At 40.2% G+C, this 69898-nt stretch overlaps 6 protein-coding genes across 8 annotated transcripts; 4 read left to right on the top strand and 2 right to left on the bottom strand.

Annotated features, from left to right (window-relative positions):
* Window positions 1-899: 899 nt before the first annotated feature.
* Window positions 900-3094, bottom strand: LOC113154740 (cytokine-like protein 1). Its single transcript, XM_026349097.1, has 4 exons — window positions 2379-3094; window positions 2234-2278; window positions 1784-1930; window positions 900-1697 (listed from the first exon to the last, which is right to left on the bottom strand). Exons 1-4 carry the CDS (start codon window positions 2523-2525, stop codon window positions 1596-1598), a joined length of 441 nt encoding a protein of 146 aa, XP_026204882.1. The 5' UTR covers window positions 2526-3094; the 3' UTR covers window positions 900-1595.
* A 91-nt stretch (window positions 3095-3185) lies between these two features.
* On the bottom strand, window positions 3186-17716 carry LOC113154739 (limbin). Of its 2 annotated transcripts, none has more exons than XM_026349096.1 (23): window positions 17194-17716; window positions 16159-16222; window positions 14906-15027; window positions 14733-14789; window positions 14391-14577; window positions 14153-14253; window positions 13986-14051; window positions 13685-13819; window positions 13273-13412; window positions 11740-12064; window positions 11233-11472; window positions 10597-10772; window positions 10186-10345; window positions 9898-10074; window positions 9458-9759; window positions 9123-9297; window positions 8485-8628; window positions 8158-8385; window positions 7752-7966; window positions 7563-7650; window positions 7245-7420; window positions 3968-4069; window positions 3186-3733 (listed from the first exon to the last, which is right to left on the bottom strand). In XM_026349096.1, the coding sequence occupies exons 1-23, from the start codon at window positions 17419-17421 to the stop codon at window positions 3310-3312; spliced, it is 4032 nt and encodes a 1343-aa protein (XP_026204881.1). In that variant the 5' UTR covers window positions 17422-17716; the 3' UTR covers window positions 3186-3309. The 2 variants fall into 2 exon arrangements, with proteins under 2 accessions (XP_026204881.1, XP_026204880.1); XM_026349095.1 differs by having other exon boundaries at window positions 14906-15048.
* A 249-nt stretch (window positions 17717-17965) lies between these two features.
* On the top strand, window positions 17966-25506 carry LOC113153178 (ellis-van Creveld syndrome protein). Of its 2 annotated transcripts, none has more exons than XM_026346661.1 (20): window positions 17966-18443; window positions 18552-18695; window positions 18837-18923; window positions 19193-19416; window positions 19530-19614; window positions 19719-19817; window positions 19969-20091; window positions 20184-20345; window positions 20482-20698; window positions 21255-21403; window positions 21621-21719; window positions 21878-22090; window positions 22292-22401; window positions 22615-22816; window positions 22934-23158; window positions 23247-23382; window positions 24469-24571; window positions 24689-24815; window positions 24928-25024; window positions 25104-25506. In XM_026346661.1, exons 1-20 carry the CDS (start codon window positions 18264-18266, stop codon window positions 25256-25258), a joined length of 2937 nt encoding a protein of 978 aa, XP_026202446.1. In that variant the 5' UTR covers window positions 17966-18263; the 3' UTR covers window positions 25259-25506. The 2 variants fall into 2 exon arrangements, with proteins under 2 accessions (XP_026202446.1, XP_026202447.1); XM_026346662.1 differs by having other exon boundaries at window positions 18552-18665.
* Window positions 25507-27250: 1744 nt separating this feature from the next.
* LOC113155397 (major intrinsically disordered Notch2-binding receptor 1-like) lies at window positions 27251-30371 on the top strand. Its single transcript, XM_026350095.1, has 3 exons — window positions 27251-29239; window positions 29670-29888; window positions 30177-30371. The coding sequence occupies exons 1-3, from the start codon at window positions 27251-27253 to the stop codon at window positions 30369-30371; spliced, it is 2403 nt and encodes an 800-aa protein (XP_026205880.1).
* A 3216-nt stretch (window positions 30372-33587) lies between these two features.
* LOC113155495 (rac GTPase-activating protein 1-like) lies at window positions 33588-41298 on the top strand. Its single transcript, XM_026350263.1, has 17 exons — window positions 33588-33711; window positions 34117-34225; window positions 34789-34991; window positions 35358-35512; window positions 35834-35903; window positions 36020-36073; window positions 36250-36327; window positions 36559-36676; window positions 36763-36908; window positions 37010-37174; window positions 37264-37359; window positions 37532-37730; window positions 37881-37986; window positions 38096-38228; window positions 38379-38487; window positions 38690-38798; window positions 39832-41298. Exons 2-17 carry the CDS (start codon window positions 34141-34143, stop codon window positions 39905-39907), a joined length of 1902 nt encoding a protein of 633 aa, XP_026206048.1. The 5' UTR covers window positions 33588-33711; window positions 34117-34140; the 3' UTR covers window positions 39908-41298.
* Window positions 41299-46720: 5422 nt separating this feature from the next.
* LOC113153392 (chondroitin proteoglycan 2-like) lies at window positions 46721-49211 on the top strand. The gene is made up of 3 exons (XM_026346998.1): window positions 46721-46822; window positions 47067-47159; window positions 47286-49211. The coding sequence occupies exons 1-3, from the start codon at window positions 46735-46737 to the stop codon at window positions 47588-47590; spliced, it is 486 nt and encodes a 161-aa protein (XP_026202783.1). The 5' UTR covers window positions 46721-46734; the 3' UTR covers window positions 47591-49211.
* Window positions 49212-69898: the final 20687 nt, after the last annotated feature.

The raw sequence follows: 69898 nt of genomic DNA on the forward strand, positions 1-69898 counted from the left end.
CAATCTGTAAGCCGGGTCCTCAAAAAACCTGTGCTCAACTGTAGTGAGGGGATCAGGGATCAGGTGCTGGCAACAACAAATGCTGATTTTATTTATATTTTTAATTCGTATCACTGCACTATGTATAAAGTTGATATATGACATTAGTTCTTACTTTACTAAAATGTTGGATCTGCAATTAGAGGAAAGCAACAAAGCTTGAGTCAGTGGCAAGCCTAAATCTAGTTTCATTTCACACTAAAGTTAGCTTTTTATTTACACACCTTACACTTCACCAGTTAAATGGAACAATGAAGAAAAGTAGGTATGTAAAACAACAATAACAGTTACACCTGGAGTGTCTAAGAAGCGTCCTGTTTAAAAACATATTTGTTTCAGATTTGTTAAACCACAAAAGACTAATACCCAATGTTACATGTTTCAGTTTAGTGAAAAATACTAAATATAACTTTTATGTTGCCGTTTCAAGTAACTGTATTAAACTACAGCATATATATCAGATAAAAGTCTTACCCTGAGATGATGGAATACTGTCACCGTAGGCAAAAAGCAAGAAATAAAAAGAGATAATAAGAGATACCAAGCCTACTTTTGCGACATATTTAAAGGTAAACATCACTCCAAAATGAAATACACATTTCACAATATGATAATTTTACAATACTTCATTTAGTGAGGATGTAGTTTGTGTAAAGTCACCTGGTACACTAACAGTTCATCAGCCCCATTTTCAAGACAGTAGCAAACAATTGATTTGTATTTGTCCACTGTGAGAGCCAGCTGAATCAAAGCGTGGACACGGTCCAGAGTGCTCTGTCTCGATTTAATCCGTTTTCCAGGATCATCTGGCAGAAATCCTGGATATCACTTCAGAGAATAAAAGGAGCAAGTACATGAAAAATGGATACATAAGGAGAAATTTTATTACCGAACTTTGAGACTGAGACAGAATAAAAAACAGGAATGTAACAAACTACTGTGATTCTTTAAACTGTTTCTTATCTGTCTAACAGTGAGATCTCTGTTATTTTAAGTCCATAAAAACATGAAAACTCTCCTGCTTGTAAAAACACACGTTCTATGCAGTGACTTCTGAGGGAACATACTGTACAGCTGAGTGCAACCAAGCAATGCACACACATCTATTTCTTTTTCGCCCACTGTGTACAAGTCTTCAGATGTTTGTAAAATGTTGTATAGTGCGCCTTTAAGACATGTTACTCAGACCAGGGGTTATGGCAACACAGCATATTTCTCTTAATGATGCACAGACCTTTGATCAACCCTGGTAAGTAAGCAGCAGTTAAAGCCTGGCTCACAAGCATCATTTATTCATTTATTATTTCAGGGGTTTCATTGGCATGGTTGGCATTCAGCAAATTTCCTGTGGAAGGTTCTGGCCGGACCGTAGCCACACATGTACACTGACGTGAGCAGCAAACACAGAACTAACTTGGTACAACATGAAACAGCACAGTGTGTCCTGCCATAACAGTGGGATTATGGACAGTTGGCTATGGTGTGTATGGTACATATGTGCTTCTACATACTGCTGATTATGTGTTTTATAAACGTAACCAGTGCACAACTGTTGCTCATCTGTCCTCTTGCAGAAGCTGAAGTCTGTCCTCCCCATAGTAAGGGCGATGGTGTCCAGTATCAATAGCATCACAGTCATCTGTCAAAAACACCAGATCCTGCCAATACAAATAAAGTGGTCAGGCCAGCATGAAAACAACAAGGCTTCAGTCAAAAACCCTGCAGACTTTAGGGATGTTCTCACCCGATAACAAATCCTGGTGATTATTCTGTACAAGTTCTGGATTTTCCGTTTGAGGATCACCATCCTGGGACGCTCTCTGCACTGTTGGCTGGGGTGGTTTAGCACCACATAGAGGAAGTCACGGAGTTTGGCGGTGACGCACGAGTTCTAAAGAGACGACACAGATCTTTTCAAACGAAGATCCGACACAGCTGTGTCACCACCTAAAACTGATCACACATCTGTTACTGAACTGCTCTCAGAGTGATCACCCTGTTTTGTTTTGTTTTTTTTTTTGAATGTCCTGTAATTCTCATTTTACGCACCGCTGAAGTTCTCACAGAAACAAAAATGGCTGGAATTCAATTTCAAAGTCAAATGTGGTTGTTGGTGACAACATGTGATCAAGGGTCCCTCTATGTTTTCCACATATTATATGCATCACTTCATTGTTTTTTTTTTTTTACTTACATGCACATTAAGGAAGATCGGAGGTAGGATTTCAGCACACGACTTCTGCAACCCAACAAACGGTATCGTTAGAATATGAAATACGCAGTGGCCACATTGCTTTACCTAAAATTGCCCGTGACAATAAAGGTCATAAAATGCTTACCGTGAGGTGGTACGTGTGTATTTTATCCAGCAGCACCATGATTTCTTGGCTCAGGCCTAACGCTCTGGAATAGCAGGTCGGAGGCGCGCAGTCTGACAGCAACACCGAGCTGAAGAAACACAGGAGCGCGGCGAGTCCCAGCCTCATGTCGGACAGTAACACGGTGCAGTAGCCTGTACAGTCGACGCTGTTTTGGGGGAGTAAGGACCAGGACTTGCTGCAGTTATAAATATGGAGTGGGAGAAAAAAAAAAAAAAAACGAAGAGCGATGACGTGGAAGCGCAAAAATATTTGGAGTCTGATGGGTTTCAGAGATCAAATCAGTGCTGTGTTCAGGGGGGCTCCGCATACGAGAAGTGACTGATCTCCCAGCAAGAACACAGCCAGACAGTTTTGACACATCCCCAAGTCAGATTTGTGGCCTGTCCATTCCTAAAAGCCGCATATGAATATTATCCATCACCGTCAAGCGCACATGTCAACAAGAAAAAGGAAAAGGTCAGAGGAAGGTCTGACTTGTAAGCATGAGGTACATTAAGGGGAGTCGAAGGGCAGCTGGAAACTTTAAAATTGCTCATCCATTTTACCTGCTGCATGGGAAGGAACGTTTTTAGGATGTTCCCTCAGTGTGGAGAGGTTCACACTCCTAACATCCACACAACAAAACACTGAAGCAGCATCTGTAGTCTGGATCAGTTTGGGATGTTTACTCTGGTCTGCCCCCGGCTCCCCCACATTGTTGATGTGCAGTTATTTGAGAAGATGTGAGCTCTTCCCAACATTAAACAATGAGAAGAAGTAACTGGAAACAGTCAGCTGCCTTTACTTCAAAACAAAGTCTGATGCCACGTACATTTATACAGGAACAAAGCTACATGTTAGTGTTTGTATATACACACGTATAAAACCTTGCACAACAGTGTGTGCTAACTCAAGGTAGGTTTGTTGGAGCCACTGAGCCTTTCTTCAGATTGAGGAAATTCCTCTTTCTTTTCCTCTTGAACACATCCACAGAGTCTGGTGATTCGTGTGCATCCCGAAACACAAACAACCTTTCCCCGTCAGCAGGGCCGCCCAGTGCCGTGCTGACAGACGCTGGAGTCGTGTGTTCCTCTGCTGAGCTGTGTAATGCTTCATCCACTGTGTCCACAACTCTTTCTTTGGCTGTGTCACACTTCAGACAATCGAAAGCTCCGTTTTCAGCCATGGTTGATTTGTAAACAGGCCCCTGTGCATTGGTAAAACTTTTCTCTTTTCCTTTCTCTTCAACCAGCAGTGCTGCATCAACTCCTGGACTCAGGAGGCAGGACCTGGGGAGCAGTTTTTCCATCAGATTTTGCCTCTTTTCCTGGAAGCTGTGTGATTGGGAGGACAAAGGAGCTGTTGTTAGTGGGACTGGAGTGTTAAAGTGCTTACCTCATGCATGTGGTCAGTGCAACCCAGTCATGTAACTCCTCTGATGAAAGGTGCGTTTCACTTCAATAAAGGATCTGTCTGTGATGGTGATGAACACTGAACTACAAATTAGTCTTCACATCAAGTCTTTATATGGCAGTGACAGCAAAAAGGCAGACAAGTGTTAAACTCACCTCTCGCTTTCCACAGTGCAGCTCAGCATAGTTTGCATATTTGTATGCACCACGTCTTCCCGAAGTTTGGCTGGAAGAAGTCGAGCAGATCCCACAGCACACCTGGTCAAGAAAGTAATCAGCTTATTTTGAAACTGAAGCATCTGGTCTCTGATCGCATTAGATATAGATTTAAATATGTTTGTTTTTATTCATTATATAATAATAAAAAACACTTCCTGAAGCCCCTCCCACAAGCTGATGAGCACTGCATAGCTTGATAATTTTATGCATCTGTCCAGTTTTATTTTCAATTTCAATTCAATTTGTATAGCGCCACATCACAACAAAAGTCAACACAAGGCACTTTACAGTGTTTAAGGTTTAAGACCTTACAAAATATAAATGTATACAGAAAACCCAACAGCCCCACTTTAGCAGCACTAGGCAACAGTGGAGAGGAAAAACTCCTTTTAATGGAAGAAACCTCCAGCAGAACCAGGCTCAGGGTGGGCGGCCATCTGCCTCGACCAGTTGGGGTGAGTGGAAAGAGGAGAGAGAAAAGAACAGCAGGAAACAAAAAACAACAACAAGAACAAGCAGCAAAAACATTGGGTAGCTCGGTCGGACCAGTAACTGCACTCTGGAAATCTACAGCTGAATCCAAGGTCGAGTAAATCTGCACTTTATCAGAAAAGTACAGATAAAGGACGAGACAGAGAAGAGGAAGCACAACTATGGGATAGAGAAATGACAAAGTTGATGACATGCAAAGGTAGCATTTGAATGGATAGATGAGAAGAGAGGATGAGAGAGGAGCTTAGTGTATCAGTAGAGGTCCCCCAGCAGACTAACCTATAGAAGCATAACTAAGAGATGGTTCAGAGTCACCTGATCCATCTCTAACTATAAGCTTTATAAAAAAGGAAAGTTTTAAGTGTAGTCTTAAATGTAGAGAGGGTGTCTGCCTCCAGAACCTGAACTAGGAGCTAGTTCCACAGGAGAGGAGCTGATAGCTAAAAGCTCTGCCTCCCATTCTACATCTGGAAACTCTAGGAACCTCAAGTAAACCTGCAGTCTGAGAATAAAGAGTTCTGCTGGGAAAATATGGAACTATGAGATTTTTGACATAGGGTGGAGCTTTGATTATTAAGTGCTTTATATGTGAGGAAAAGTCGGTGAAGATTCTCAGTCGTCCAGGTGAAGTTATCTGGAAGCTGAGTCATGGCAACTGGACTTCTTTCTTGTTAGGTTGAAACGTTTCACTACTCATCCAAGTAGCTTCTTCCATCCTCCAGATGTGAGAAAAGGGTTTGAAACTCTATTCTGGATTTTACAGGGAGCTAACAAAGAGAGAAACGAAAGTAGGGAAAATATGATCTCTTTTGCTATTTTATTTTATAAGTGCCTCTTTAAGCAGCACGACAGTTTTCAACTTCGTTTGGAAAATGGTCAATCGGCCTTTAAATTGATAAGCATAAATTAGAAAACACCACAACGTCCCATTGGAACGCAGGCCTCATGTTTGCTCATAGCAGGTCTCTGAACACTTGCAATATTCTGTATTTCCAGCCGTAGCAAGAGAAGTTGGTCCTTCCAAATCCGTGATTTCCAGGATATTGCATCTTTATGTCACAAACCTTATACAAGTCTCTCAAGAAAGCTGGTCGTCCACGAAAGACAAATACAAGAGAGGACAGGATGATACAGAGAATGTCAATGGCCAATGGGTTCAACACTGCAGGTGGAATAGCTCGCCAGTTCAGGGGCAGGGTAAGGATCTGTCTCATCATACAGTGTGTCGATGTTTAAGGGCATGTGGACTGAAAGCCCACTCTGCAGAGACCAAACCTCTCGTTAGCAGAAAGAATGAAATACCAGGACTAATCTTTGCTGAGGAACATGTTGTGTGAACAGAGGAGAATTGGTCCAATGTTCACTTTAGTGATGAAAGCAAGTTGAATTCATTTGGGTCTAATGGTAAACATTATGTCCGTAGACCTGGGGAAAGACTGAACCCAAAGTGTGTAAAGAAGTCAATGAGGAAGACGTGTCATGGTTTGGGGAAAGTTTTCTGCAGCAGGAGTTGCGCCTCTTACACAGCTACATGGCAGAGTGAATACAAATATTTATCAGAACCTTCAACAACACGCAGTTCCTTCCCTGCATTCGACACCCATTCAGCTAACAATTTTCATACATGACAATGCCCCCCGTCACACAGCCAGACGAGTAAAGCCGTTCCTTGAGCTGAAAACAGTAAAATAATAAAACGTCCAGCCCAGAGTCCTGATCTAAACCCAACAGAAATCTTTCTGGAAAATCCTTGGCAACAATGTTGTGGCCAAGAAACCCACTGTAGTCCCAGAAGTATGGAAACCACAGGAAGGAGAGTGGAGCAAAATTATTCCAGAGCAGCGTGAGAGACTAGTGTCCTGTGGCTGCAGGTGTGCTGAAGTCAAAGCAAGGGCCTGTATGCTACCTAGTAATTGTTGGCTGTCGTAACCTTCAGAAAATGTTGTAGTAATCTTTCTCAGTGCTACAGTCAATGCTGTTCTCTAATTTTGATCATTGTGTTTTCTGCAAAAAAAAAAAAGTTTTTTTGTTGAAGTGCTTTGGTTATTTTGTAAAACACTGTTCTAGTAGCATGGTACAGCCAACAAAACAATCCTTCAAATGTTGAGCAATGAAAATGACATTATTTATGAAAAGTGTTCATAAATTGTTATCCAATTTCAATCTCCAATGTACACTTAAAAGAGGAGAAATAGAAAAGAAAGATTTATTCATTCCAATCTGAAAACAGCTCAGATCCAAAGAGACTTCATGCATGAAAAATCATTCACCAGTAGAGCAATTCAAACTCGTGTGCATGTTCCAGTGTATCAAAGAAGACAGGGAAACTAAATGATGAGCACAATCGTTTATCTCACAATCTTGGCTCAGGGCAAATCACCCTCGTGGAAATGTGTTTTAGCCAGCTGCTCTGGAAATGCTGCTTTTATTAAATCAGTGACTTTACTAAGAAAAATACCTCCTTTAAATTCCAGAGACTCTGCCTGCATACTTCATGTTTTCTGATGGATTTTATGGATTTTATGACATTTTTAGTGCTATTTAATTAGTAAGTGGAAGCCCCGGTGAGTGATTAATGTGGGGATATGTGTGTATTTGTGCAGAAAGAAATTCAACAAAAATGTCCATTTGTGGCTCTTTTTGTTTAAAACTTCTAAATAAAGATCTTATTAAGTAAAGGTAAAATTGTGCCCAACAGACAGACCATTACCCTCATTCTTACCCTGCGTGTTCATGCTCTGCAGATGATGAAATAGGGTGCTGTTTGGGGCAGAGGGCATCAGTGACGGAAAGTAGTTCGCTTTCAGGTAGGGTGGGGAGGAGGAGACGAAGAGTCTCCAGGAGAACATCAGCAGGCACTTGGCTCTGCTTCACCAGCCGAGATGCAAACTCCAGATCCTGAAACAAAGAGCAGGGCACAAAGCCACCTCTACTTTCACTGGCATATACAAAGAAATGTGGATGCCCTGGTATTTTCCTATGCCAGTAATATGTTTGTATTAAAGATATTTCTGGTAAAACACTTTGAAAGAGGTATGACCTGGTCACAGTTTGCATAAAGTCTCTTGAGCTCCATTTGTTCTTTTAAATCTTGTGTGGCTTGATAGTTGGCAGTCATTTCTAGCAACCTGAAAACACCCGAGAGTTTCAACACTGTAGAACTTAATGGCCTGTTTCAACCCACAAAATTCCTCATAACTGCTGAGATAATGCTGACATGACAGCTCACCTCCTGGCCAACAATATGATGAACTCATCACACTTGTAGAGTGCCTCCTGGAGAATGGACACCATCCTGCAATCCTGCTGCAGCTGAAACACTTCATCATCCTCCCCCTCATCACAGTCATCTTGGAGTGTTTTATTTGAAGCAACTTTAGACACCTCCGCGTCGTCCAACTTTGTCCTCTCCTTCTGCAGCTGTTGCGCTGCTTCCTCTAGGCCCTGCAGTGAGATTTAAATGAACTCTTAAATAAAGATATAGTACAGTATACTTTCAATGTATATAAGTGAAAGTGAAAAATAAATATTGTATAATAAATATACAACTATATATTAATCTGAAGCGTAATATGTGTGTCAAAGCACACAAGCAGTCTGTTGTATTGGTACAACTCATGCACTCATGTGCCTACCAAGCAGTAGCTCTGTATACTCTGGGCCATTTCTTGTCTCTCTAGGCCTTTTCTCTCTCTCAGAAGTTGAATTAGCATGCTGTGCAGGGTGACCATCGCTCTGGAGGTCTCCAAGACTTTGCTCCTTCTCTCAGCCTTCTGGTAGTGGATGGCAGCCATCTGTATTGCCAAGTTGTTGGCCTGAGAGCACAGATCATTCTCTCTCTCTTCACGCATCTCCTCTAATACCTGGCAATATATGAGAAATATGAAATTAAAGCACTTGCTGCACTTTAAAATGGAATAGATTAAAGGTACTCAGAGTGACATCTTTCTTTCATCTTTCACCTTGCTCATGACACCACTCTCCATCTCCTTTTCCTTCTCAAACAGCTGGATCCTGTCTTTGAGCCTCTTTTGGAAAAGCAACAAGCCAGATGTGTCTGTTTTCTGCCTGATCTCACTAGGTTTCTTCTTGAAAAGTGCATTCATCTGCAAAAAAAAAAAAACAACAACAAAAAAGGTTTGGGAAACGACTGCAAGCACATTGTTATGATGTGATTAGAAATGAAACCACTCTGTGGAGCCCTTTATATTTTCTGAATATCAATGTGCACTTATCTAGCTCCCACACAACTGAAGCAGATTACAGTGTGGTTTGCACTGGTGATCACCATTCTCCATTTCTTATTCATATGAGGAAACAGTAAATGCAACGTTATTTAGTGCTGTAGTTTCATTCAACGGTTCCTCTCTTTGGACTTGCTTTTGTATTGTATGGAAATTTAAAACAAATATATATTCATATCATCAGAGGTAACAGAGTGAAAGAAGTGGACATAAAGGTGACCACAGCAGAGCTGACCACAGTATTGTTTTCATACCAATGGTGTAGCTTTTACCAGAATGAGAAAGTATCAAATTCTCCATATTGGGGCTGCAAGAGCATAATACTAGAGTTCAGTATCATGTGATAATGTGTTCACCATCTGTTTTTCATTGTCTTTTCTCCAAGCTGCCAGGGCATTGTGGAGTTTAGTTCTGGAAACAGCATAGGGTAGCACCAGGCAGCGGTCCATCACAGAGAGACACTTCTGAAACTCTAGTTTCATCTTCAGCCTGTCATCTTCAGACAGTGTGAGCTGGGACGAGCACAAGCACCTTAGACATAAAAAGAAAAAAACAACACACCATACCAGGGTTACAGTGTGAGACTTTACATGGCAATGTTAGAGTACCTTTATGACACAGTAAGATAAAATAACCCGTGTATAGTTCTCCTGAAATCAGATGACATTTGTCATTATGCAACATCACTCACCTGAAGAAAGCTCTGCAGCGTTCCCTGAGCTCCCTCTGCTCCTGCAGCTCTCTCTCCATGGCGTCCTGCAGAGCTTCTCTGGTGCAGCTGAGCGTGTGTAAGGCTGCCTTGCCTTCCTGATGCAGTCTCTCCTGGCCCTGCAGGAGAGAGCTTGATGATCCTGATCCTTGCCCTGATTCTGGTTCTACTTGCAGAAGGGAGCGTTGGTCCCCAGGAGGCACAAGCGACAGCACAGCTTGAGTTGCAGAAGGCTGGATGGCTTTGACTTCTGCTATGGCACCTTGGATCACACGCATGGTCACCTGAAGAACAAGCAGACAATCAGTACAGGGAGAAAATCCCACTAGATGAAGATCAATGCTGTATTTGTATGTGGGTTGTTATGTCTTTCCAAGTGAGTTTGCCATGAATGTGCCTGATGTCTGCTGTCGCAGTGGCACCTTGCGAATGTCGGCAGTAGCCTCCTCATCCAGATTGTTGATGAGCTCAGCTAATTCCAAGCTGTGAGCTGTCAGCAAGTCCTGCCAGCAGCTCAGGTTCTGGACCACCTCTATCCTTCCCTCCAGACCTTTGGACATGCCTGACAGATCCTTCTGACTCTGTTTTTGGCGACTCAGCTGTAGAAGGTTGGAAGCAGGACGGAATAATTGTGGCATATTAGGAAATGCAATTCACAGCATAAACTACAGATATTTGGAGTAAAACAATAAATTTGTGTAATATTTCACCATTTCAGAGATGAGTTCTCTTCTCTTCTTAATTAGGCCACAGCGCATTGCTCTTCTTTCTTGGCTGAGTGTCTCATCAAGTCTCTGCCTCACCATCATCAGCTCTTTCTGAGCCTTCTCCTGTAGGTGGTCTATCTGTTCTGTAGGGACGGTGCTCCCTCTGGTGGAGAAACACAACAGCATCCATATATCTTTACATCTTCAGACTGCTTACACAAAAACTGATATGATATACATGTTTTCATGTGCTAAAAACACGTTTTCCAACACAAATCTTTTCATGTATCAAAAAAGTCAGCACTTAAAATATGTTGTGATGGAAATATGTTCACTTTCATTTTCATCAGTCTTGTTATTTTGTAGTGTAACAATAAAAGTTTATATGAAATAATAACTACACTTAGCACTAACCTCCTGATGTGGGTGAAACAGCTGTCCAAATTGCTGGAGGTGCTGGAGAAGATGTCAGAAATCAGGCTGTTGAGGCTGTGAAGACTGTGCACTAGGAACTTCCTCTGTGCATGGCGTTCAGATAACACATATCGCTGATTGGCAAGGACCACATCCAGGACCTCTTCTAGCTTATCCTGGACAGATAAGGGACATTGTATAAAGGACATTTTGTGAGTTTTAAAGTTTGTTCAATTTATTTGCTTTGTGAAAAAACACACAAATACATAAAAACTGTTCAGCTCAGTGATCCCACGATGGTAGAATGAGCTGCCTATCTCTGCACGCTCAGCCACCTCACTAGCAATCTTTAAAAAACTGCTGAAAACAGAACTCTTCCGCATCTTCCTTTGCACTTAAAAAAAAAAAAACTTTTCTACTTTTTCATTCTCACATCTCTTGAAACAGAAACACTTTTTTGATAGCACTTTGCTTTGATGTTGTTTCTTCTTGACTTAGTTTGCTTGCCTTGTTGCTCACTTGTAAGTCGCTTTGGATAAAAGCGTCTGCTAAATGACCAAATGTAAATGTAAATATGAGCAGAAACGTCAAACTGTCATTTTTAAAAATAAAAATAAAATAAAACTGTTTGTTTACTTGACAGGTAAAGTAATCGTGCTGAAGACTCTTGGCTGTGCTCTTCTCCAACTCGCCCATCCTCATGGCCTCTTCCAGTTCCTCAGAGAAGATCTTGTGGAGCTCCACCCGGCGCCACTCAATTATCTTTCTTTGGACTTTCGCTGAGGCTTCTTCATGTCGAACCAAGAGGATGCGCTGGAGCTGACTCTGACTCAGCTTATGCAGCTTCTCCAGGAGGACACTGCACTGGAGGAGCTCCTAATAACATTATCAAAGCAGTTTTACAGCTTAGTTATAGCAGGTAATGAAAGCAATAAATGAATGGAATTATCTTGGATCCCATTAAAACTTGACTTCTCTAAAAGATTGAATCATCTCTTTATATTATATTACGCATAGGTTACATTACATTACAGGTAAATCCTTCTTCCTTTTTGTTGTCTTTTTAAAAGTAGTCTTATATTGTTGTATGACAATGCAAAAATAAACAGTGCAAACAAGTGAACAACTCATTATTATAATTACCTGTTGGTCTGCATGTTCACACAGCAGTTCAGCCTGGGCTTTCTCAGCAGCTTCTCTGCAATGCTCTGCTTCCATTTCTTCCCTTGTTTCCAGGTTACAACGGCCAGCCAGGGCAGCCATACGGGCCCCCCTCTCCTCCTTCAGCCGTCCCTCCATTCCCTGCAACTGTCCATGGAGAACACTGAGGAGCCTCTGCTGGGCCTGGGCGCTGGCCTGGCCCCGGGTCTTTAAGCCACCCAGCAGGGACGACATCACGTCCTTGTAGATCTGAATCCGGGTGGTCTCCAGGTTACTGGTCGCACGAAGCAACGTAGACATTTCGAGACTTATAGGGATAAAAGACAGAGAGAAGTTGATTTTGTTTCAGATCACAAAAATCTGAATGTTAATTGTTACCATCAATACTATTTACAGCAATTGTTAATAACAATGTTTTTTAGAATGTGACTTTGACATGAAATGTTTTTAGGCACAATATTCTTTGACATAATTGCTAACCCTATTTCCATAAAAAATGGTATGTTTACTGAAATTCATGATAGCAATGCATCTCAAAAAAGGGCAAATTTACTGCTGTGTTGTATCACCTCTTTGATTATGACAGAATTTTACATGTTGCCCAGTCTTGTCTGGGTGAAGGATTTAAGCTGCTCAGCAGTTCTTGTCTCATAATGCACGTTTAACAGGTTTGGATTGCACGCAGACAAAGTTCTCACCGCCCTGTGTGCTGTAATATATTTAGAATGTTCTTTGACATGATCTTTCTCTATATGGTGCCTTCACAGAGCTGTGCTGTCCACTAATGCCCCTCCACTGCATCATGGCTCCCTATCCTATTTTGCATGGAGGATGCGGCGTCCATTTATCCATTTATTATCCTAACCACTTTTCCTCATAAGGTTTGAGGGGTGCTGCAGTCTATCCCAACTGCCACTGGCTAATAAGCAGGTTACACACTAGACAGGTCACCAGTCTATCACAGAGCAGAGACAGAGACAAACATTCACACCTATGGGCAACTTGATAGTCACCAATCGACCTATAGTGTCTTTAGATGGTAGGAGGAAGCCAAAGTACCTGGAGAAAAACTCATGCAGACACAGAGAGAACATACAAACGCCACACAGAAATGCACCTGGCTAACCTGTGGATTCAAACCCAGGACATCCTTGTTGTGAGGCGACAGTGACTCTACACCTAACCTAACTGCTGCCCTCAAGAGAAGCTTTGCAGTTATTTTCACTACAGAAATGTATTTGCTTTTATTATCTACTTACAGGTTGTTATTTTTGTTTTTAGGTCTTGTTTTAATGATATTTTATACTAATTAGTTTAATGACCTTTTCCTAGTTAACCTCTTGGATATAACTTGTGAGATATCCAACAGGTGCTTTTTTTTTTCTTCTTTTTTTTACAATCACACAACTTTTGAATGTGAATCATCTCATCAGTGGCGACTTTTTAGGTTATGGTCTCTTGAAAAAATATGAAGACTTATATGAAAAAAAAAGAAAAAGCTTCTGGTGTGCTCACTTCTCCAATGCCTGATACATGTTTTGGGGATCTTCCAGCACTATGATGTCCACCATCTTGTCTTCAAATGCCGCCTCGTCTTTAACTGTCTCACTTATGTTGCAGTCTGCATACTCCGGGTCCGAATCTCCTCTGTTTCTCTGTAGCAATAAAATTAACATATATCTGAAGTCAATTCCTATCTGAAAAAGTTCCAAGTTTTGTTTGTATAATGTTTCCAGAAACTAATATATACAATGTTCAACAAATCCATGGTTCAGTTCATAACTCTTTTTTGTTCTTGATCCCAGACAATGTCGACTTATATGAGTAATAATTTTGTGATTTACATTAGTATAATGTTAACTGCAGAAAGAAAAAGGGTTTGTTTAGTTTTTAACCAGTGCAATTCAAAAAGCATATTTTGTGATACCCCTTGCTGAAGAAGGTTCAGTCTGGTTCTGGGACCTATCAGGTTCATTGCAAGAAACCCAAGCAGCAACAGCACCAACGTGACAAAGAGCCCGGCAACAAATCCAGCAAAATGAACACCGTGGTTGGGATATATCTGAAAAAGTAGCCAAAAGAATAAAACTTTAGTTAAAATAAATATTAGTTATTGTAATTTGTTTTGTGAACATGGTGAATCACAGTATAGAAAACATCACAACATCCAAGATGTGATGTTTAGTGCTGCAGATATTTATCTAGTAAAGAAACAATCCACAACTTACCCTGTCAGTAGAATTCACCCTTAATGTTAGATTAGCTGTTAGTGGACCAAACATACTGACGTCATTCTGTGGAGTCAAGAAAACAAAAAAATCTTATTATGCTAAATATTCATGTAAAGTTAGAAAAAAAAAGTTATTTTGGTTTCATCTAGGGTTGCAGACAATACCTGTGAGGCATTGGAGAAGGTAAGAAAAGCTGGAAGGTCCAGACGTTCACTCTTATGACTCCTTATTTGAGCAGTATAATTGACAACAACCTGAGATCCAGCTGTAAAGTAAAAACAATGCAATGCAATTTTATTTTACAATTAAGAAGGTAAAAAATGCAGAAAATAAAAACATTTACTAAACAGCAGACATGTTTGAGTAAAAAATCTTGTAGAACATTGTGATTCCCATACATACCAGACAGTGAATCAATGGCAAATGTCTGGTAGCCCCTTTCCACCACCCTGCCTTCAGTTTTTATAGGTACTATTCCAGAAATGGAGTCGCGGATAGACACCTGAGACAGATTGGTGCCACCCACAGGGCCCATGTTGTGAATCAGCAGGAAAAAAGTCAACTGAGGAGGATCAACATCGAGCTTCACCTGGGAGTGTGTAATTAAAAAGGAGAAGTATGAATCAGTGGATGCTTCATTCCTCATCATGTTCATTTGCAAATTAAAACTAGACCACCAACACATGTTGGAAATAAATGCACATAGATACACTGACCTGACATTTAAACAATATGTTGACTTACCAGTGCGCACTTGTGAAATTTGACTCCAAATGTTGATGGAGGTGACAAACTCTGAACCTGCAGAAACATTTAAAACACAAAATAATCAGTTACTTGTAATGTGATAGTCCTTTAATTAACCAGTCTTAAATGTAAAATGTTAACACTGGTCTAGTTATAATGTAGGAACATACTTGAGGCAGAGTGTGGCCCAGGTTATATCTGGTGAGTGTGCTTCTACGGTTCCGGCGGGGCAAGATATTTGACATGTAGGTAAAGGAGGTGTAAATGGAGTGTTCCCATGGGCCTGCAGGAGCTGAAGAAGACATGGGTCTCACTGCACCAGAGGAGACATTTTAGGTTTTGTGTAAAAACTATTTACTGAGTATAAATATTTTGTCAGGATAGTTATATAATTAATGTTGTAAAAGTAAAACCATTGCGAAATTCTACACTTGGATCATTCATATACATTTAACTTTAGTATAACCAGATGTGCAGTGCAACCAGAAAGTATTCACAGTGCTTAACTTTTTTGAGATGTTTCTACAACTTGTTTGGAGTCCACCTGTGGGACATCCAGTTGATTGGACATGATTTGGAAAGGTTTACACCTGTCTATATTCAATTCTATTCAATCCAATTCAGTTTTATTTGTAGAGCGCTTTTTACAAATGACATTGTCACAAAGCAGCTTTACACAACCAAAGAACAGTACATGAACAGTGACTGTGTATGAATCATAATAATCAGATTGTCCCACAGAAGGTCCCACAGCTATCAGTGCATGTGAGAGCACAGACCTAGTCCAAGGAATTGTCTGTAGACCTCAGAGACAGGATTGTATAAAGGCAGAGATCTGAGGAAGAGTACAAAAAACGTTCTGCAGCAATGAAGGTCCCATTGATTGTGGCTCGTCAAAGCCACCAGGACACTTCCTGGAGCGGGCCGCCCGGCCAAACTAAGCGATCCAGAGAAAGGGGCCTTAGTCAGTGAGCTGACCAACACACAGCTAATATAACAAAGGAGTGGCTAAAGGACAACTCTGTGATAGTCCTTGAGTGGTCCAGCCAGAGCCTGGACTTGAACCTGATTGAACATCTCTGGAGAGATCTGAAAAAGGCTGTACACTGACGCTCTGCATCCAAACTAAGAGAGCTTGAGAGGTACTGCAAAGAAGAATGGGAGAAACTGGCCAAGAAATAGGTGTGAAAAGCTTGTAGCATGACAGACTTGAGGCTGTAATTGGTGCTAAATCTGCTTCAACAAACAACATTTTGGAATAAGGCTGTAACATAACAAAATGTGAAAAGAGTTAAGCACTGTGAATACTTTCTAGATACTTCACTGTATGCTGATAGTTACATGTACAATTGTTTGACTCCTTTTTACACAGAAATTATTTTCTAATTCATGATATTGTTGAATTAAGAAAAAGAGAGCAGACCATCCATCCCAAGGTTTCTCAGTCGTGCTGATCTCCCACCAGGATCATGTTGCATTTCCAGGATCTGAAAAAAAAAAAATGGCATTACTCATCAAGTACATTGCCCGTCCAAACAAAAAGTCACACACTCTAGTATTTAGTTGGACCACCTTTAGCTTTGATTCATTCAAGATTTCTTTCTGACCACATTTCCTGCTAGAAGATTATGATTACTATGAATCCCCACTATCCTTCCAGTTTGTAATAATGCGTTGGACAGTTCTTAACCCAGTTTTAGTAGTTTCATCAATCTCCTTAGATGTTTTCTTTGCTTGATTCATGCCAATAATTTGACCCTTCTGTAACAGATTAACATCTTTTCCACAGGATGTGTCTTCAGACATGCTTGTTTAATGAGAAGCTACTCACTGCATCAGTTAGAGTTAAATAACTTGTCACCAGCTGAAAAATAATCATTCGTGCAGTAAATATCCAATGGGATATGGGAAGTATGTTAAGTGTTAAGCTACAAAAACAAAAAAAAAACTTTTTAAAAAAAGAACTTGGCTATGCAGTGACAGGCTGCAGGGCATGCATTTGCAAAGGTAGATCTAAAAGCCAAAGCAACGTCTCCCTAGTTCTTACACAGAGAGATTACATACTGTATGACAAGAGAGTAGAAAAGCTGGGTGCTAAAATGTTGTTCAAGCACACAACTAAATGAATAATATCACTTTAATTTAACTATCACAGAGCAACTCAAAATTGGAAGGTGCAACTTAATACTACTACTATATGTTTATTGTAGAGGGGCCAAAACGTCAGAAACACCTCTATATAATGCATCCACCACCCATTCACATCATCATTTCATCACATCATTTCTGACAGCTTCAACTAAAACTGCCCTATGTTGTACTATATTACACTTTTGTAGTGTTTGTACAGTGGACATAATAAAGTGCTCAGTGTATAGATGAGTGTATGTGCAAATAACAGTGATGTAGTTAGTAACTGGACGGAGTTTCCAGTAAAGTACCGGTGAAGTGTGCTCACCTCCTGTTTCTCGGAGTAAGGATGTTGTAGTAATGTCCAGTACCACGACGCATCTGCAGGCTGTCGTCCAGCACTGTGCTCCATTACACCGGCACGTCGTGTCTCACGCCGCGTTACATCGTGACAGCGACGGGAATAAAACGGAGATGGAAACAAACACAATACCTGGAGATTGAACAGAAACGTCCATACCGAGACCCTCTGCGCGACAAAGAGTCCCCGAAGCATTAGTGAGTTGGTGTGCTGCCCTCGCCGACGACTAGCTAGCTAACAGTCGACACTGTTTGTGGACGCTGCCACCGTTAAAACAAACGGCATTTTCATGTGAAACATCAATAACTACAACGTTTAGGACGCATAACAACATCTTCCTTATGCGCTTTTTGCTTCAGGATAAACAATCGGCGCCTGTTCAAAGATCTATAAACCAAACATATGCATTATCGCCGTTGCTGAACAACTTCGGAAAAACATTTCCAAAACTTGGAAGGAACGGGCACCTCCTCAAGGAGCGGCAAAAACAACGTGCGTTTCCGGCCATGCCTTTCAAATTAAAAACGCGCAGCGGCGAAGCCGTATGTAATTGGGAGTGTGGACCCAAAACATATATAAATAGACTTACACATCCTAGGAATGGCGGACTCGTATTTATATTCTCCGTCTGCGGTTGCGTTACTGTTAATATAAGGTGTGCCGCCTTCATGTTCTACCACGGATAGTTATTGTGCTTTAAAGTTGAAGGCTCGCCCACCCGGTTTCCGGCCAACTCTTGCTTGCTCCACTGTCTTGACGCAGGTCGGTGCTCTGAAATCTCAGCCGTTGGCTAAATATACTCTGACTTAGTTGTTTTTGGGAAAGGCTTTTGGTGAAATACGTTTTTGTAAATCATACATTCCTGATGTTTCAAAGGTTAGAGAGATAGAGACTCTGAAAACAACGAACGGAGAAACTTTAGCTGGAAGCCCCGTTCATCGAGCAGATAAGTTTTCGTTAGCTTTTACATCACATCTTACATATAACTGTGAGACCTGAGTCAAACAATGTCAGTAGTCCTAGTTTTATTATAAGACATGGCTGATCGGGAACTGATAGCGGGATGCGCCAACGATGTGTTAGTGAGTTTCGCCGAGTCTCTGCACATCTACACGGGACTGTTGACGGTGGCCACAGTGTGTGGGGGACTGTCGGGGATAGTAGCTGCTGCTCTTTTATATGTCTTCCTCCTGAAGCCTCTGCTGTTGACGAGACAAGTAAGCACATGCTACAGCTGTTTCCCTCATCCATCCCAGTCTAGTTCTTCATCACTGATCATTTATAGTCAGTCTTTGAGGTTGTTTGAACTTGTATCACTCATGTAGGGATACAACGCCAGGAGGCTGCTTGAACCTGATGATGGGGAACTGGACAACAACCGAAGTGACTGTGTGAGCAGCAGCAGGAAGGAGGCTGCCAGTGGCACCACTAATGATAAAGTAGTCTCTCCATTTTCTGCCTTTACACTGGTGGATATTAGATCTATGCCTTTTAAGTAATGCTAAATTACTGGAAATGACGCCATTTATTCTTCATCCACTGTTACACATTTCTGAATGTTTATTAATGAACTCCCTGCTAATCATTTACTAATGCTTACTTGTGAGCAGGAGAAGAAGCAGCCACCCATGAACAGCGATGTGGCTGCATTTGCTTCCAGAGCAAAGGTGGTTTATCCCATCAACCAAAAATATAGAGTGAGTATATTTTTTGTAGTTTGACCTTAGCAGACCTTTCTTACCGTGTCGTTTATTAGAAATGGAAGCACAACAGAACACAGAAACCTGCTGCAAATGAATGGTGATGGGTGATTTAGAGTCAGTAGTCAAGAGAATATACAATATATAATGTTGCAATCAGTTGATGTATGCTTATACGTCACTTTCCACAACCATCCAATCTAAATATTGCCAATTTAACTACTAAAGTAACATTTTAACCTGCAACCTTTCACTATATCTTTTAGCCTTTAGCAGATGGAGCATCCAACCCATCACTGCATGAGCACTCAATGTCGCCAGCAGCGGCTAACGAGGAGTCATCATCCTCAACGGAAGGAGAATCTCTGAGTCAGGAGCAAGACAATGATGACAGCAGTCAGTTTATCTCCTCATCATTGGTCCCCAAGAGCCTGCAGAACCAGAGTTTCACTAAGGTCTCCCACTACCCTCACACTCTGACACAACCAGGGTAGGAACCAGGGCTCTCTAAACAATAAGCCATAACCACACACCTTGATCTTTATATACGTATGTACCAACCTGAGTTTGCTGAAAGGTGTAATACTTTCGTTATCCCTGCAGTTTTGAAGGTAGGATCAGCCTTTACTGTTTGGCTTTGCAGGATATACAGCAGCATTGCTCTCAGTTTCAGGAAGAAAAATACATGGTGAGTCTTTCTTGTTTGTTTTATACTATAGTTACCATGTAGATATGTAGTTTATGTCCTAAAGCATCACAAGCCTTTGTGTTATATGGTAATTGCTGCTATAGATGTTTCTTCAAATGGTGAAGATAGTCTTCAGCTGCCGGTTTCCAAAAGACAAAAGTCATGTTGACTTCTCCAAGAATATTCTCCAAATGCAGGAAAAGGTAAAACCAAATGTCTAAAACTAATAAATGGATTTCACACTCATTGCACGTTCTTTGTATAGAGATATGAATAGATTTTTGCACATACACAAAACATTATTTTTGCAGTGCTTGATTGACTAAAATACTGACATGTAGCTTTTGTTTTAAGGAACTGAATGACTTAAAGAAACAGTTTCCAATAGGAAACACTGAGAAAAATGAGGATGCTCCCTGTTCGTTGGAGGAGATTGAGAGAGCTCAGAAAGATCTCCTTGAACGTGGCCTTCAAATGGTAAAAGTGAAAACAGAAACCCGGAAAAAAAATAATTAACAATTGTACAAATACTGATTAAAAGGAAACCTAAAGTCTGCATCCCTTCATAGTGCAAAGGTTTCAGCAAACAGGTGGAGGACTTGAGTCAGCATCTGCTAAAGAACACCAGCATTTTCTCTCCAGATGAAGCCCAGGATGTGATTCTGTCCCTCATTCAGACCTGTCTTTTAATAGAGAAAAACCTAGTGAACACACAACAAGCTGATCTAAAGGTAAAAATATGAGTTAGTGGTTGACATACCATTAACTTGACCATTGTCTCATTTATCATTGGAGAAACTGGATGGACTAATGAAAAAGTTTGTACTGACTGAATGCTATATATTTTTGATTGTTTGTTTCTTGTAGAGGATCCAGCAGAAATTGTTGTGGTGGGAGGAACTGATGGGGATTTTTCAGTCCCAACCTGCCTTGCTAAGGCAGGACTTGTCTCTAAGACAGAGCTTGATAGCAACAACACTGGAGCAGCTGACAAGTGATAACATCTTGACCTTTAGCCATATGGAAAATATACTTTCAGAAGTTCAGGCCTCTCTGATAGACAGCCTTCAACACTGCACTGAGGGTAAAATGATTTGAATTTCATCTAACCCAGTAATGAAAACTAAACTTGGTGTGGTATCCACTACCAGGTACAATCAGATCAGCACAGACAAAAGATGGTTGGTGTTTTATTTAAGAAAGTAACACAGTTACCCAAAAGCCTGACCGAATTTGTGTCTTGAATTACACTCATCTACTTTGTGGTGGCAGGTAGCCATACACAATGTATAGCCTACTTTGAAACTGAAATGATATACTCTCTTAAAATAGCACATTTTATGGGAATACACTTTAGCTCCTCAAATAAGGTCAGCACAGAATATCATGCTTGTACTGATGTAGTGTGTAGTCAGAGACATAATAACACAGTGTAAATCTGTTAGAATTAGTTAAGCAAGCACCTTTAGATTTTTTCTATAACATCAACTTAGAAGTTGTGAATACTATTAAATAATTGAAAAATCATATTAATAAACATGTATACCCTGCTAAATTAGCTAGTTTTACAAATTGCAGTTATTTGGTTTATGTGCAACTGGTCCTCCTGTCCCACTCATCTAAAAGTCTTTATGTTTCAGAGTGTATGAGGAAGATGAAGGAATTGGTGAATAACGAGTGCAGCAAAATGGAGTCCAAGAGGAAGAGGCTTCACAGAAGGCAGACGAAGGAGAGGACCCGTGCCTTAGAACTGAGACAGACTCACAGTGACGTACAGCAGCTTACCAAGGTCAGAATGCTTTACCTCCTTTACCTGAATATGTACTGTAGATCAGAAATTATAGTTACATAATATTATAAATAGGCCAAGCAAGCCGGCTGTAGATTGCTGCAGTTAGTTAATTTTGTTTTATAACACAGTCATCGTGGTTCATGCTGCTTCTCCTCTACTCTTAGTTGCATGTACTTTCACAGGTTTCTAAATCTAATTATAACATTTCTTCCAGATTTACCAGGACTTGCTGATTAAGCACAGACAACAGATGTATGATTTGGAGGTGGAGCAGGAAAACAGGGTGGTCATGGCCCTCTGTGACCTTTGGAGGGTAAGAGCTGCAGTGCTTCATTGTGGTTTTGGTGCATATTTGTGTGTACAATGCGAGTCAATTGTGAACTGTTATGTGGTATTTTTCACTGCCTGAAACATCCACTGTGTAGACACAGCAATATTCTTATTTAAATATTCTTCTTCTTCTATCTTTAGAAACTTAGTACCTTGTGGTCAAAGAGGCTCGGAGAGCGAGCGAAGGATGTCTTTCTCACCTCTGTCCCTGCCCAGTCAAAGCTGTCTGTTGAATGCTGTGAGAAGCTGTGGCTGGATCTGGAGCAAGAGCTGGTTGCACAGCTACAGCAGGCAGAGTGCGCTATTAAGCTGCAGCTAGAGGACATTAGGGCTCACCTGGATAAAGACGGACAGGTAGACACCATGTGGTGGATCGTCTTCTCTACTGGTGTTTGATAGCTTGATTCTTTCATTATTTTACATTCGTTTGAAAAGATAATTTTGTCTTTCTTATATCTAAGTTCATGAAGTACTGGCAAGAGTCATGAATTTTGACTTTAAGCAATTACATTAATGCAAAAATCATTGTTTCCAACTGAGCATCTTTTTCTATAGGAGTGGAGAGAGGAGACGGCTCTGGTGCAAGCCTGTCTCCATCATCTGAGTGAACAACAGATGAAAATCCTCAGAGCAATGGTAGCCAGACAGAGCTACACACTCAACAGGTATTGGACAACCTGCCAGAAAGTATAAATGACATACTGAGTGTGTGACACATTACCCGATATAAAATAAATCTGTGCTAATAAAAGATTTACAAGACAGTTTCTTCTATGTGCCCATATCCTCTTATCCAGTATCTAAATCAATTTTTATTAGTAACTCAGAAAAATGCTGAAGGATCTCTCTCTTTCTCTCTCTTTCTCTCTCTCTCTCAGCCAAGTGGGGAGACTGATGGAGAAGAAACATGAGCACCTGTTAGTGGCAGTGCAGAGACACTTTGTGGTCAGGCACTTCTGTCTGCATATGCTGAAAGAGATGAGGCTGTCAAAGCTGAAGGCATTCTCTCAGACTGATTTCAGAGCCCTGCTAATGGAAGAGCCCAGTAAAAGCCAATCCGGTGTCAGTTCAGCTCTTAAGGTGGGGAAATGCGTTGTGCCTTAAAACAGCAAACCACTGCCAAACACAGTGTGTCCTCCAAAACACTCTCATGTTAACAGTGAATTGAACACTGTTCTTGCCTTGTGCTGTCCACAGAACAGCAGTGCCAGTCTGGCAGAGATGCATCTGGGTCCAGAGAGTCAGCTGGTGGGCCACAGCTTTCAGCAGGAGTTCCTTTCTGAACTAGAAACAGGAACAGATCTTCTTCAGAGCCATGCACAGCTAGTGTTAGGCAATGCCCTCAGCCATGCTATTCAACAGATAATGGAGGCCCTGCCCACTGAGTCACAGACCTCTGCAAAACAAGACGATGGCTTAAAGGTCTCATATTAATCTCTCCTAAATAAAACCAAATTTCATGTTTCCTAGATTAGTTTGTCTGGTAAATCACTATTGTTTTCCTCATTAGCGCCACCTGATAGAAGCTGTTTCGGAGAGTGTGTACGTGACCAAAGATTCACTCACTGAACTAGTCCAAAGCTACTATTCACGTCTACAGGACATCACCAAAAAACTACAGCAGGATCAGTCAAAAATAAACAAAGGTGAGACGACAATGACAACACACGTCATAAACTAGTGTTATACTGTTCAGTCAGTATGCCGAATGCCGTATTTAGTAGGTGTCAATACAAAAAACGCCTAGTAACAGACCGTGACATCATAAATCTACAGTAGTAGTAGCACAACTCGCTTGTAGCTAAGTTAGCTGGTTAGTTGTTCAACATACATTCATGTCAGAAGACCAAACAGTAGACACAGTTCAAGACTGCCTGGAAGGCCCATTGTCTCTGTACTCTTCGTGCCATCGACAGCTTGCTGTTTCATGCTTAGATATTACACCATCTACTTGACTTCAACTTTTAACTGGCTTCTCTGATAGTTGGCCAACTTTTCCAACATCCCTTTGGTGATGATAGTTATATTGTGCATGTATACTTTCTCTGGTTAGTACTGCCCTGACTGAAGCCTCTCTCCTCCTGTGACCCATTTAGATGCCCTAATAATAATCTCTGTGGCCATGGCAAAAGCTAATTGTGAAATCATGCATCCTGACATAATGCATAATACCATTGAAATAACCTTTGCAGTTGTAAAAAATATCTGGTTGTCCTAAAAGTATTTCCTCATTAGTCCTTTGACGACATGTCTGGTATCTTGAAATAATCTAAAGCTTCCCACAGTATGCTGTGTACAACAGAATGTGTAGAATCTCACAGTTAGTGTGCTCCAAGCATCTAATGACATAAAGAGCAGCTACAACAACCGAAGCACCTCTGGAGCATATTAATGCAGTCCATGGGACGGTCCATTAGGCCCAGAGGCTGGTGCTGACCTTGATCGCTTAACTACGATTTCCACCTCTAGGTTTAACATCCAATTGGTGTAGTCTTCCACCAATTTCACTGCCATCATGCCAGTCCACATTGGTCCACATGCGTCTGTTTCCTCATCTTTTGTCAGGTGCTCTATTCTCATTAGCCACTGATGCTAAGCATGGCAGGTTAACAGTACACAGTTAAATGTGCCACAGTATGTCAGTGATAATTTCACAGCTCTGTTTATTTATTTTTATTTTTCCACTTATCTTCTGTGTTCTGTGCATTAACCATTCTTGACTTTATCTTCAGAGGTGAGTGAAAAGCAGGAGAGCAGCACTCAGCCAAACAGCGCCTTGCACAGGGAGCTGGTGAACTGGGGCAAAAAACCTACCTCTGCTGAGTTTCAACAAAGGTACATTTGAAGTGCTTTTCTTTTATTTTTGTTTAGTATTTTTAGTGACTACCTTTTTTTTTAAATTAAAAACATAATTTGGAGTTGTTCTTTGTTTTTTGTTTTTTTACATATTAGAGTTGAACTTCACAAAAGAAAAGTGTTGGAGCAGTGTGATCTGGAGCATGAGAAGATATCTGAGGAACTGCGACAGAAGAAAGTAATCCAAGATCAAACCATGGAAAAGATAAAAGAACAGCTACTGGTTAGTATGCTTCTTGTTGTCTTTACTTCACTACTTACCAGGAGACATATATGAATATATTTACATACCGCCAAGTTATTTTCTGTAAGCACTGCGTTGGTGTGTCCATTAGGAGGCAGAAGAAAGCTTCATAGCTGAGCTGGCAGCTTTGGCCCGGGTTCCTCTCCTCAGTCCAGATGCAGATCCCAGTGGTGAAGAGGACAGCACACGTAAGAAACCTTACCCCATAGAATAAAAATGCGTTTACATGTTTATCATTTTCTGTCTCCTGTCTTTGTATTTCAACAGGTGATCAGAGTGCCACAATATTGGACCTGCTAGCCCTGAACCCAGCATTAGATCCTGCTTTGAATCCTTCACTGACACCAACTATTGTAACTCCAGTGGTGAAATCGAAACCAAAGAAGAAAAGAGAACAAGTCTCAGCTGAGCTGAATAGATAGTCTTCATAATGTACTGTTTATATACAGTGACAAGAAAAAGTATGTGAACCTTTGGGAAAATGTATTTCTCATGTGATCTGATCTTCATCAGTAGAGTTAAGAGTATTAACAAATACAATTTGCCTTAAGTAATAATACAAGAAATTCTGATCTTTCATGTCCTTATTGAGAACAACCATGAAAACAAAATCTGCCTTTCTCGGGTCTGTTTGTATGGTCCATGAAATCATGGAATTGTAAAACTATTAATAAAGTCATATTTCAATTGCATTGTTCAGTTTTTTTTTTTACATGGCATACTGCCTCGCTACAGGCCTGACACTACATTTTACATCCTATATCTAAACCCACATTCCTATTCATGCAACAGCTCATTCACTGCATTGATTCCTGAGTCCATGCTCTGATGGATGTGCTCCTCAGTAAGTTGTCAGATGAATTAGAGATGTCCGTTCTCATTGTAGCAGAGTGCTACTACTCAGCGATGAAAGCCCTGCCCTTCTGTTGCTCTAATGGGGTTTTAAGTACAAGCCTTTATGGATGATAATGCAGAGTAATGGTGAAATGTCTGGGAGGGCTGAAATCAGGCAGACAGCTATATGTAGGCAGCAATCTAGCAAGCAATTTACCCTGGACCTTATGTCTACTGACAGTTTGCAGTTTGAACAGTGTCAATTAGTAAATATCAATTTTTAATCTGCTCTGCATCACCATGCTCCACTTGCACACTTAAGAAATGATTGCTGTTGCACCTGAGAAATCATGCTCCCGGTGCTGACCCACTCACACACACGGGTGATTTGCCAAGAGTGTGTCTCTCCTCCTATGTATCTATTGGAGCTGTGGGTGTACCGTTGACTTTGCAGGTGCCGTCGGTGATATGTGATGAGGGGAAGCCGTTTGGATGTATTTTGAGGTCCCTTGGAGGACTGCAGGGACTTGTGGGAAGATGACCTGATTTCTGATTTTCTCTTCTCCTGCCTCGACTGTGGGCTCGTCGCTGCTACAAACACAGAAGCCCAGGAGTGAGAAAAAAAAAAAAAGCAAACCATGAGCCGACCCGGATCTATGTGGAACATGGTTTTACACGGCTGCGTAAAACTGGATTTTATTTGTCAGTGCTGATGGACGCAGGCGTGCCCGCATTTTCTATTTGAGGAGATTCAGGTAAGTGGAAACACTCCCAGGCTCAGCTGTAAGATTGAAAAAACGGTTCACAACTCAGTGTACATTTACACCACTGTCAGCTGATAGTACACACATGAAGGTGAACTACAGTTTGTTGCGCCTTTTTTTTTTTTGTTTTTTTTTGAGAAAATCCGCTGTAAGTTAGAAGCTGGAGGCTAGAAAGCGTCCGTCCCTTTCTTATTTTTTTTTTTTAGATCAAATCCAACTAAAGTCACTGAAGGCATCTTATTACATCCTTCCTCGATCTGTTCTGTAAATATGTCCTGAAGCTGGTAATAGAAATCAGTGCATTAAACATGTCCAATTAGGTAAAGATGTGCGCAGTGTGACGGCGTCATCAGATCAGATGATCAGTTATTTTAGGGCCCAAGAATAAGGTCGCTTTCCAAATCCCCGCTCAAAGGGCCTTTTTTCTTCTAAACTGAAAACTGTCTACTTATCACAGGTTACATTTGAGTCCAGTTTGCCAATGCTGACAGTAACACAGCAGGAAATCTGACACACTGTTGCTATATCTGAGAATTTAAGAGCAAGGAGCTATTGTTATTATTATTACCCTATAGTTCATATAATTCTTATTCTGATCATTATTGTTATTGTCATTTTATTTTGTAATCTGTTTTCTTTGGTCAAATAATTTAATTAAATTGTTTATTTCATTTCATTTTTTCATTTTTTTTCTTGTATATATAATCTTTAAGACATAAGTGAGCACTTTGCATTTCCTTGTTTTTTAAAGGTGCTCTACAGTTAAACTTGTTTTGCCTTGTTAACTGCATTGCTTTCCCTCTCAGGTGATCAGCCATGGCTAACCTGCAGCAGGAATACCCTGGGGTCCTTCTGGGGATCCTGGAGGAATTGGCCAACATGCGGCAGTGGCTTACCTTCCAGGACCTGTGTCGCATGGTCAGCAGCCGCTTTGACCTAGAGCACCTCATTGAGCTCAGGAGTTTGCTGTTTGCTGCGGCCAGCCGGGACCCCTGTTTCCCAGCCACTCTCTTCAGAGACCGGGTTGCCACCAGAGGCCAGGGGCTATCACCCATAGGTGTCGCTGCTGATATTGTAACTATATTCAATCTGATTCAGATGACGGGTGGGGTTGCTGATGACACCCAACCAATGAAAGCCCAGACAGTCCTTCCTGTTGACCAGTCCCCAGGCCCCAGTCTGCCTGGAATCCACCAGCTCAATATTTATGGTCGAGAAAGAGCACGTGCCCACTCTGACTCTAGTGGGAGGCCTATTGACGAGCATTTGCTGTTTCCAAAATCGAATTACTCGGCGCGCAAGCGATCAAGTCTTCCCCCAGATCCTATCTCACTTGTGTCCTCCCCTCCAATCAGGGCGAGGGCTGTGTCTTTCGATCTGCCGCACACCACACTCCTGTATCCCAGTGGTCAAATCCCTAACGAGATCATGAAGAATATCTACCTGCCTTTGGAGACGGACAGTGAGTCGAGTGGAGAATCTGCCCCCATGGAGGTGTTTGAAGCTGAGCAGGAATCATCATCTGTTGACCAGAAGCGAAACATCTTCAAAAAGGACTTCCACAACCAGCCGCCTCTAATACCACAGGTGACTGTTAGCAGTGAGTCTCCAAGTCCCAATAAGGTACAGAAAGGGTTCGACAATCACAGCTTTGAAATTATCCCGAATCCTTATCCTTCACCAACAACAGTCCACCAGTCACTAGAGCAGCGCACTAAACACGAGAGCCTTGATGACCTGCAGGACTCAACTTATTTTGGACCAGAACGGTCCCCTCGTCACCTTCAGCCACCCAGGACACAGAAACCCGTCTGGAGCAACAAGAGTCACAGTCTAGAGGACCGGATAGGTTCGAGCAGCATTGGTATGGAATCACAAGGTAAACAGCTTCCAAGAAGATCAACACCTGCCATAAGCAAATTGGGGTCCTCAGGGGGTGAGAGTGGGGATAGTGGATTCCCAAGTGGAGGAGATGGAGTTAAAGCTCAGGGAACCCAGACAGACCCACCAGACCCCCGGCGCCTCCGTAGCCTTGTCCACGCCGATCGCCTCTCCTTCATGACCTCATTAGATGACCCTGAGTTTGGAGAGGATGACATTAGTGCCATCTTTCGTTTCTTAGATGACATAAGCATGTGTGGTTCCACTGGAGTCCTGCACCCCAGCGATGGATCAGGAGCTGTTAATCAGGACACCCCAGAGGCCAGACGTGGCCGTCTGGGTCAACTCCAAAGGCTTTTCCACTCGCTGGAAAGCAGTGATGATGGGCTAAAGGCCAGTGTCTGTAAGCTGCTGCTCCGTATGAGCCAGATAGAAAGACAACTGGAGTCACTGAATGATGTAAAGGCCGAGATTTCCCAGGTGCTGTCTGCTCTGCAGCGGCTGGATGAAAAGATCCAGCAGCCTATTAGTAGTGGTGGACCAAGCTCTGGCGGGCGGTGGCTGGAGCCTCTCAGTGGTGTCTCTTCTTTTATGAGCCACCCTATAACTCCTTCTGAGTCATCAGAGCCTCAACCTCTGTCTGCATCTGGCCATCTTTTTCCAGGGACCAGCACCAGTAGTCTAGACTGGAGTCGTTGGAACACTCCTGGCGAGCAAAGAGAAAGCAGCAAAGCTCAGGCGGATCCAAAGGTGGGGAAAGAAGGGAAAAAGGATGCATCATCTCGCCGTGCCTCCAAAACCCAGCTTGAGGAAAAGAGTGTCCCTGAATCCAAACAGCTGAATGTTTCTAACTCTGCAAGAGACTGGACAGTGTCATTCTCAAAAAGTAAAGATGCCAAACTTTCACATGGAAAAGGTGGACAGGTAGAGTCATTCTCCGGTGTTATTTTCTGATACATTAAGATGTAATTAACATGTTACATATTATATAAGATAGTAACATTTAAAACAAATGACTATTATGATAGCAAAAGCACAGGATGTGCACCTCCTATGTGTTCATGCTGTGCAACAAAAAAATGCATTAGGCTGATAGTCGTCCCCATCTTATTCTGGGTAGATACAAGATCATGTGGTACAAGCTAATCGCAGCACTTGCAGAACACATGTTTAAATGTTTACAGCACATAATGTCAGAAACAAGGCCTTTCTGTTCATGTTCATTTGCATGTTGACAGGGGATATTTAGCTAAATTATTATGGTCAACCTTTACTGAATTTCAAACCGGTAAAAATACATATACGTATAGTGATTATTCAGTATATATCAATTTTGTCCCCATTTTCCTTCTAGGCAGATCAGTCAGGAAGCACAACTAACTTACTCTCCCAAAAGTCATCCAACCTCGTGGAACAAGTGTTTAACTCGTCATTGTTCCGCCACAAAGACAGCAGTCTGACAGGTGGGCTAACCTCTGGAAAGCTCATGGACCCCAGAGTGGCTGAGGGGAGGGGAAGGCCTGTCTGGACTGTAGATGACAGAGAGGCTCGAATCTCCCCTTTGGACCTACAGGTAACTTGTATTTTAAAAGGTTGTGTAATGGTCTAAATGACTAAATCTGCTATGTTTCCTGCATTTATTCAGTAAGATATACTTTTTATTTCTTGGGGCCAATTTCCTTAGTGTATATGCTTATGCAGACTCAAGGAAAGTGGAGTTAGTAAAAGACAATTACGATGTATAACATAGTGTCACAAATCAGTAATACACAGCAGAAAAGTGTAACAGATTAAATTATGATTTGTATTCAGACTATATGATGTTATGACCTCTGTTAATGCCATCACATTCCTCGCTCAGGGCCAGGAATCTCTTAACCCCAACAACATGGAGTTCTGGATGGACGACATCTACACTCCAGGCTATGATGCTCTACTCAGGCGCAAAGAGGCTGGGCTGCGCCGGGCTAAGGTCTGCAAGCTGGTTGCACTCGTTGCCACTGCAGTGGCTATCATTCTCATCATCGTCATTCCCATTTGCACCATGGGCTCATGAAGACCTTTCACAGGCAGCACACATTGTTGCACATTCTGACTTTATCTATTTGTTTTCAGCAACAACTGTATGTGCTGTACGCAGGAGACTGCACACTTATTTCATGGAGATTAGTAGATGAGAGACTGTGACAGTAAGACCCTAAAGTGTGATTAGGGATCGGTTAACATACAGCACCACCTAACACTTGCATTCTGCATGCACCCTTCAGAAAAACAGCACGATCACTGTAGCTTACTTTGAAATTGCACTGATTCACTCCATCATGCACATCATAAGCAATCTCCAATGCCATGTTTTTTTTTCATCCATTTATAGGCATTTATTAGATGGTGGTTCATGTTCTTAATAATTTCAGGTGGAGGCAAAAGTAAGTAATTAAGAATTAAGATTTAAAATAATTAAAAAAATAACTCTCAGACCATATGCTGAAACTACTAATACTGAGCCAATGCAAACGTGTCAATTTCTTTTTAGTTTCATATTTTGACAAACAACACAGTTAACAAATGCTTTGTGAGTCAGCTGCCGCCTTAAGCACTGCCTGGATGTTTTTTTTTGTTTTGTTTTTTTCTTCCCTTGAGAACCCTGCAGGGCTTATTTTTCTTCTGTGTAAGGTAATACCATATCAGATAGAAGTTTTACATCTACAGTTTTTAAATAGTAATGGAGCCTTTTTATTTTCTTTTAGTTTGAAAGGTCTTGTACTTCCTTAAAGCAACAAGATATAGTGCTCAAATCCACGTAAATCAATAAAAATAATATTTTTATAGAGTTCCATTTTTCAAATTGAAAAATATGAGCGGTTCATTCAAACCGTTACGCATTTGAGTCGTGCGGCAGAGTGTTTACTAAGTGTCAGATTTCAAAAATGGAAAGATGGAAATGGAAGATAAAAATGTTGTTGTTGTTGATGATGTTTTGGCCCTGGAGCAGAGGAGGAAATAGGGAGCCTATTCCAGTAAGCACACGCTAAGTGGGGGATACCACTTGTAATTTAATTGATGGGATGTTTGCAGTGCACCTAGGCACATTATCCTTTTGCTATATTCACATGGCCAGAGCTTTTCCATGTACCTGAAGACTCACTTAGCTCCAACATATTCATCTAGCATCTTTTCACACATGATAAAAGTAAATTTACCAGTGTTGCAACATTCCATTTTATAAAAAGACATTTTTATTTTGTTAACATTTGGTGCCAGACTGTAAATCTGTATGGGGTTAACGCAGTATGTTGTACGCACACCTGTAAAATGTACTGGACTCTAACACAAATAGTGTCTTTGTAGAGCTTGTAAAATTCTGTTTTGTTGCTGGAAAAGTGTTGATTTAATTCTAAAGTAAGGCTGTAATGTAATGTACAAGACACACTTTATGGTACACTATAATCTAATACAACCCCCATCACAGTAGGCACAACCTCACAATGACCAAATAATTAGTTTAACAAATGCCTGGCACCATCTCAGCAAAAATGTAAAATTGTAACTTCATGATAATAGTATTTATTGCAGGTGTTAATGCATTCAACTGCATTTTCTTGGTGTTCACATGTTATCATGCCCACTCCCTGTATATTGCTAGATATGAATGATGTTGTTTCTGCTCAACAATGGAAAAGGCATGTCATCTATGGGGTACACACCAAAGGGCACAGAAACTATGCATATCAGCAGGAAATCTGTATCAAAAGGCTTGTTTTGTTTTGTCGAACCTTTAAACTTTACTTTCCCCTGTGTACACATATATGCACAGGATGTATATAGGATGAGAGGTGTTTTACTTCAATGCATCCTCCTAAGTAGATGTGTATTTGCCAAGTGTTCCCCGTGAGGCTGTTTGTGGATCCATTACCCTTCCAAATGTGCCTGTGACTAACCCTGTAGTCAGCACAATCCGCAGGTGCTTCCTTTGAAACTTGTGTGCATGAGAGCCTCCTGATACTTTTTCACTCCTGAGATAAGACTGATGAAATTTTGACCCTGTTGTTGCAGTATCCATGCACCTTTTAAGCACACAGTTAAAACTCTGTGAACTTATTATTCAGGTAAAAACTGCTCGTAAATGAAAGAAAACATGTAGAAGTAAGTTTCTGATGTGCAATGCTTTCTATTATTGTGGAGGTGTACTTTGACTTATGCTGCCTATTTGAATAAACTTGGCAAAGTGGTAATGTGCCTTTTACAGTATGTTCTCTGATCTGATAAATAATAAATAAAGACCTGATTGCACTATATTATAAGGATGCATTTATAACATTATGGTGAATGAAAAAATCCCTCCCAAACGAAAATGCCCTGTGTGGCAGTTTTAATTATTTCCTTTCTGTCTTTTGCTAAAACACTCTTTTTTACCTGCAGATCTAAGAGATTATTACGTGTTAAGAAAGGGCAGAAAATGATTGTAGGAAAAAGAGAATTCTGGCAGTTGAATGATCCTTGAAGGTGGAGAGGGGTGAGGGGGGTGTACATACAGTAATGAATAATTGATATAGACAGAGAGCTCATATTGACTGACAGATCCTATTATCTGAAATCAACTAATGGATCTGCAGTGAGACACACGCACAATGTTCTGGGGCAAGTGCAATGCTAAGTCACACAGCTAGTGTAATTAAAATCAAACAACCACACACAGATCAGTTTTATTTCATTAATGGGTTATTTCTAATCAGCCATGAACACATATACATACATACATGTCAATTATTTGCAGTTGGTATAAAGTGTGTGTTACTTTTAATACATTTTGCACAGTAGAGCTATTGCTACACCCAGAAATCCCGTTCATGCCTGATTTCGTGTGCTAGGCTGATAACAACATGACACAGTGGCAAATCTGTCTTTTGTTTTTGTACAAAAAAGTGACCCACATATCCTGTTAAGTTCCTGATATTATTAAAAGGGCTCAAGTTATTAAGTGAGAAGCAGATAACTCTTTTTATAACTACAACCCTCCAGGGAATCTCTGACGTGCAAACTCAGTCCAGAATTTCACATAGGAATTTTAGGCACCACACTTAATTTGCTTATATTTCCAAAATACAAAACACTGAAACCTGTTTCTTTGGAGTTTGTGTGTTGATACATCACTGACTCCACTTTTGAGTGCACCTCTCCCTGCAGTTACACCACTGGGTGTGTGGGGGCGATAGAGAGCGCTGTCTGCTGTAACTTCTCAAGACGAAGAAGAAAACCGGCGCTGATTTTGAACTGTGTAGAAAAGTGTGCAAACATCCGACAGGTGTGGCTCTGAAAAAACACAACCTCTGTTTTTAAATATTGGAGGTTGTTACAGTACGTGTCAGCCGCACTTACACAGAAGAACTATTGCACAGGTAAGTGTGGTTTGTCAATGTAGCGAAAAACATGCTAGCTAAACTCCTAGTTTATAAAGTCAACTTGAAAGAAACTAGCTAACGTTATTGTTAGCATGTCGCTAACTTCATCGTTACGTTAGACGCAGTTTAGCTAATAAACACGTGTTGCTTTGAATACATTAGGGATACATTTAAGTCTAACGCTAAAATATACCCAACCCAAGCAAAATTCGCGCTATATAACAAAGCTAGATGTGATGTTGATTGTATCATTCCAAGCTACGGACTTGAAAGTTTAATCGTTATTGCTCATTGCTAACGACAACGTAAAACATCACAAAATAGCATTAAATTATAAACACAATATTGCTACAATCTATTTGTTCTCACTACTGGTACTAACCAAGCTGATGTCAACTTTAGCTAAGGCAGTTACAGTAAGAGACGATGGAGTCAGCTGCTGGGAACCTGTACAACCAGTTCCAGAGTCTGAGAGCCCAGGTGGACGGTCTGAATGAGGGCATTGAACCACGTAAGTTATTTTCACACTTGGTTGTGGTACTTGCCATCTGTTCTCGTATCTGTGAAGTTGAAGTACTTCAGTACTGAATGCGTGGCATGGTGCTGTTGTTAGCATCACCTCTAGTACTATATGAGTTCATTTTATGTTGTTTCCAGTTGAGATTATGTTATGGTAACTAATGATGATGAATGCAGAAGCAGTTCTGAGTACAGAGTATCAAGTAAGTAAAGGCTGGCAGGCCCAGAACTACAAACAAATTGTGGCATTTGGTGGTGCACCCTATGATAGAAATAGGTTTGTAATAGCTGCTGGGGTGTTGTATAAATCTCTAGTAGTACAGACAGTTCAATTTCCATTTTAACCAACAGTGAAGTGCTGTTGCATTATTTCACGTGTTTAGTTCACTATAGAGCACTCTTGTGTTTCTGAGCCCCAGCATAAGGTAATTTGAAACATTTCCACTCAAATAGGAACCATTGGAATTTTAGATCACATATGGTAATAACCACAAGAAACATTGGAAACTAGTGCACAGGAGCAATACAACAGTGTCTTCTTCCGTTGTTGTTTAGAGTTTCTCCAGTTGGCAGTAAACTTTGAGGAGTGCCGTAAGAAATGGCTCCGGTCAGGTGAAGAGCTGGTTTCCTGTAAAGAGATGCTGACTAAAGCAGAGACTGAGAGGGGGGCCCTGGAGGTCAAACTAAAGCACGCTCGCAACCAGGTGGACGTGGAGATTCGCCGTCGACAGAAGGCAGAGGCAGTCTATGAGAAACTGGTCAGTACAGTGTTTATTTCTCACTTATCTGCACGATGTGGGCGACTGTGGGTCAGTTGGTGGGGTAGCCTATTCGTCTATGAACCCTTATCTGACTCTCCCCGATTCCAGGCCACATGTGGCCGACTAAAACCACTTTCATCAATTTTAATCATGGAATTAATGGTAATTAGTGCCAGCTGATCTGAGCTGCTGTTTGACATTTTATGCAGCAGTCAAGTAACCCTCAGCAACTCTAGAGCACGGAGGAAAATATTTTTGTAATTTTTCCTTTGGCTAGTAATTGTTCATTTTAAATAAATAATGGCTGGATTTTTCTGTGGGTATTTACGTTTTTGTTAATCTACTTTTTTGTGGATGTAACAGGAACGTCAGCTAGAGCTGATCCGGGAGCTGCTGGTTTCAGAGAACAATGGTAACAGCGTTCATCTAAATGAGGAGCAGCGCTCAGCTCTTGCCTTCCTCAGTGCCCACTCCCAGGCAGCACAGGCTGCTAAAAGCAACTTAAACTCCAGTCGAAGGTCAGACTCTTCTTATCTGGTTGTGAAACAACTAGAGGTGCACCAATAACCTTTTCTAGATTGTACCTATGACACAATAATAGTGATTTACCTGTTGTCAACATTCCACCTGTTAATATTGCACACATACTGTATAACTTTAACTAGTTATTACACTGCCTGTCATTTACTGTATAGATCCAACACACTGTGTATTGTATTTGAAATGTTCCTATATTAAAGCTACTATAATTCACTATGACATTGTTTTATTCACCAACTATGCATGGCCACAGGAAGTACTTTAAATTGCAATCAAATTTTGATTTTGGTTTATTGCAGGTTAAATACTATAGATGAATCAGCTTCTTTGCTGTCAGACATCAGCTATGACCAAACGGACGACTCTCTGGTATGATGACCTATTTTCTAAAATGCTTCATTGTCTATTTTAGTTGATTTTAATATTGAGTTATGGTGGTGCAATAATTATTATTAATTATTATATTATGAACATTTTTCATGTAGGACTGGGATACCTCTACAATGAAGACTGTGAGACTAAGGAAACGCCAGAAACGAGTAAGTCATGCCTCTACTCAAATTGTCTTTTCTTGCATCAATGATTTTGCTCATTTGTTTCAGCTTTGCGATAATGGCAGAGAGTGGTATCTGTTATTATTTACAATCACCAGCACAGGCATCCTCTCTTGCTTGTGATTAGCCAGTTTTAAGAAAAGTTACATTTGAATCCACAGCGTTCCTCCAGAAAACTCTCTGATGTTCCTCCACAAGTCATGAAAAAACGTCGCTCCACTGGACGCGTGTCAGAAAGGGTAATGTTGACCTCTGCAGTTGAATGTACTATAACTACTATATATTATATAATATATATAGTACATGCATTTTATTATATAAAATACTACAATAATTATTTACTATAATACTATCAATATAGCATAAAAATAAAATGAGCAAATTAATATAGATGCCAATTATTTTTCCTAAACCAACTTCTTTTTCTGAAAAGAATAAATAAATGAAATGTCTTTTTTTATGTCATTCAGGTGAATGAGTCTGTTGTGGCCAAAACTACCATCACAGTGCCTGTAAATGGTGGTGCTGTCGAGGCTGTCTCCACCATTGAAACTGTGCCTTACTGGACACGCAGCAGAAAGAAGAGTGGTGAGAATCTTATTCTTATATGACCTTACAAAATTGTATTTATTTATTTTACTTTTTATTTGACCAACATGCAATTGTATCTGCAGTTGCTCCAGCGTGGGGTGATACAACTACTACTGACCAATCTGAGACTGCTAGTGAAGCTCCCAGCACACCAGTCTCAGATTTCCCAGCCCAAATGCAAACCCCCAAACCCAAAGGAGGGAAGAAGCACCACTTTGTCTCTAAAACAGTAAGATTGTGTAGTTGTCTAAGTTACACACGTGATTTAAGATTTTTACCTATTGCTAAAGTATAATCGGTTCACTGCAAGCACCATGTTCCCTCTGCTAGGTGATCAAGTCTGAATTCTGTGTGCCATGTGGAAAAAGAACAAAGTTTGGCAAGATGTACCTTCGTTGCCAGGACTGCAGAGCTGTGACCCATCCAGAATGTCGCGAGCGGTGTCCCCTACCCTGTAATCCCAATGCTTTTAGCACTCCAATAAAGAACACAGAGGTACAGTAAATATTTCCACTGCTTAATGTTTTATTATTTTTTAGTACTTTGATGCTACCTACTTTTAAATCTGTGTCTTCTGTGTGTAGGCCACCCTGGCTGACTTTGCTCCAGCAACTTCCCCCAAGATCCCAGCTTTGGTCATCTACTGCATAAAGGAGATTGAGCACAGAGGCCTACATGAGGTGAGTTTATTAAATTCCTTGTTTACATTTCACCTTATTATTAATGTGTCATTGCTCTTTCTCTGAAGCTATAACAATAGATAGTTCCTTCTCTAATTAGTTGCGCCATTGAATAGTAATAGAATATCATAGGCAATTAAAGCTGCTTTCTGTTATCTTTTCCATGGCCTAGATTGGCCTGTACAGGATCTCTGGCCACGAGCGCATGGTGAAAGAGCTTAAGGAGAAGCTGATCAGAGGAAAAACTCTGCCTCCACTTAACAAAGTAGAAGATATCAATGTGATTACAGGTGTCCTTAAAGACTTCCTCAGAAACCTTCCAGAGCCACTGCTCACCTTCCACCTCAACAAAGCTTTTATGGAAGCAGCTGGTATGTTTCTGAGAATCACTTAGAGATGATTTGTGGATTGATAGTGTTTGAAGTATTCAGACTGAGTGATTAAATGAGCTGCTTTATATTGGGAAAAGTTGTGTTAATGCTTTTTTTTTTTTTTTTTTTTTTTTTTTTTTTTTTTTTTAGAAATTCAGGACGACGACAACAGTCTGGCTGTGTTGTACCAGACCATCAGTGAGCTGCCTGAACCCAACCGAGATACTCTAGCCTGCCTGATGATTCATCTGCAGAAGTCTGTCATTTTAGGAGTATTAATAGTCACTATGCTTTTGTTATCTTACATGCATTAAGAGGACTGGTGTGTTTAAAATTTCAACATTTCCACTCCTTTTAAATCCCAGGGTGTCTCAAAGTGTGGATACCAAGATGGATGTGAACAACCTGGCCAGGGTTTTTGGCCCTACCCTTGTAGGTCATGCTGTTCCTGACCCAGATCCCATGACCATTCTGCATGACACAAATCGACAACCAAGGGTAACATGAATGTGAATTAAGTGTTAAGACTAACTGGACTGTCCAGTGCTTTTGAAACAAGATGAATGTCAGTCTCATAAATAAGTTGATGTGTTTCTGTTACTATTCTTCAAAATGGTTTTGACTACACTTACTCATTTTGCCCTTTAGGTTATAGAGCGCTTGCTCAGTATCCCAACAAACTACTGGAGCCAGTTTGCCTATCCAGACAGTACGGCGATGGACAGTGCTCACCACAGTGTTACTCCAGACCGAAAAGGTAAATAACTAAAAAAAAAACGTACTGTAGTAAACTAGAATACAAATTACTGTGCTCTGTTACAGTTTAAGGAACTGCTTCTAAATGATACACATGATACAAAAACTGCTTTTTGAGTATTTGTATTCAGTATATTTTGTTCACAAATAACCAACCCAGCTGTATTCAGGTGTATTGAGGAAGCACTGATCTTTTTTTGCAGTGAGCATGCTGGGACCAGTGACTACTCCAGAGCACCAGATGATGGCCAAAACACCTTCTTCCACCTCACTGTCCCAGCGTATGATGCACACTCTGTCCAGCACCACCATGTAAGCTCAGTCACACGCCGTATGAACCAACCAAAAAATCTGACCAAATTTCTTAATTATTGCTAGGTTTAAGTGATGACGTCGTGAAAAGCTCTCTTGCTAATTTTCGAATTTTCACCCAGCATTTTTCACTGGAAGCATGTTTGGAATGTTACTTCTAATATTTAGCTTGACAGTCACGTTATAGTCATCACTCCATTACATTAACCCTCACACATTATACGGAAAGTGGCACTGAGGGAGAGAAGCCTGGAAAATCTTCCTTTACCTTGATCAAATTTCAATTTTTAAAGGCTTGAGATTTTTGTTAAAACTATAACAGATCACTAGAAGTCTGCTGTGAAATGGGACTATTAGTAACCTCCGACAGTCTTACTGAAACCTACTCTGTTACTTTACTGTGTTAAACAGATCAAAATGTGATGTTAAAGACCCTGTACCCCGTGATTTTCACTAATTCTTTCTGACAAATTAGATCCTCCCTCATGACAACCTTAGGTGGAGCTGCTGTAGTTATAATATTACATACCTGTCACCAAAGTCCATACACTAATAAAAATAAAAAGCTATAATTTAACAGGAGAGAGGTTAAATACAGTCTGTATACAAACACACACACACACACACACACACACACACACACACACACACACACACCTCATCCTAAAGAAGAAGTCAAATCAAGTTATGAAGTGAAAGCACCGGTGTGTAGCACCATTAAGATACTAGAACTACTGTAAAAGCACATTTAATTATTATGATCTTTTAAAAATAAGTACCATCAAGTGTTTTAAAATAAAAGACATACAGCATTACTCTGGAATAGAAAGGTTGTGGTACATAGTTTCTCCATATTTAAGGGAGTTTAAAGACTTTACCAACATCAGCTCCAGTTTAAAGTTTTGAACTGAAAAATCTAGCATTGAGTCCGTATTCCTGTGTTCATTGCTGTGTACCTACTATTGTGTTTGCTGATATTACACTTACTAAACTTCCTCATCACTGCCCCCTGTTTCCTGACCCTACTCTCTAGATTTGGGAGCAAGAGCAAAGCTACAGCTGCCTCTAACCGCCAGGGCAACTTCTTCGCTTCTCCACAGCTGAAGTAATGATGGAGAAGAAAAGTTTACCCATGGTACTGGGGGTTACTTACTACAACAACTGATTATATATTCACATAATCCTGTAGGAAGACTACTGTGCAATTTTAGCATATACCAGTTTTATAATTGCATTTTTATACATTTAGCTAATAATGTCTAACAAAAAAAAAAAAATCCAGTACACAGGTATTTAAATTTATTATATATAACCTTGATTACTAATGATTTATCATTGACCAAAACTGTGGGCACATCTAAGTGTTATTAAGTTTCAAATAATCAACGAACTGTTTCAAATCAATTCAAGGATCATTATTTTCTATTAACACTTGGCATTGATGTGCATAAGCTATGAAGTGATTGGTGTTTGTCCACCCTTGAACCTGTGGTTGTAACCACAGCAACAGGGATGCACAAGCACACGAACTGGATTGGACAAAGAAAAGAAACTGTATTATTGGCCAGTGTCTGTCTTATCACTGTCTTTGTAACAGACATCTGTTTCCTGTTTTAACACTTTGTTTTATATTAATGTTGATTGTGATGTATGACAATCATGACTTATACTTTACCAATGTAAACACTGAATACTGAATGGGAGTAATGTTGCGTTTTGCACTGTATCTAAGGAAGAACCTGTGTGAAAGTATTTTCATCCTGGTATTATACACCACTAGAGGCTGCTGTTGCACCACTTTTGATATGCACACTGTACACAGTCTATTGGATCTACTCTGTACTGTGCACATAACCTGTCAGTATTACTGACACTCCTTACCTTAACAAGAGGTAATAAGAAATACTGTAAGTTATTTAACTGACAACAGTTTTTCTCTCTAACAAGCCAAATATGTGAGACTCAGCAGCATGGCCATCACAAAATAAAATCGTGAGCTTCTTTAATTTATGTATGTAAAAACTAATTTGCATGCAAAGTCACTGTTTTATTTGTCTCCACAGTAGCTTTCATGCAACACACAATAATCGATTCTTCTCTAAGGAAATGTCTTTTCTCTGCTGCTTCCTGACACTATTATAAGCTCTAGCTTTAGATGTGATGACAATGCTGGTTGAAGTTTTGTGTTTTTTGTAGAGAAATTGTCTTTTTGACAAACTGTTTGACAGTATTTTCTCGTTAAAGCCAAATCTGGCAGTGTTGTGCTTGATAATAAGAAAAGTGCATACATAGTTTGACATTGTTAGACTCTTTACACTGCTTTGTTTTCTGTGTATTTTATACATTTGTGTACATTTATTCTGTTTCTATAATGGCACATTGTCTAACTGATTTAATTAGTTTGACCAAAGATCCTGTGGACTGAATGTTAACATTCATCAACTTGTCTTAGCACATAAAGGTTCCCGCTGAAGTCCACATTTGGGCTAAAAATAAAACATCAAAGACTTTCTTTTGTCCCGGTGGCTGTTGTTTCTGACATGGGCATGTAGGGTAAGGAACCCTGCTGAAATGAATGAGGCTCTAGATTATGGGAGGCCTACATGTGTGGGCTTTGTTAGCAGCAACTCGACACACAAAAAACCCTCATATACCTCGATTGGTGTTATGCTATTAACTGTATGTTATCAATGCTGCATTCACACAGTCTAAAGCGTTAATTAATTTTTAACATGCTTTGTCTTCATTTTCTTAGTGTAAATTGAATGTTGGCCATTGTTATTCATGATCTTCAGTGAAAGCAAAAACACAGCCGCAGTTATTCCAAAGCCAATGTGGTGCTGAATGATAATGCAATTTGGCTCATTGGTCCAATAGTCATTACAGCTATTTCCATAATCTATTGGGCTGAGTGGGCAGGCAATGAGGTCCAACATTATTATGAATTAAAGCAGGGATCATTTATACATCTTATAGTTATTCCATTAAGAACTACTGTGGCGAACGCTAAGCCCATGTTGAACCTACTGACATACATTTTATATGGCCTCATTCAATACAAGGCTCCAGCAACACATCGGGCATTTTGAGATCTGAGCCTAGCTGTGTGAGGAAGAAATGGAAATTTTGATGTGTGCAGTTTATTCAAATGAGTTGGTTTTTCCTTTTTCTTTTTTTTCTTTTTTTTATCACACAAAGTCTGAATGACTGCAAAGAGTCCACCCCCCCAAAAATGTTTGAATTTCAAATCAACATTTATAGTTCATTAGCCTGAAATAAGCTCTCCTGTGTCCTCCACTCTGTCCTCTCATCAGGGGATAGTGTGTTTATTTATGCTGTACGGCGCAGCATACGCTCGGCAGCTGCAAACATCAAACTGTAAAACCCTGTAGCTCCATATTCCAGCATCCCCCAACGTGCACTGATAGAGTTCCACTCTGCTGTGGGACCAATGAGGGCCAAATGAGTAACTAGTCCAATTAAGAGCTCTTAAATAAATTACAATGTAAGCTGGTAAACACACAACAACAACAACAGCACTATTTAATTCCTCTATTTCTACAGTGAACTGCAAGCAGTGATGCCAAAGGAAAGAGCTGCACTGCTTCCATCTATGGAGGATGAATACAATCAATGTGTTTTTCAGTTCATAAGCTTCAGTCATCGCCGGCATTGACTGACTAACTGAAAATCCAGCCCATACGTGTCAAGCTCTACCTTTGCAACATGTAGCAAGTGTCTGCAGCGTTGTCTGCTTGAGGTCGGGGCCAATAATGTCGGGACGTCGGAGATGTCAACTCAATAACTGCCATTCACATGCACCCATCTGATCATGTATCTAATCAATAGGTCTGTTAAAGTAAAAGCCACGTTACCCACTAGGCCAATAGGTTTGCATGTCTTGTGGGTGTACATTTGCTACATAAAACACAGTTTTACGTATTTGCTGTGGGGAATTTGTGTGTTGCAGGATCTCCTCAGTGGATTAGGCTAGGCGTCATGCAGATTTGTTATTAAAATCATATAAAAATAAAATGGGGAGAAGTTGTTAAAAAAAAAGAGAGAGAACAAAAATGTAATGCTACAAATGTATAAACACGAGGGAGAGGACCAATATGCCGTTTCCTTAGCAGGCTAAGCATGTGCTTGAAAGTGGTCCTCCAGATTTGTTTCTGACTCTGTTTTCAGTGAATTATGTGACAGATTGTGTGATCAATATGCTTTCTATTTGGTGAATTAAGCATACAACACTGAAATACCAAACTCCGTTCTGCTTTTAAAACCTTGAAAACAAGACAAGAGTCATTGTCCAGTCTACACCCACCTAAAGCCAGAGCCTTGTTTTTTTGAACTGCAAATAATGGTATAGCTTGTTGGCTTTCAGTGCTCTGGCTCTCTTACTCTATCTCTATTTCAGTTTCATCCCTTCTTCCTCTTTTTCTTTCTCCTTTCCCCCCTGTGCTCCCTCTCCACCCCTTCTTTGAATCGAACCGCCGTCTTAGCCAGCTAACATGCGTGGTCGATACCTTGTTACCACAGAGAAATCAATTATCTCGACCCAGCAGCAGGGGAAAGCGGTGATAATGAAAGAACGCGCCTCCTTCCCAGACGATGGTCATGGTCATTAAATATGAATTTATCATTGGCCGAGGAGATTTATGAAGCGAGGTGTGGGCCCCAAAGTTCGCGCTTTCTTTAGAGCATGAGTTCAAAGCCTGGTTACAAGCATAAACTAAGTGGGTAACAGGTTGTCAGGCTTGATTATTTAAGTCTCTCTCACCTGGATACAATTGAAACAGAGATGCAACATTAAATTGTTAAATCTAAAAGACTCACAGGACAGACAGTGTGCAAATGACCAAGACTGTCTTGTACATGTTGAGATAGCACACCTTTCAACCAAATGAGTGGAAAATGAAGGTTAAGGAAATTACAAGCATTGTTTATATTGATTAAGAGACTGTGTATAGTGACTGATGACTGCACGAGATGCCACCACATCCAGGATTTCTTCAGATTAAAATCGGAGTGCCAGTCACTCGGATGAAGATGGCAGCAATGGCTGACAGGTAGGTGGGCATGCCTGCTTTACCTGTCCATTTGGGTCTGTAATGAGCTGTTCTGATGACTTGTCTGACAGCTACTGCTGGAAGTGTGTGTGTGTGTGTGTGGGGGGGAAACGACCCCACACCACTACCATCACCAGCCGGAGAAAAAGACGTAGTGCAAATGAGAGAGAGAGAGAGAGGGGATGGGGGGTTGGGGGGATGGAGCAGTGAGGGGAAAATGTGTAATTCAGGCTTTCTCTTAAAGCAGCAATAAATTCCATTTTAATGGGGCACCACAAGCAGTAGCAGGCACTCAGCAGTCTGTTGTGTTTGATGCCAAATTGTGCAGAATAAACAGATTTGCTGTGCAGCTGGTCTAAACACACACTTTCTCTCTGTCTCTCTCTCTCTGACTTGCCCCTTTTCCGCCACTCTCACTTGCACACATCCCCTCAAGACACACACACATACACACACACACACCATCTCCTCATCCTCATTCCCTTGCTCCCTCCCCTTCTCATCCCCTCCCCTCCCCCCGTGGACATACCAGGCAAGAATTAGACAAATCATCGCAAAACGATGGCAAGTGCTTTGATTTATTTTCCTCCACTTAACTAAGTACTCATCTCCAGCTGTCACACACAGTGTCAAGGCAGAGTATTTGTTTTAACAAAAAAAAAAAAAGAAAAAAAGAAAAAGAGTGAGCTCCGTTCCACTAATGAGAAACAACACGCCACATCTGGCTCATTTTCTGTTCAGATGATGAATCTTCTGAAGTCATTTGCACAAGTTCATCATAGACAAAACTGCACACAACATTTGAAGCCTTTGTATTCACAATCAACACTACACACTGACCAAATGTAAAGAAAAAAGGGATGTTACGACAGCGTAACAGTTGGAGAAACCTTTAGATTGTCCCAAACTGCACCAAGACAGAGCAATTCTGACTGTGAGGACAAGAAAAGTTCAGAGCATTAAAATAATTATTTTATTATTTGCAGGTATTTAATCATAAACCAAAGTATTGTGAATTGTCATGCACAAAAGTGTTCATCCACTAGATTAAAAGAAATGATTCTTTAAAGAATACACATCTTCGTTAATAGGTTTCCTGTTTGGCAGAATGGGCACTAGTGGGTTCATCATCATGGTGCAGCTATTTCCATGATTTATGTATTGTTTTCAGAAAGTGAGCTCTCAGACGCGCACGCACACACAAGGTACAGTACCTGTATGCATGCAGGGTGGGTGTTTGTGTTTGCCCTCCTGCATGAGTGCATATGAATCCATGTAACTGAATGTGAATGTGTGTGAACGGGTGCATGATATAGAAAAGTGTGTGATGTGTGCAGGTATGCGTCAGCCTCTGAATTGGGGTTTGTTTTTTCTGCCTTGATGGACACAGTTATAAACACTGCATATATGTATATATACATATATACATATATGCATATGTATATATGTATTTCTGTTCTGTTTTTTTTTTATTATTATTATTTCAGCAGACATTAAAATCCCCTCCTGAGCTTCTTGTGGTTTTCATGTTGGCCACTAGAATGCACTGTTGCACCCTGTAATTCGTCTCAGTGTCACAAACTGCTCTTCTGCAACACCCATTTATTTCACCTAACCCCACAACTCTATCATGTCCAGTTCCCCTGTGGTGGTTAGGATATGGGAGTGGTACAGTATTGTCATCATTTGCACCACTGAAGCTTTAATATGAATTTAAAAAGCTTTGCATTGAATGTGGCTCAGGTGACAGATATTAACATTTCACCTCTAGGGAACATTACATTGAATGTATCAGAGTTCATACATAAATGTAAGATGAATAGTGAACAGTGTGTTTAGGATCCTTATCACATGTGTAATTCACATTTTCACGCTTTCATCTTAACTGTCATTTACATATGTATGCTCTCACATTTTATCATACCCTGCACGTGCCTGATGCCTGTCAGTAAATGTTCAATAGCCAGTTGTAACTACTGTCAATTTTCCATGTGATTTTCTTTTCTTGTTGAAATGCAAGGAAAAGTGTGTGTGCAAGTAATGAATAGTGAACTGGTCTTGAATGTGCTGTACTGTGTTGTAACACTGAATAAATTGAATCATCTTGTCCCATTTGAAACATATTTATAAATGATGCTTCCAGGTTTAGTTTCAATTCAGCTTAGGGCAACACCCTGATTTTTACCCCTTAGACTTTCTCGCAGGACTAAGTTTAGGGCGGTCATCTGCCTTGACTGTTTGGAGTGAGTAGAAAGAGCAGGAAGAAAAGAACAACAAGAAGCAGCAAGCAATACAGTGAAAATGGAAGAGGAGAGGAGGGCAGAACAAGACAGGAGAGGAGATCTCTATATCAGTGGTGGTCCCCCAGCAGTCTAAGTCAATAGCAGTATAAGGTAGAGCTGAACCAGCTCTAACTAAGCTAAGGAGGATTTTTTTAGCTGAAAGTAAAACATGTCCTGAAGTGGGAATCACTTCTGTCCAGAATGTTAAATTCAACCTGCCAATTACACCAGCAACTCCTCACACAGGTAAAACACCTGTTACCTTTTGTGTGTTGCACTGAAGCATGTGGTGATGTGGCTGCTAAAGCACTTCAGGACTGGATTCGATACTTTTCCTGCATCTTGGTCAAAGAGAGCACAATAGAGAGTAGCTGTTTAATATTCCTATGAAAATGACACAAATCAAATGAGAAGTTTTCAAGTTTTCATGAACTCTGTAACAGAGAGTTAGCACAATGCAGGTCTTTGCAGTGGCTTGCTTGTGGCAAACCAATTTCCTTCCTGTGAAACACATGGTCAAAACCAGACAATGTAGAGACTGTATATATTTCCCCACAGTGTCAAACTTTCTTAAAGCAGATCATCATGGCACAAGAGCTAGAGCTGTGTGACCTGTCCACTACACACCGGCATGGGGGAACTGGAACAAACAGTGGTGACACTGAATGGTCAGGTAAGTAATAAAAAGAAACCATATGAAATATATGCTGTGGAACATTTTGTTCTTTGGAAATCGCATGAAGGATTCATTATGTCTTCTGCAAAATTAAGTCTAACCACGTCAGTATTTTAATAATTTGATATAAGGCACACATTTGTTTGGAAAGATCAACCACTGTACATTTAACGGGATCAGGTTATGTACTATTTACTACATTACAGAATGACATGCGTGTGTGTTTGTGCATTTGTTACAGTCACAGAGAGAAGACTCCTCCGAATTGGGATTTTAACTTTAGCAGTGTTGTGCATCGTACAAGCAGCTCTTAACGTGACCCTGCGCTTTGCCCGTAAGTTGTTTGCAACAACATTCTCTCTCACAGATGCAAAGTACCATGTTGGCAATCAGTGTTTTTTATATATTTCATCAGCGGAGTGTTTTGCAACCCTAACCTGCAATTTTTGGTTTCTTTCAGTGAATTCAAAGGAGGATATAGATCAGTTTCCTTTCAATTCTTCCACAATAGCAAAACTGTGCCAGATTGACCAGTCTCAACAGAATTCAAACCAGTTATGTTCCTGCTGCAACCGGCTCCTCAGAAGACTGCTAGAGAAATTCAACAATCCCTCGGACTCTGGATCTGGCTCTGGATCTGGCTCTGGATCTGGCTCTGGATCTGGCTCTGGATCTGGCTCTGGATCTGGCTCTGGATCTGGCTCTGGATCTGGATCTGGATCTGGATCTGGTTCACTGGAGGAATTGTTTGATCAAGAGTTTTGATTTTCACGCAATAGGGAAGTATATGTATGACTTCAAGAATGTAACTGCAATGTGAAAGCTGCTGGGTTTGCCAGTTTAACATCCGATCAACTGAAGGGACATTATGCTACTGTAGTTGTCCGGCTGTTTTCTAAGGGTTGTCATGAAATGTGGTCTACATGTTTATTTAAATCAGTACAGTTTTTGCAGTGTGAACAGTGCATCCTATGTTGGATGTTGGATCTTATTTAAGATATGTTTTATTTCTAGTCAACAGTAAACATTTGACATAACATCTTTAGAAGAAAAATATTAAATTTGAATGTTTATGGATTTCTGCACTGCCACTAAGTGGTCCAAGTAATTCCCCAACTAAACTAACAAAACCCTCTATAGCATTGGTACCTTGTAATTCTGTTTCTATTTTTTCTCTGGAAAACTCCTTCTTCACACATTCACAAAATTATGCTTTGGGTTTTGTGAGGCTCATACCGAGGGGTTTGGTTAGTCTTTAAGAAATGACTTGCTGTGACTACTGGTTTGCAAAGTGCATTGAAACCCCCTCATTTACTGTGACTGACTGATCCGTCTCAATGGGGTGAAGTAGAATGAATGTTGGGGTGAGACCCGTGATATTTTCATAAGATCACACACTTCCCATACACGTTTTTGCATAAATAAACACAGAAAGGTTGTTATTGAGGTAACCTTAATTGCTTAATTTGAATTATAAAATGAGGTTTTGTTTTTCTCTCTCTGTATCAAAGGCAACCTGAATCCCATGTGATATTGGACTCTGTGAGTGGAGAGCAGAAGAGCTTTCATGTCAAATAAGAATTCAGCTTCGAGTTACTGTTGTTGTCATTGTCCAAGCTTCACACGTGAATAGAAATGACGCAGAGTAGCTTACTTTGACAATGAGACTGTTAATTTAACTTTGTCTACAGACTTTCTTGCAATCAATGAATCTTGCTTTGCTGATAAGTTTGTCAAAGGTAAACTGACACAAATGATAGCTGAAGCACATTCACTCATCCTTTTTCATTAACACTGATGGCTTTGCTTTAATTAGTCCTCGTGACTGACACCTGTGTTCCTCTGACACCTTTACTACGCTTGTATTATCCTCCTTTCCAGCTGTTGCTTGTCAATCACCCCAAAGCTTTCTCTTGTCTCTATCTCTCAAAATAGAACACGTGGAAAGCTGTCTTTGCTGTTCGGTGGCTCCTGGAGGCTGCAAGGGATAAATGTTTGATTTTCCTCTCTATTTTTAGGTTTTGTTATGGGGGAAAATATGATGTGTTCATTAAAGGAATGAAAGTTTCATTTGTATGAGCTTGTAAAACATTGGTGAAGGTGTTATCTCAATAATGAGAAGAGCTGTCATCTAAATAAATCTGAAATCCCCAAACTAAAAACAATTACAATAAGGTTTCCAAAAATGTCCGTTTCCTAAAATCCCCATAAAATGTTTCCATCTTCACATGAAGAAGAAGATAAAATTGCACTGGCGTTGTGCTTGAACTGTTACTGAGCATGCTTCCTAGATTTGAAGTGTGGGCAGAATGAGACACAGTGTGGTGTGAGGTTTGGTAGCTGCGCCTTCTGTTCACACGGCAGCTGTTTTGGTCCAATAAACATCTCATTCCACGGCTGAAAAAAAAAAAAAAAATCCTGTTTGAGGTACTTAACATGTAGTGTTTCGCTAAATGTGGTGTGATAAGTGCAACTCAGCATGCGGAACGATGGTACTGTAATTTTTAAAAAAAGTTAGCAATACTAACAATACATTTTAGGTAGAATATTGTATCTAATGTACTATTGTATGTATATTGCTGTGTATTGTATGATTAATATTAGGTACGTTTTTTGTTATCATTTTTTATTAGTATTAAGTATAGTTAAGATAATAATTAACATACCGAGATAAAAGCCAAACCCATACAGGAAAAACATACAAATCATACTACAAAAATACTATTACACTATTACCCTCATACAAAAGAAGTAAGTCGATTCTTCCCAGTTTGAGACTCACATTTCCCAGGCTGTTCAGAGGCCTTGACAGATTTCAGACTGTGCTCTTGTGCAAACACAGTAGGTTGACTGTTAGCCTCTGCCATGGTGTCTAAGTCCCTCTGAGGGTGACGAGGATGCCTGCAGATGGTCAAGCATTGTGAAATGACGCAAGACAGTCCTAATGTGAATGCTGATGACAGGATTGTGCATGTCCTTGTATACTGAGCACATACACACGTTGACAAAATTGTTGGTACCCTTCCGTTAAAGAAAAAAACAAAAACCCACAAAGGTCACTAAAATAACTTGAAACTGAAAAAAGTAATAATAAATAAAAATTTACTAAAAATTAAATCATGAAAATCAGACATTGCTTCATCAATTTTACTCTTGCAGCCGCATCCTGGGAGTTTAGCTAAAGTCCCATGGTCCTTAAACTTCTAATTATAATGTGGACATGGTCTTACAGCCTTTAACATGTTTGTCTATCATTTTTATTTCTAATCTACTGAGACAACTCTCTATTTAGCAGTCTGTGGTTTATGTTGAGTGTTAAACAGCACAGTCACCACTTTTCAGCCTTTAAATAGACAGACTGAGTATATACAAGTATAAAGAAAACCCTGGTGCTAATTACAGGACACACGTTAGTTTATCATGTCTCTATGGTCAAATTATTTTACATCTCTTTTAGGGGTACCATCATTTTTCTCAAGGCCAGTTTCATTGGTTTTTCTTTTTTACTTTCTTTTACATTTTTATTTAGTATGACTTTTGTCAGTTTCAAGTTTCCAGCAACCTTTGTGGGTTTTTCTTTTTTTAACGGAATGGTACCAACAATTTTGTCCATGTGTGCACACAAGCAAGCCCAGAGCCACGTGTACAACCAAGTAGGAGTCTGCTGCGTAACTGTGACATAAAATGCCAAATGAAACACACATTGAAGTTGTACAGCAATCAGCCACAAAATTAACACCACCTGAAGCCATGAGGAAAAATGTAATACTGTTTGAAGTACAAACTGCTTGAAAAGCACAAATAGCCATAACTAAAGGGAGCAAGAACAAAGCACTGCAGCTTGAAGTTCATCATCTAGAGTAGAACAAAACCGTTTTGAAAGCTTGCTCACTATTGCAAACTAGCCTCAATCTGTTTTCAGAGAACCTGGGTTACTCTGGCAACCAAACGTTTTCAGACTAATAGTCTTACACTTTTTCAAAGAGTTATTTTGTGTTAACTGTGTTGCTGATGGAAGTACACCAGAAAAAGGAAGTAGAACTTCTGCTTTTCTTCTGTTGCATGCAGTTGGTCACATAAAGCTGAGAACCTGAATTGATAAATTGTTAGTGGATAGCTTCTGAACCGCATTTTGAGGAATTAAATGAATCAAAAATATAAATGTCAGCTTAACATTGTGCACTTTCCTCTGCATATTGCACAAGCAAGAAGAGGGAAACAGTTTGGGGTTTTGAGGATTTTAAATAGACACAAGAAAGAGGCTGCCATTAAATGAGACTGACTAGCCAAACTCTGCCAGGATTTTGATTTAGATATTTAAATGAGGGCTGACAGTTTTGGAATAAAGGTTTTGGTAAAGCTTTAATAAACTTTCCCCAAACCAGATCATAGAAAATTCCATAGGCTGTATTGAAATTAATGCTACAATCTGCACCATGTCAACTTAAGAATAATTTAAGTGCAGATAGAGCACAGAGGTGAAAAGATCACGAGAAGGTCAGACGGTGTTTGGATTTTGATCTCTGAGAGAATGTATAATGTTTTTTCTTCTTCTACAGAATCTCAGTGGAACTGTTTTCTTTTCTCTTTATTCTAAATGTCAAATTCTTGAAGCAAAACTTTAATTGGACCATTTGCAGCCTTGCCCTTGCTCTGATGCTTGTGTAATTGTAAACTATAGACAGCGGAGAATATACCACAAAGAGCTTAATTAACAAAATGAGATCTCTCTGCAGAATAGATGTACAGCAGGCAGGGTCAGAGTTCAACACCAGCCTTTCAGCTGTTAATTGGCTGAGCTGGTGATCTCTCCCACATGGTCCTCAGAGCCTTCGACTTTCTGCTTTCAGCTCTCTTCTTATGACAGCTTAGAGCCAGCAACGGACCCAAACCTACTGCACAACTGGACATAACAGTTTTAACACAACACACAGAGCCTGATATCAGGGATTCCCATGAAAATTACATTAGGAAAGACTAACTTAAATGGAAGAAGGGTGTTATATAAGTCTATGGATGACATAAGTTCCAAAGTGAGCTTTCTATATACTCTGTGTAATTACTCATTACACAATTGACCTATACTTCACCAGCACAGCTTCCAAAAAAACACAGTTAGCACACCCGCTGTACCAGCTTAATCGTGGCTTGTGTTGGGCACCTTCCTGCCTTCAGGAGGACAAGAGGTGCAGAGCTAATCTTCTCGCAGTCAGGTTGCAGGGACAAGCTAGAGATAAGACAGGCTACAGATAAGGCTTGAGACCCCTACAGCAGAACCATAAGCTGCAAAGGGGTAGATCCTTGAACCTGATATAAAATGAAAGGAAGAGACTGTGGAGCTCTGGGACCAATGCTCCAGGAAAATTAATTACACTGAAGCCCCCAGACAGCCATCTTCAGCACCTGATGACATTCTTCTCGCCTCCATCGAGTGTCTTGGCTGGAGACCACAACAAGCTGCTGTGGTGGTTTGTGTCAGCAGTCAGGGTTAAACAGAAATCGAATGCTGGAGAAATTAAGTTGGCAGGAACGTTCACAAAGTGATTGTGAAAAAGGAAATGGCACCTCTGTTGATTTCTCTCTCTTATCCTTTATCTCTCATCTATTCTCTGACTCTAACATTAGTAACTACCATTTATTTTAAATTAATCAGTATCCATATTCTCTTCTAGTCCTGTAAGAAATAGCCCGTGGACTCCAACCACAATGAGGTGCACACTGATGGTTCTGTAGCACCAATATCAGCTTATCTTCCTCAGGGCTTAAAATACAAAGCAGGTCACATCATATATAAGAAGGCAGACTCATTGATGAAAAAGTGAGAGGCTCTGTCAAGCTTCCCTGTAATTTAATGATGTACTTTACATGTGCACCCCAGCAGCTGGAGGAATTTGTGTCCTAGCATCAATATCCTACCACACACATCAACAGTCCAGTTCTTGAGCAAGAAAACACTCTATGCAGTAGTGAGAGCTGAACCATTATTGAGTCTGACAACTTATTGTAACCCAGCTGAGTTTGGCAATAACCTGTCATGGAGTAGAGTGCGATATTAGGTCATTATTCTATAACCGTGAATGTTCACACTTGTTAAGCACTCCCTGTAAAAGTAGCTGCTGCTCTGACTTTGCAGACGCCTTGCATGTACTTGCAGCAATGTTCATGCAGGTCCCACAGGGGCTTATTAGTAGGAATGGTAGAGCTTCTCACAACCTCAGCACACTCTCACCAGTTCCCTTCTCAACATTCAGTGGAGAAAAGGGGAGAGAGGTTCACAATTACCAGGCTCACATCACCCGGGCTTCAGACACATTTTCACTGCAGCAGCTCTGCAGCTTTGAAAGGTCACAGGCTTGTTTTAAATTGTGTCTTCAAAGATTGTAATCATAAAGTGGACAGTGTAATCCAGAGTCATTGCATCACAATTTTACTGTATAATGCTATTGGAAGAGAGAGCAGCCTGTCGGCATCTTGTTAGCCTTAACTGATGGCTAAGTCTCCAGATGCCTGTCATGGTTGACAAAGGAAATTAGATTTATGGGAGGAATTTTGGCATTATTTGACAAATGGCAGTAAAGACTTACAAGTGTTATGTCATATGCTGTTTCTAAAATCACTCCCCATTCACTCATTCACTACTCCCTGCAGTATAGTGTACAGCAAATTGACATTTAGGACACTTGATAATCTGCGTCATGTATGTGTATATATATATATATATATATATATATATATATATATATATATGCATACAGTGGCATAAAAAGTATGTGCACTTGATCTTCATCTAAGTCAGGAGTAATAGCAAATATGATGTCGAGAACAACCATAAAAACCTCATAGTGATGGGGTAAAAGCATGTAATCCCTTGGAAATAATTACTGGTAGTTTTGTCAGTCCACAAAACATTTGACAATATTGCTGTGAAGTGTCACTGTGCTCTTTTGCAAACTTCAGGTGTGCAGCAATATCCTTTGTGGTATCCTGCCATCGACACCCTGCTTGTTCAATGACTAAGCTGCACTAGAATCTAGCGTACTGTAGGTAGCATGCAGTTAACTAGCAGGACGATAAGGCTTACCCATTACCATTTTAAATTTGGAGTAGTTGTTGAATATATAATATATAGTATTAGGGGGGGTTGTAATGTTTCTGAAATCCATATGTTTAAATTATTAAGTATATACTTCAAATATGGTTGTTGAGTTTTTTTCTTTTCTGCTTTGTAAAATGTTCCCTCCCAAGCTTAAAACTAGTTTAAGATGGTTATTGTGGGACCAAAAATTGTTGAAATGGTATCTGTTAATGTCATCATCTAAATAATGTGTTGTTGGTTTTGAATTAAGGCTCTATGGGATATGAGGTACTTTTTGTGCATATGTATACCTGCCAGAATAATTTTCTCTCCTCACTGCTCTACCTTATCTCTTCTTTGAGTCTGGAAGAAGCTGGCATCATTGGAAATGCAGATCATGGGCATTTTGACAGGAAACTCTGAGGTAAGCTGTGAGCATTTCCCTTGTCTAGATAATGGGTTTAAATGGGATATTCAGTTGTGTGCATTCTGGTTAACTGGACATCAAACACTGCATGTACGTGAGAGATTAGACTTCTGAGGATATGTCAGAGCGGGGGAGACAACAGTATTTGCTCTCTATCGGATACTTTGTTCTAAATCTGTATTATTGGACAAGAAAAGCTTCTAATTCAATTTCTCACTTTAATTTACTAGGGTAGGATTAAAAGGAGCTCCTAAGAGATGCTGCAGGATTAGGCTATAGCACTTTCTGCTGGTAAGTTTTTTCTTGTTCTAGGAACAGGTCATGCTTATAAGTCTTAAAGCTGAAGGAAGCTGCAGAGGAGACTCTGCAAGGCCCTGACACTAAGACAATGTCTTTGCATTTTGTTTTTACACTGATATGTAACTGTAACTTACAATAACCAAAGCAAGCACAGTTGTTTCTGAATAATAATTATATTTGGTGGTTCACTGTCAAGTATAATACTTATACATCAAAGGTCATATCATACCCAAGCATTGTGTAAGCAAAGGTGATTTAATTGTGAGTTGCAATTACATAATGCAATTATCCACACTGACATTTTGACCTGATGTTTGTGCTATAGAAGAAAGCAGATTGACAATCAATCTAAATGGTTTACCCTTTGTGCAGTATAAATTCAATCAGTACACACATCTGCACATTAGATTACAGCTCTCAGGAAACAAATAAGCAAATTGTAAAGTGCTATGTCTTTGCAGTATAGTAATAGTATCCCTATGTGCGGTACAGCTATATAACATGCAGTAGTAATTGCTTTTTTTCCTACATGCTACATATTACATGTAACATTTGTTTAAACAGGTATACAGTGGGTGGAGGCAATAATAGCTACACTCTCTGAAAAGCGACAGTAACTAATAAGCACAATTGGTAACAGCTTAATCTGACTAAATCAAGGCACAAGTCTAAATAAATAGGTTATTAAACATACTAATATACTATAGGTATGCTATTATTGTGACAAGGCTATTGTGCTGGGTTGCATTATATTACACATTTTCATATTATACTATCCACCCCCTGTAGATTCTTCTTTATTTGATAGAAACACAATGCCAGCCTTGCACATATACACACTCCCCCACCGATACAGTATATTGTTCAGTCTTCCATAACAAGCAGGCACAGGCATGCAAGCGCGAGCACACACCCGCCTTTCTTTGCTGATCCTTTCTCGAAAAGTGTCTAAACTTTCCCCATTCCCATTTCCAGAGGGCCCCATATCTCACTGTGGGAAGGGAAAGAAATAAGCAGCGCCGCTTCTGCCAGCCTGTCGGATTTGAAGTTTATTAAGTATATCAAACCAGGGCCGGCCCCCTCAGGGAACATTTACAATCCAAAGCTCTGCTTGCTGTTGCTTCCGCCAGCATCAAGCTGTCACAAACACTCCACTTAATTTGCAAAGCAATGCACAGAGGGGGGAAAAATAAGAAAATCGGAAACAAGTGTCATTTTCCACCATGTGTGAGTACACCATTTGCATCTAAATCAATCTGATGAAAGTTGTTGGTTTTTGCTCTTGGGGAGAAGTGATGCATTGGGTTATTAAACAGTGCTAGGTTTTACAGTTTGTTGTGTTGTATAAGTAGCATCAGTATGAAGACTCCACATTTTCTAAAAGACCTATATTTACTTTCTGATTACATTTATCAGCAGAAATGCATAATTCAGTGCTTGTCTGTGTTGTGTGTTGTCCAATATCTGTCACCGAGCCCCAGCTATAAAAAAAAAAAAAAAGCTTAACTTACTGTTCGGGGAGGTGTTTCATTCCTGGCACTGTACTGAGCTTTATTGATTGATTGATTGATTTTGAGCCACTCATGGTCAGCCAAGCAAACATCAGCTGCAACTGAATGGGTGGATTTTTTTAGCAGGCACCACCGCAGCCACCACCAACAGCTTTACCACCAACCTGCACACTCACAAGCTGAGTGCCTCTCAACTCAAAAAACTGACAGACCATCCCGGCTCCACACTCCCAGACCAGATATGCAATTTATCAGCTGAAAAACATGCAGGGGGGCTAAAGTTGGAAGAGCCCTCTATCTGGTCTCGCTACACCAGACACTGCTCAGTATGCTCTACCTGGGCTCATTTCACCCTCCAGCGGACAGAACAGTATATATGGGCCCCTTGGTAAAAGACCTGAGGTGCTCCCACCCAGAGTCCTCCCACCTTTACTCCCTCCTTGCCTGAGGGGGGAATCAGACTGACAGGGCCAACAGGACAAGGAGTTATGATGCTCTTTGCCTGTGTGTATGTGCACGATTGTGTGACTGTTAATACCACTGTGTGTTGATGTGTAAATGCAGGATTTGTCCATCACATTGTGCACCGCTTACACTTAGAATGTTAAACAAGCAGGCCTAACATCTTCTCTCTGTGAGAGGATGTGTTACAATGAGATAATAGAACTTTTCAGCAGGAAAACGGATTACTCTCGCTCCAGAATTAAACAATTCATTACCGCCTTTCTTTTTATAACTATAGACTAATTATATTAACCATGATGGCTATGTCATAATGTCTGTCTTGCTGCTTGCATAGTGCAAATGAATTGATTTCTGGGGAAGACTTGAGCCATTTTTAAATTGGTTCCGCAAACCTATAAGGCAAATGTATATATAAGCATATAGTGCATAAGTTATGTGATTGCTCGAGGTAATGGCTCTGCCACATGCAATGATCATTCAGGCTGTCCCACTGCCAAGATATTTGTCATACAAGCTCATTTCTGGTGTCTTTGTCAAATGCTAATTCAACCACTGCCTCTCCCTTTTGCTGCTTTCGTGCCATCCTTTCATTATTATACTCTGCTTTGACGATTCGCTAGACCAATGCGTTCTCTCCAAAGACTGGCCTATTCCCCAGCAGTGACAAGTTGTGTGTCCTGCCTGTATGCTGTATATTACCAACAAATATGACTTCTCACTATGTGGGTTTTAGCTCGACACTAGTGGAGTTGCCCTAGGGATGACAATGTCGGTGTGTTGGTTGATCACACATACAGAACACTGTTTGCGAAGCTCAAACTAGCAATCAACACAACACATTTTCAATCTGCCTATTCACTCCAATAGCAAAGAAATGTAAGAATTCACAATGGTGTGCCTTCCTTTGATCTCTCAGTAGCACAAGTGTACAATGTCAGACCCTTAACCAGGTTCTGAAAAAAAAACACACACACATTTGCTCACACACAAAAGACCTGTCTTGTGAAAGTCTCATTGGAGCTATGCATGTGATGAAGAGAGTGTGTGCCTGAAGCAAGAAAAAAAGGAAGCTGTCAACTTTGCTCGATGTTCCTTAGGTTTTATTTTATTTCAGATGTTGAATGCAGAATGGCAATGTTGAAAATCTGGCATTATATCAAAGGAAGCGCTGTATGAATATGTGGACAAGCGCATCTGCATTTAAATACTGTGGATTTGAATGGTTTTGTAGTTGCTTTATGCTTCAAGGGGAAAACACAAGGTGGGAATTACAGTTTAGGGTCATCAAAGAAAATGAAAACAGGTGTATTAAAGCAATTTCACTTGGTTAAAGCTTGGCAATGCTTCTCAAAGAAGAGCACAGCCTAGACTTGCTAATCTTTGAGAAGCATCAACAAATGTTTCATATATATATTACGTATATTATAATGTGGTGTGTACGTTTTTAAATTCACACATTATTGGTGCAGTTTCAGTTGATCTTCAGTACACAGCAAGATGAGAGGAGCTATTTGCATAAGGCAAAACCTGGGTACAACATTCATACATAAGTAAGTACAGGTTGTGTCTGTTTTCTTTTAGTCGGCAACCTAAGGCAAGGGTTAACCCCTTAGTAGTGTTACAGACGCAGATGAATGCTAATTTCCTTTTGAAGCAAAATTATGCAGTGTTGTAAAATTTTTACACCTACAAAGCTAACAAATGGTATGCAGCAACATGTGGCTGACTACAGAGGGCTTCGGTTCAAGAATAGATTTTACACAACGGGGACTGGCAGAGGTTAATGAACCTCCGGTAAGTAACATTTATTTATTTTTATACATATTTTTCACATTAGTCATAAACAGAATAGTCCTGTTTTTGATTGTGTGTTGGGTATTCTATCAAAGGTTACTACAATGACTGCCTAAACAATAGTGATAACCAACAGATAACATGCTAAATATATTTTCAGTTACAAAAAATCCTATTAGCATAACTACACTCTTGCTCAGATTTATACTGTTAACAATTTCTGTTAATATCAATATACTAATGTTTGTCCAAGACCTTAGGACCACTGTGCCATTGTCATTTCATCAGATGTCAACAAACACCATCATCCACCATCATCGAGCACCACTGGAAAGCCCTTGACCCCTCTCTCTGACTTGAGATGAGACATGGTGTTTGGAGGTGCAAGCCTAGCCGGCTGCTCGGGAGCTGAGGCTTGCATCGGCAACACCACCACTTGTATTAATGTGCAACCATCACTCTCCCCTGCATCTAAATGTTTCATTACAGCAAAGGCGCAGACACAATTTCGTGGCCTATATGGGGCCGCTCACCAGCAAGCGTGCTCTCTTAAGGGAAAAGTAAAGCATGACAAATTGAAATAAATGAGAGAGGGAGAGAGGAGGGGAGACGTGGTGGTGGAGGGGGAGGACGGCGAGACCTTTTCTCCATATGGCCTTGCAAGAAGAAGAGGCGTGCGTTTTTCTAAAATCTAATGTCTTGTGGCATTCAGAACTCTCCTTCTCTGTCATTACTTCATGTGTATTAGTGATGACCTGTTTTTGTTATCAGTTCTGTTGGTATAGTGACAATTGTGACAAGAGTGGAGGCACAAAACTGAAAACGGTTCAAATCAAATTTGTGTGCTTCTGATAACATTTAAAAGACCTTTAAGATCTTAAGATTTCTAAACATGACGGTTTTCCACATCATACACAGATCCAGTCTACCAAGGTTAACTGATAACATTCGCTCAGTGGAAAACATTTCTGTGGCAGATGATTTTATCTTTTCATACAGTACATACACTTACAGTATGACAGGGTGCTAGCAGATGGAAAACTGGCTGTAGCACACAAATACCATTCTTTATCAGCTGAAAGCCATGTGAGATTGGCTGTATGATAAGGTGTATTATAAATCCTTGATCAGGGTTATCTGTGTCTTTTTATCTAGCTAAAGGGCTATGACCCCTGGAGCGTCAAGGAAATGGCAACTCATTTCTGATCATCTAACCAATTATTTAGCAGACTCAAGACCATGATAGGACAATCTGTTTGCTCCTCAGGTCTTTGGAGAATAATAAAAGTGGACTTATGTAAACTGTATGACCATCTGTGATGTTTTTCATGATGTTTTCATAAATGTACATATAATGTCATATTGTGATATTTATGACACTGCAAAAATATATTGTGCAGTATATGTATAATATAAAATGCAATATAATAAAAAATGTATAATATAGTAAATATCTTACTGCCAGACAAAATTGAGAAACATGGCCTGAACAAAGCAAAGAGATTGGGATGAAAAAAACAAAACATAACAGTGTAATTCAAAATGTAGTTCATGGAGCCACAGAGTTTGTTTCATGTTATCAGATAAGAGGTACGAGTGAAACTGAGTCTCAGTTTTTATCAGTTTCCCCTCCTCAGTCAGTATGTGGCAGGTTGTTTGCAGTATACAAGTATGTGATCAACACACACGCTCACACATAAATGTGAACTCGTCCCCCCACCCTCGCTCAAACCCCCACGGCCTAAAACCCTGTAGCCCTCATATCAATGAAGCCACACCGATATTCCACCACAGCAGGTGTGTTGCCATAGCAACAAGGCCCTTTCATCTACTGATTCCTCATTGGGTATGCATATTCCATTTGGCGCCCTCATCCCCTTCTCGACCACCCCTAAATCCCCCCAAAGCAAGCCAGTCAATCACACTTTAGTCTCATTGCTCTCGTCTGATTGGCTTGTTCCTCTCATGCCCTCCTTCAAAGTGCTGACCTTCATACACGGCCGACTGTCGAATGACAATGAGGAGACAATCACCTGCACTGCTGTCAGTGCTTGGGAAAGACGGAGAAAGGGAGGGAAAGAGAGGAAGGGTTAGCACACCTGTTGCATGTATCAGTATCATACCATCCAGGGCTCAGCAGGCACTTCTCGAAAAAAAGAAAGCTTTAGTTGAGAATGGGGATCAGAAACAGAGAAGAGGTTTATAGATTTTCCTCTATGACTCTCTTCCCATCCTCATTTCTGAAAAAAAGAAAACAATCTCAGCCTTTTTTGCTCCGGGAAGCCCCGTTAAAGATGGCTGTAGAACGAGTGCAAGTCATCTGCAAGTAAAGAACTGGTCAGCTGTACAAACCGTTCTGGATACTCTGGTATGTGATTCAGCAGGTTTCTTGTTCCTGTTTTTTCTATTCCACTTCTGCAGTTGGACGTATTGACTTTTCTCTACTCTCTTCTCCTAACCTGTGAGCTCAGGTTGTCTGCTCCACTGAGCTCCAAAGGGTGGGAGCAGCAGAGTGGGACAGGAAATGCAGTCTTGATTATCTGGTCAGTTAGCTCCTCTTATCTCCCCACTTGTCTAATCACCAACAGCCACCCAGTCCTGTGCATAGTCAGGACTCAGATCTTTTAGAGCCAGTGCTTTCTGAGGCTCGCAGGTTGATCAGAGAGGCTGTGTAATAGTTCAATCCGTTTTTGTCTGACCCATTGACACATGATTCACACTTACATAAGTCTGTAGAAATCCTTGTTAAAAGGCATATTTTGTGAAATATTGTAAGTCTTGCACTTTAATTTAATGTATTTATTCCTTTGCATATAGTTTAGATCTGCCACAGATGACAACCAGCTTGCTAAGAGATAGCTTTATTTATATGTGTGCATACAACCTTTGCTCACACATGGTTATTACTTCTTTCAGTGAGCAAATCAGTCCAGCTTTGGATTTGACAAAGTTTTAATTAGTGTAACTGCTTTAAATTGGCTTAAAGTGGCTTCAGTCAGTATTTTATGTTAATCATCAAATGGCAACATGTAATGTGAAAGGGGTCAGTGACAGTGACAAACTATAGACTGCGTAGTTCCCCTCAGCGAGATTATATTTATTATATTACATCATGATACCATATCTTTAACTCGCTGTTGTGCTTGTACAGCTATACTTTACTCTAGTTTCTGATTCATCTGAACATGGCCAAGCTCTTTTTATTTCACTTTCAACCTAAGTCAGCCAACATTAGGATTGGCCAGCATTTACTGGTCCACCTTTATTTATTAGCAGTCCATATAAGTAATAATACCACGAATGACATATTTTTATATCATATCAATTACATACATTTGATTCATTATCGTTTGGATAGTGGTATGTTTACCACTCTGTTACATAACTTCTAACTTTTAATCGTTTGGAGACTGAAGATACTAATAGTTGTACTTTTGCAAGTGGAATATTTGCCCCAATACTTTTTAAACTAAAATAATAATAATAATAATACTTTTGTCAGATCATTAAAGCTTAAGTAAAGTGACAAATCACAAGTCCCAGCTTCTGAAAATGAAGTTTGTAATTTATTTAATTTGTCTCTGGGTCACATTCTCATTATTTTGGAAGTTTGCCACATTGGAGCATAATTCAATTAGTGGAGAAGTATTTAACTGGAAACTTGTCTTGTCTTTGATATTGAGGGTAATAAACTTTGTAGTAACATCACAAGTCAACATGCTTTCATTACTAATGTTTGACTGTATTTCCTCACATCTGTCTTCATAAAACCTTAACAACAGTGCCGTTATCTCTGTCCACTTTCCCTTCATCTTTACCCAATTCATTACTGACAGAGAAAGGAACCTCAAACACCTCTCTCTCTGCCCACAGTCCCCGTCTCACTGATCTCACTACAGATGTATCTGGGATGGATCACAGAGGGAGAAAAACTGGATTTGTCGACACAGTGGTGCTGGCATTTTGAGACAACAAGAGACAAAGGCACATCAGAGACAGGAAAGAAGTGCTTTGTTCCATCCGGTCCGAATAATCTGATCAAAAGTGCACAGCAGAAAAAGAGCCTGTTGGTTCTGTCATAAGCAAGCTAAATTTGATTCACAGCAGGGGATCAGGAAGTTAAGAGAAAAATACCACTAATTTGCAGAGAGTTGGAGGTCAGGCTCTGTAACATCTCCACTAAAAACACAGGCACAATTTTGAAACAGTGTTAAAAGGTTCAAGTGTCATATTTTATTTTTATTTTTTAGGTTTAAGTGTGAATGTTGCTCTTTTGCATTTTCTCAAAAATCTCTCTCGCTCCTTTTTTTCTCCTCTGTACTACCAAGCTGCTCGGTGTTGATAGATGGGTCCATTTGGACAAACCCTGGCAGATCATAACTTGATAGTCCATGTGATAAAACATGGCATCCCAGTTTGCTTAAGGATACAAGAAATATCTCTAAGCTTTGATATACACTTTCATACCATAATATTCATGCATCTTCAAATATTTTCTGTTTGGTGCAGCCTGTTAAACTAAATGTCCAGAGGCAGAGTAAAGTAGGTTGTTGGGTGAGTTGTGGGATTATTTTTCATCCCAGAATAGTTAATTCGTTCTTGTGGGCTAAACCTATAACATAAAGTCTTACTAGCCAGATATAGTACCTTTGTAAAGTCACTGTGGTTAATACACCTATAGTTTAGCAAACCACAGTGCTAATATGCCTTGTTGAAACAGTGCACGGAGAAAAAGGGGCACAACAAATGCAAACTTTAAAACTGTTTGCCATTTTAGGAAACATTATTATTAAATATTTAGTTACAAAGAATGAGATAAGAAGATCACTAACACTCATGACTGTGTCTTAAGTATGGAGCTATAGAGCTGAGAGGTGATAAAAAGATTGAATCCAATGTAAAAGAGTTGGCTTTTCTCTGAGCTAACTAATACCTGCTTGTGATATGTTTGCATTCAGGTTGACATCTTTAAATCCTGCCACAGACTCATACATTTACAGAATATTATGAGCTACGCTGCAGAATATTGCAGTTGTGAACGTCAGATGTCAGCTGTTCAAAGTGTGATTTTACAGTACTGTAGAGTGATGGTTCACAGCATGACACTAGCACCTCCTGTTTCCTATATCTCCAACTTTATTCCTGCTCATTTGCAGGAAAAAAAAATGGCTTTGCTCCTTTTTTTTAATGTCACCTTTGAACTGCTCTCTCTCTCTTCCTCTCTGGCTGTAATTAATGGGATGCTCCTATAAAAAGGCTTAGAGATGCAAAGAAAGAGAAGAGATTTGAAACATTTACTCACACTGGATGCCATGGTAACCATTTGGTTATAATTTAATGTCTCTTTGTTGTGCAGCTGTTGAAAAGAAAGAGGAACTCGCCTCTGAAAGGCTGTTCATTGCACCGCTGGATGAATTCTAATAATCTGTCGTCTCTTTTTCTCTATTCTTTACCCTGTATCCACCAAACCCCCGTGCATTCGGCTCTCCCTTGTTCATTCAGTCTTGTAAAAAGGGTCAAAGAGCAGCCTCATCAAAGGGTCATTTGTGAGTCTCAATGGGGAAGTAGGCTTGCCCCTCTCCGTAATGGGGCTCGACTCAACAGAAAAGCCTTGGAAAGACCATAGAAAGGGTTTTATTCCTAAATGGAGCTTCATGAAAGAGAACTATGAAATCAAGAAACTTTGTTTCCTATTGGTGGGTGGTGCATGTAGAGGTGAGTGAATGGAGTATGCCACCACAAGAGTGTGCTAAGAGGTACTTGAGAGCAGAAAAAAGAGACGTGCTCCATCACTTATAGAAATAAAGGAAAAATTAACAACAGCGAGGGCAGCTCTCATGAGTATCATGTACTGAAAATATTTTCCAAAAAGTATGAAAATACTGTTTTACAAACACACATTAGCAGGAGATGTTGTAAGTGTGCTGCCTACCGTACATGATAATAGCAATCATCATATTGACAAAGTTTCATTCCTTATATCATTACCTCAAAGTCATTTACTCATTTACAAGTATACACATGCTCACAGACGCACCCTGATACATGGCAACAGCACCTCAGGCAACAATAATCAATTAGAATATCCTGGCAAAGGCTGGCTGCACCATGTAAATGATTTGATACAAATGAGCTTTTCCTAATTAAACGGTCTAATTTGCTAAAAGGGCTGCAAGAAGGAGGTTGGTGCTGTAGCCAGCTGAAATCCACAGCGACAACAAAATGCCCCAGGTGCCGTTGAAGATGATAAATGTGAGTAAAACTGTGTGTTTTTGAAATGAGCTGTTACAAAGAACATGACATGTGCATTTGTGTTTTATAAAAATGATTTATTTCCTGCAAACTTTACGGGGAGGCTGAAAGTGATGCTTTCATCATTCAGTGCAAAAACAGCAACGTAGCTTGTGTTTAAGCTCAGCAAAACCTGAAGACAATCAATTCCAAGTGACTGCAGTAGGTGTAGTTACAGTTTCGGTTGCTGAAACACAAACATTTTCCTTCATTTTCCTATAGGTGCTTTCCCCCTTAGGTCCACATAGGTACGACACCTGGTGAGCTCACAATGTCTTTTTTCTTTCATATGAAAATAAGCAAGGTGAACAAAAGCCTGTCGCATGCACCTCTCCATCTAAGCTTATAGCTTTTTAGAGAAGAATAGTGTAATACTGTACATCAACTGGTGTTTGCTACAAAAAACACACTAAGAAAGAATTACATCAGAAAGCAAATCACATTTTAATACCAGCTACAGTTCATCAGATCTAAACACAACGCCGATAACACACCACATCATCACAACAGGTGTGAAGTGGGTGCTAGTTCCCTGAATCTGATTACTGTTCTGTTGGTGAGCTTTTAGCAGCAGTATGTTTTAGCATATCAATCAACAGGAGCTCAACAACAATAGTGCAAAGGCTATATCCACTATGACCAGTCACCTGAGAGAGAGGGGGAGAGCGTCTATGTGTGTGTGTGTGTGGGGGGGGGGGAGGATTAGTGCAACTAATGAGCACTAGTCATAGCATGTCAGGTGATGTGATGGAGAAGGGTCTAGAGGGCACCACTAGACATTTTAATAATAAAGAGATCCCCACTGAGAATGAAGCATGTGTGTATCTTGTGTATGTGTGTGTATGTGTGTGTGTGCATTATTCTTCCTTCCTCTTCTATATCTGTCCATGTCTGTTACCCCTTCATTTAATATCTCTGCTGCCTATTTTAACAGCACAGGATGGACAGAAAGAGACGATATTGGCAGTACACATATTTCGAAGACATCTTTGAGGATAATGCAAATAAAATTCAGATGCCCTTTGTGCATGCGTGTGTGTGTGCGTGGTCTACTGGAAGCTACAATGATGCAGCATGATAAAATTACACAGTGTTTCACCTTCAAGTAATAAATAACACCAGGGACATAATTACTGGATCAGTGTATGATTATATGTTATTTTCAATCCTCCAGCTCATATTAATCAATCAGCCTCACACTACCAACTTGGTTTTGTATGTTTTCTCAGACAAGCGTTAATTAACATTCAAACACATGGCCAGTTACGAGAGAAGGGACAAAAATAATCTATAATAGATTGTATATCACCTCTCAGTTACAGGAAACAAAGTTAAGTTAAGAAATGAATAACTTAAATTCTGCATTTAGAATATTTGCATAGTGGATAAGTTGCACTATAGAAGGTTTGTGTATTGGCTTCTGCAGACATGATGTAGTTTGACATGAGATATGTTTACTTAATTCCTATGCTGCATATGGGACCAGAAACACATATTGCTTTATGTGTAGGAGATGACTTTTGGAAGAAAGACATGCATTTCTCCACAAATGTGTTTCCGCGATTCCACTCTCTTGCATCTCTTCCATGAGTGAGGGAAACATGGATGCATGTGAATGGACTTGAGATAGACCTGGGATTAGCTGTTTCTATTCTGTCATTTCCTATTGTGTGCACTTACAGTACATCCAAATTCTCAATTCACAGTGAGACCCTGTAACATCTGATGACTTAAAACAAAACAAAACAAAAAAACCCTGTCTTGTCTATAAATGAAAAGTTTAAATTGTAAGCAGTAAAATTAGCCTGTGTAAGCAGGGGGTTTGCTGCTACAGCCTTTAGCTACATATTGCCCTGTGAATGTGTTGAATGAGACGGTTTCATGGCTTTATAACCAGCTACTTTTACTGTAAGTAAGTTACACAGCCTGTTTAATTAAAGATCCGTATTGAAAGTAAATTCAGCTTATGGGGTTTATGGTTGGATGCTTCTGAGGAAAAGGTTTAATGATACCGTTTTAAAACCCATACCCATTACACCGCGAATTCACTAAAAATCAACATTTTTACTGCACCCACTCCTTCATTGGCAGCCTACATCACACCAACCACTTGTGTCATATTCTCTGTCTGATATGCCCTAAAAGCCCATCCCCTGCTCCACAATGAGACCAGTCATCAGAAATCAGAATGGCAGGGTGAGGCCCTGAGAGGTGTGTGCACCTCCTTTTGTTCCATTCATCCTCCTCCATCATGCCTTTCCTGCTCCCTTCACCCTGGAGGGACACTCACTGAATGGTACTATGGTGTGTTTATGACAGATCTGGGTTGCCTTCTACCTTCCAGTGTCTCCTGTTGCAGAGGAGAAGAAGCCTTCTTATGGGCTTGCATGCACACAAGAAATGTACACACCTGTTTTCTGACTTGAAGACACTGAGCTATGTATCTACTGAATCCAGACATGCTGCTTCTTTTGCGTCATGTCTTTTCTTATGTCTCTCACACGACACTTCTGACTCACCCACCCTGGTTTTCTCTGTGACTCTTTTCGTCCTATACATCACACTTTCTAATACTCTCCCCACCTGCCTCATTATCAATAAATCATTCTCAGGCAGCTCCAGTAGACTAAATCAGCCAGTAGGTAAACATGGCTGCTAATCCATCGGCAGCCAGCCTAACTCCCACTCCCTTATATCCTCCTCTTCACTTTATCTAGAGGCATCCACCAGGGAGCTTCTGATCAGTCAAGCTGGCAGGAGAGCAATCTCTCTCCATGTGTTTTCACTGTGTTCAGACTTCAGTAACCTGCTACACACAGAGAGACATGAGACAAACATACAACATGTGTGCTTTTAACAGCACCAGAAGCTATACAGGAGCTAGTTCACTGAATAAAGGCAAGAATACATTTTTAGAAATATACTGCATCATGATTGAGTACAAGCTACACCATAGGTGGTTTTTCTCATACTAATAATTCACCAGCATTAACTAGAAAACACTAGCTGATGCTAGATGCCACCCACTCATTAATAAACAGTAGTACAATTATCACACAAAACAAAAAATTAGTAATTGTGACTTTGTAAATGTAGAATTCATTGCATAGCCGCTGTATTGGATTGCATTAGATTGTGCAGGTGTACCTAACAAAGTGGTCAGGGAGTGTATTTATTCATATTTACCAAGGGTTATACCGTATGCCTTGTGCAGACAAACAACAATTAAATGTTTAATATTTTATCTAAATGAGTTATTCACAATTTCTGTTCTGTTCTTTATGGCCCGAGACCGTAATATTTTTCTTTCTCAAGGCGCTTATTGATTTTTCATAGGATACAGTATAACTTAACCAGGCCCACTGGACAACGCAATGAGAATAACAGGACATAAAGTTCCAAGTGGATGATGCCACAGAAGCCAAACTAACAAGACACTGAGGATTTATCTTAGCTATACAAATTGCACCCTGTCAATGAAAACATACATATTCAGACTGAGCCTAAAATGTCACAGTGGATCAAACCGATTCAATTGCATTAGTTGTAGTGTGGAAAGGACAGAGTGGTGAGGGTCAAAAGACGCAGGCTTCATTTTGTTTTCTTCCTCTATTCTTCCTCTGTATTAAGAAGGAGGGTAGATAGATTGAGGAGAGATGAGGAGTATGTTGTACTAGAGCAGAAAAGAAGAAGCAATTAACGCACAATTGCGTAATTTTCAGGGGACTCATCTTCAGCAGCCAACTTGCTTCAAAACATGTTTTTGTCTAAAGAAACGGTAACAATTGCATATCTGATTGCACAGTGGGATCAGCAGAGAGAGATAAAGTTAAAAGGACAGAAATGAGAGGAGCGATGCATGCTGAGAAACAAAACCGAGCTCTATTCACATGACAACACGCTCTTCAGAGAGATGGGGGACATTGCAAATATGACAATTACACTACAATCGTGTGCAGTTTCCATGCTATTTGGGTGTATTTTACAGCAGTAGTGGACAAGTTAAGATGCTTTCCCTAGCATTTACAGACAATTCAAACAATACTACTATACAACACTACCTTATTATATATAACTATACTTTATTTATTTGATTATTTTATACAACTCTACCAGACTCTAGTTGCAAACTGTGGATTTTCTGTCTTTTGTATTCCCACCATCAACCCAAACCACCGTTCTACAACTTCTATGCTAAACTTTGCACATTTGTGAAAGGATCCTTTGCACCTATAACCTATAACATTTCCCCAAAAATGTAATGATTGTATATATAACATTAAGCTCATACTGCATTAAATCCCATTTGCTCTCTAAATAGTACTGTGTAAGTCAGATTCTTCCAAATATTCTCCCACGAGAAGCCAAACTAGAAAGAAGCTGTTCAAAATGAGAGTGAGTCAGTTGCAGCGGCAATAGAAGCCTCAGTCATAGATAAATCTGAATGCATGTGTGCGCATGAAGAAGAAAGGAGGAGAAGGAGAGAAAGACTGCATGTGCACGTTTCTGAGTTATGAAATTCAAACGAGAGGGCAGAGGAAGATGTCTCCTTTTCATTAGTGGACTGTTTTGGAGCTCTCATATCCTCCGGCTTGGAGCCAAGCCGGGCGCTCCCTCTGTCTCTAACTCTAAATAACCAAATGCATTATTCAACAATGCCTCACTCTGTCTCTTCTCTTAAATATTAAACTTTGAAAATTGATTTATCTTTCAAAATTCAGCCCGATCACCAAAGTCGTTCCTGTGCAAACACTTGATTACTTACACAGATGAATGACCCTCAGGTGGGGTGGTAGTGGAGGGTTTGGCTGACTGAGTATAAGAAGCACCTGTAGGGCAAATGTAGGGCATTTCCAGGGGCTGCCTTTAAAACAGGACGGCTGCAGTGGTGGCTAGGGACATATGCTGACAGGTGTTGGAAATACATATTCGTTTAAATGATTGGAGAGAGAATATGCATAATAACCTCAAATGTCAGAGCAGAGAGAGGGATTTTTTTTTCAGTTTGAGATCTAAGTCGGATTTTTCACCTGCTGGCATAAATAATATGGTGGAGAATCCACCAGACATGGAGCGCTCAACCTCCGTGTTATAGTCTTTTAATAAATAACCTAATACGCACATTATTTTCTTGACAGCGAGATTAGCAGAGTATTTATTATTTTTTTCTTGTCTGCTTGATGTTCACATCAACAGTTTGCTAAACTTTT

This window comes from Anabas testudineus, chromosome 5 (genome assembly GCF_900324465.2).
Source record: "Anabas testudineus chromosome 5, fAnaTes1.2, whole genome shotgun sequence".
In the NCBI taxonomy this organism is placed as follows: Eukaryota; Metazoa; Chordata; class Actinopteri; order Anabantiformes; family Anabantidae; genus Anabas; species Anabas testudineus.

What these genes read in the sequence shown, in the direction of transcription:
- LOC113154740 (XM_026349097.1), bottom strand. Translation starts at nt 2,525, where the DNA reads ATGAGGCTGGGACTCGCCGCGCTCCTGTGTTTCTTCAGCTCGGTGTTG. An exon ending in TACACACGTACCACCTCACG is followed by an intron (nt 2,279 to 2,378) that starts GTAAGCATTTTA and finishes GTTGGGTTGCAG; the next exon opens with AAGTCGTGTGCTGAAATCCT. An exon ending in TCACCAGGATTTGTTATCGG is followed by an intron (nt 1,698 to 1,783) that starts GTGAGAACATCC and finishes TTGTATTGGCAG; the next exon opens with GATCTGGTGTTTTTGACAGA.
- LOC113154739 (XM_026349095.1), bottom strand. Translation starts at nt 17,421, where the DNA reads ATGCTTCGGGGACTCTTTGTCGCGCAGAGGGTCTCGGTATGGACGTTT. An exon ending in TGGGCCACACTCTGCCTCAA is followed by an intron (nt 14,790 to 14,905) that starts GTATGTTCCTAC and finishes ATGTTTCTGCAG; the next exon opens with GTTCAGAGTTTGTCACCTCC. An exon ending in AAGACAATGAAAAACAGATG is followed by an intron (nt 8,629 to 9,122) that starts GTGAACACATTA and finishes TTTTTTTTGCAG; the next exon opens with ATGAATGCACTTTTCAAGAA.
- LOC113153178 (XM_026346661.1), top strand. Translation starts at nt 18,264, where the DNA reads ATGGCTGATCGGGAACTGATAGCGGGATGCGCCAACGATGTGTTAGTG. An exon ending in CATTTTCTGCCTTTACACTG is followed by an intron (nt 18,696 to 18,836) that starts GTGGATATTAGA and finishes ACTTGTGAGCAG; the next exon opens with GAGAAGAAGCAGCCACCCAT. An exon ending in TTCAGGAAGAAAAATACATG is followed by an intron (nt 19,615 to 19,718) that starts GTGAGTCTTTCT and finishes TTGCTGCTATAG; the next exon opens with ATGTTTCTTCAAATGGTGAA.
- LOC113155397 (XM_026350095.1), top strand. Translation starts at nt 27,251, where the DNA reads ATGGCTAACCTGCAGCAGGAATACCCTGGGGTCCTTCTGGGGATCCTG. An exon ending in CACATGGAAAAGGTGGACAG is followed by an intron (nt 29,240 to 29,669) that starts GTAGAGTCATTC and finishes TTTTCCTTCTAG; the next exon opens with GCAGATCAGTCAGGAAGCAC. An exon ending in TCTCCCCTTTGGACCTACAG is followed by an intron (nt 29,889 to 30,176) that starts GTAACTTGTATT and finishes TTCCTCGCTCAG; the next exon opens with GGCCAGGAATCTCTTAACCC.
- LOC113155495 (XM_026350263.1), top strand. Translation starts at nt 34,141, where the DNA reads ATGGAGTCAGCTGCTGGGAACCTGTACAACCAGTTCCAGAGTCTGAGA. An exon ending in AGGCAGTCTATGAGAAACTG is followed by an intron (nt 34,992 to 35,357) that starts GTCAGTACAGTG and finishes TGGATGTAACAG; the next exon opens with GAACGTCAGCTAGAGCTGAT. An exon ending in ACCACTTTGTCTCTAAAACA is followed by an intron (nt 36,909 to 37,009) that starts GTAAGATTGTGT and finishes TCCCTCTGCTAG; the next exon opens with GTGATCAAGTCTGAATTCTG.
- LOC113153392 (XM_026346998.1), top strand. Translation starts at nt 46,735, where the DNA reads ATGGCACAAGAGCTAGAGCTGTGTGACCTGTCCACTACACACCGGCAT. An exon ending in TGGTGACACTGAATGGTCAG is followed by an intron (nt 46,823 to 47,066) that starts GTAAGTAATAAA and finishes CATTTGTTACAG; the next exon opens with TCACAGAGAGAAGACTCCTC. An exon ending in CGTGACCCTGCGCTTTGCCC is followed by an intron (nt 47,160 to 47,285) that starts GTAAGTTGTTTG and finishes GGTTTCTTTCAG; the next exon opens with TGAATTCAAAGGAGGATATA.